Source organism: Balaenoptera ricei, chromosome 21, assembly GCF_028023285.1.
Source record: "Balaenoptera ricei isolate mBalRic1 chromosome 21, mBalRic1.hap2, whole genome shotgun sequence".
NCBI classification, from domain to species: domain Eukaryota; kingdom Metazoa; phylum Chordata; class Mammalia; order Artiodactyla; family Balaenopteridae; genus Balaenoptera; species Balaenoptera ricei.
In genome coordinates this window covers 30,200,022-30,266,475 of record NC_082659.1, presented here as the reverse complement: position 1 = coordinate 30,266,475, position 66,454 = coordinate 30,200,022, and the positions used below count along the sequence as shown (strand labels likewise).

Genomic DNA, 66,454 nt, shown 5'->3' with positions numbered 1-66,454 from the left:
GAGAGTAATGGAATTCAGATACACAATGGATGGAGAGCAGTAAGCAGATAGGACACAGTGGTCAGACCCCGAATGGCCCTGTAGGACGCTCTGCGGGCTTTGTTAGCTCTTCACGATAGGAGCCAGTGAAGGGTTTTAAGGAGAGGAGTGGCGTGACTGATCACATCCCCCATGATCACGGTGACTGCTGTACGAAAAACAGACTGTGGGGGCCACGGTAGACACAGGCAGATCAGTTAGAACGCTCTTCAGTCACCGATGTCAGAGATGATGGTGGCTCAGGATGGAGAGATAGTAGGGGAGGTGGTGAGAAGTGGTCACATTCTAAAAATATTTTGAAGGTAGAGCAACAGGAGTAAAACGAAGAAAATCAAAATCCCATGTCCCAGAGATAACTGTTAATTTATTTACTCTAAGCAAACATGGTCCCCTCTAAAAACTACAAAGCTTGCCAAGGATGCTCTTCTCAGAGGTACTAACTTTTTACTCCTCAGCCTACTCCGGCCTGGCCTCCCCCCTCTGCCACTCTCCCAAAACTGCTCTGATTAAAGTCACCAATTACCTCGAAGTTGCTCAATCTACGAGACACTGACCTGTCCTCAGTCTTGTTTTGCTAGCAGCACATGGCATGGTTGAGCCTCCCCTCTTCCTTGGTCTCTCTCCTCCCTGGGTTCGTCGACCGCACACTCTCCCAGTTTTCCTCTCTACCCCTGCTTTTCAGTCTCTTTTGCTGGTTTCACCTCCTCCCCTCACATGTGGAGGTTGCTCCTTAGTCGTGGGCCCTCTTCCCTTCTAATTTCACACATCCTCCCTCACAAATTTATTCACTCCCATGGTTTAAAATATTGGCCATGATCATCTCCAAAGGCATCCCAACCTCACACCAACTGCTCAAAACACATCCCCACTCGGATGTCTTAAGGGCAACTTCTACTCAACATGTAGAAAACAAAGCCTTGATCTTCCCTCCTAAGCCTTGTCCTCTGTCTCCAATTATTTATTTAACATACGCTTACTGAGCCCCTAAGATATGCCAAGCACTGGTAGGCACTAGAGATAAAATGATGAGGCAGGAGGGAAAGGTTCAATAGAATGGAGGGTTATAGAAAGGGAACTTACAAATATGTGTGAAATTAAAACTGTGTATGGTGCTACGAAGGAGCAGTTACGTAAGGCTGTGGGAGTCTATGTCAACGGGGAAGAGACTGATGGGGGTTGAGGAGGGTCTCCCTTAAGAAATAATCTCTGGGGACTTCCCTGGTGGCGCAGTGCTTCAGAATCCGCCTGCCAGCACTGTTTACAACAGCCAGGACATGGAAGCAACCTAAGTGTCCATCGACAGATGAATAGATAAAGAAGATGTGGCACATATATACAATGGAATATTACTCAGCCATAAAAAGAAACGAAACTGAATTATTTGTAGTGAGGTGGATAGACCTAGAGTCTGTCATACAGAGTGAAGTAAGTCAGAAAGAGAAAAACAAATACCGTATGCTAACACATATATATGGAATTTAAAAAAATAAAATGGTTCTGATGAACCTAGGGGCAGGGCAGGAATAAAGACGCAGACGTAGAGAATGGACTTGAGGACATGGGGAGGGGGAAGGGTAAGCTGGGACGAAGTAAGAGAGTAGCATTGACATATATACAATACCAAATGTAAAATAGCTAGCTAGTGGGAAGCAGCTGCATAGCACAGGGAGATCAGCTCAGTGCCTTGCGACCACCTAGAGGGGTGGGATCAGGAGGGTGGGAGGGAGACGCAAGAGGGAGGGGATATGGGGATATACGTATGCATATAGCTGATTCACTTTGTTATACAGTAGAAACTAACACACCATTGTAAAGCAATTATACTCCAATAAAGATGTTAAAAAAAAAAAAAAAAAAAAGAATCTGCCTGCCAATGCAGGGGACACGGGTTTGCTCCCTGGTCCGGGAAGATCCCACATGCCGCGGAGCAACTAAGCCTGCGAGCCACCACTACTGAGCCCATGCGCCACAACTTCTGAAGCCCGTGCGCATAGAGCCCGTGCTCCGCGACAAGAGAAGCCACTGCAGTGAGAAGCCCGTGCACCGCAACGAAGAGTAGTCCCTGCTCGCCGCAACTACAGAAAGCCCACGCGCGGCAACGAAGACCCAACGCAACCAAAAATAAATTAATTAATTAATTGATCAATTAATTAAAACTTATATTAAAAAAAGAAAGAAAAGAAAGAAAAAATCTCTGCTGGGAATTCCCCGGTGGTCCAGTGGTTAGGACCCTGTGCCTCCAGTTCAGGGGGCCTGGGTTCAATCCCTGGTTGGGGAACTAAGATTCTGCAAGATGGCATCGCAGCCCAAATAAAAATGAAATAAAATAAAATATAATAAAATAAAAAAAGAAAGAATCTCTGATTCAAGGTCTAAAGGGTGAGAAGGTGTTTATCAGGCCAATATGTGGGGAGAAAATTTTTCCCATTTCAGTAAGTAGCACCTCCATTTACCCAATTACACATCCTTAACCCACAATCCCCACATCCAATTCATCACTAACTCCTATTCACCTCCAAGCCATCACTAACCTTCCAAATATGACTCTAACCTGCCTGCTTTACTCCATCTCCAAGGCCACCACTGTGCACAAAGCCAGTCTCCTAATGAGTCTCCCCAAATCTACTCCTGCCCCCTCCTGTCTATTCTCTTACAATAGCCAGTATGGTGTCTGAAAAAGGCATCTCTGCTAACACCACTTCTCTGTTTATACCCTGCAGTGGCTTCCCACCAAGTTTAGGATAAATCCCAAACAGATGATGGACTGGAGGCTGAAAGACAAGAAGGAGGTAGGGGGCTTCCCTGGTGGCGCAGTGGTTGAGAATCTGCCTGCCAATGCAGGGGACACGGGTTCGAGCCCTGGTCTGGGAAGATCCCACATGCCGCGGAGCAACTAGGCCCGTGAGCCACAAGTACTGAGCCTGCGCGTCTGGAGCCCGTGCTCCGCAACGAGAGAGAGAGGCCGCGATAGTGAGAGACCCGCGCACCGCGATGAAGAGTGGCCCCCACTTGCCACAACTAGAGAAAGCCCTCGCACAGAAACGAAGACCCAACACAGCTAAAAATAAATAAATAAATAGATAAAGAAATAAATAAATAAGAAATGAAAATTCTCAGGCTTCACTGCAAGACGTAGAATCAGAAACTCAGGGGGTTCCACCCAGCAACCTGTGCCTTACCAAGCCCTCCAGGTCATTCTGACGCCCTCTAAAGTTCAGAAGCGCTGGGACTTCCCTGGTGCTCCAGTGGTTAAGACTGCGCTTCCACTGCAAGGGGTGCAGGCTCGACACCTGGTCGGGGAACTAAGGTCCCGCAGGCCGTGTGGTGGGGCCCAGAAAAACTTGAGAAGCGCTGATGTGGCAGGGTGATGAGGAGGGACAGTGTTGGAAGCTCAGGTCCCAGCCTGAGCGCCACGAGGGCATGGACCTACTGATGCTGGTATCAATTCCAGTGTGTGGGGAGAGGGTTTCCCCCATACCACCAAGCAATTCTCAGGGTGACCTACAATTTAATTCTGACACTGTCTACCTGGAGATGGCATCAGCTCCCGCAGGTTAGGGTCTCAGTCCTACAAGACTGTCCCTCCTCCCTCACTTCAGACGCCAATAGCAAGTCCACGTTGTCACCCGTGCCTCTGACCGACTGGGTAGAGATCAGAGGTTCCCACGCCCCGCACCCCACTCGGGTTCCATTGATTTGCCAGAGCAGCTGACGGAGCTCAGAGAAATAGTTTACTTCCAGATGGAAGGGGTGCATAGGGCAAGGTGTGGGGAGAGGGTGCAGCGCTTCCGTGCTGTCTCACGGCACCCCACTCTCTCCACATCGCCACGTGCACACCAGCAAGGAAGCTCTCTGAACCCTCTCCTTCTGGGTTTTGATGGAGGCTTCATTACATAGGCATGATTGATTAATCACTGACCACTGGTGATTGAGTTCAGCCTCCAGCCCCTCTCCCCTCTCAGGTCACGGGTGGGACGGAAAGTTCCAACCTTCTAATCATGTCATTGGCTCCCCTGGTGACCTGTGCCCGGCATCTTTAGATTTCACAAAGTCACCTCGTTAACTTACCAGTAGACACTTGTATTAACTCTCATCACAGGAAATTCCAAGGGTCTTAGGAGCTCTGCCTTAGGACTGGGACGAAGATTATTTATTTATTTATGCCGCACAACGTGGATTGAGGGACACCCTCACTTCACTGCCCTCGGCAGTGAAGGCACTGAGTCCTAACCACTGGACCGCCAGGGAACTCCCCATATTTATTTAAATCACAGCATGCAAACAAGATGTATCCCTCCTCCTCCCGTTCTTCCGGGAGCTTGTGATAGAGCCTGTTTAGAATGCGCGGGTTAGGCCCTAGGGAGTTTCTCTGGGGAGTCCCCATGGAGAGCTTTCTGTGGGCAGGGAAAGAGTGAGGGTAAATTTTCCCTTGCTCTGGTCCTATCAAGTCCTAACCAGGCTGTGGTAGGTGGTTGTTCTGTTGGAATTGCAGGGGATGAACTGTAGTGAGGAGCTGGGTGTAAAGGAAGCTGTGTGGTACAGGAACCCCCAACCATCTGGGGAAGGTCAAGAGGACAGCAGTTATCTGAGGAGACTCAAAGTAGGGGACACCTGAGAGTGAGCTTGCCTCATTCAGGTGTAGGAAGAGACGAAATCTTTTTTTGGCACGGCTTGTAGGATTTTAGTTCCCCGACCAGGGATCGAACCGGGGCCACAGCAGTGAAAGTGCAGAATCCTAACCACCGGACCACCAGGGAATTCCCTTTTTTTAATTCTTTTTTTTTTTTTGGCCCACACGGCTTGCGGGCTTGCGGGCTCTCAGTTCCCAGACAAGGGATCGAACCCATGCCCCCTGCAGTAGAAGTGCGGAGTCTTAACCCCTGGACCGCCAGGGAAGTCCCAAGAGACAAAATCTTGACCTCCTTTCTTTCCCCTCCTGGACAAAAGGAAGGTTCTGAGTGAACCATCAACTTTCACGCAGTTACTCCAGGATTTAAGTGTTCACGACGCAGGCCCAAGAGCCAGGGTCCTCTGCTATCCCCTCCACGCTGAACCCAAATACCCCTCTGGTCACACACACGGTGTGTGGCACCCATATGTGAGTGTCACACACGCAGGCCAGCTGTCTCACGGGTCAGGATCAACAGCTCTCCCTCCTGTTTCCGATGGCCCATCCTCAACCCTGCAGGAACGTGAAGGAAGCTGTAAGTCCGGAGCAAGGAAGAAGAAGCTGGAGTCCCCAGGAGGCATAGAGGAGCCCGAAGGTTCTGTTTGGAGGTGCTAAATAGGACATTCTGGCAACGGAGGGACTATCCACTCACTGTTGAGTGGTATTTCCAATAAAATTTTTTTTTTGGCTGCATCACACGGTTTGCCGGGATCTTACCTCCCCGACCTGGGATCGAACCCGTGCCCCCTGCAGTGGAAGTGTGGAGTCTTAACCACTGAACCACCAAGGAAGTCCCCAATTAAATCGTGACTACAGCGAAGAATGGTGCTGCCATCATGTCCTCTGTGGTTGGAGCGCTTCCATACCTAGGGCTGAACAGGTGGAGGGGATGAACCACAGGACACACACTCTACAAAGTGCCCGCACACAAAGATCTCTTTTGCCCCTGGGCAGCGGGATGGCCCCTTGCCCGGAAAAGGCCAATCTAGGCTGCCATCTACGCAGGTTCGGAGAGAGAAAGTCATACTACTCTCTCCCCAGATCAGACCAGGTCCACTGGCATAACTGGTCAGTGAATTGAGTAAAGGCGTAGCAAGTTCATCAGGTTGCAGGGTTTTGGGTGTCAACGCCCCTCTTGTCAGACATCAGAGCTTTCTAGCTTGCTGTAGAGGTCCCTCGTCTGTTAGAGGCTCAGCTTGGGAGCCAGGAGGCACAGATCTGGGTGGGCTTCCGGTGATTCTTGGAGGGCTCAGAAGCAGAAACTGTCCCAGGAGTTGGGGGATTGCCTGAGTGACAAGTACACTTATACCCAGGATTCCAATGCAAATCGGAACCTCTCCTACAGAGGCTCGGAAGCTTTTAACACTTCCAAGTCCTGCCTGTCCTTTTGGAGGGCAGTCTTGCTTCTCCCAGGTTGGGGTGGAGGGACTAGGAGAAGTTTGAACGCAGGCACCACCCTTCGCTTTTCTTCTCCTAAGGGAATGAATGGAATGGAGCCACTTTGAGAGGGATGCTCCCTTCCTTGTTTTAACGGAGTCTTCCAGCAGGAGGCAGCACTGAGTTGAATATCGTAACTGGAAACTAAAAACCTTCATTCCTCTTCAGAACAAAATGACAGCTCAAAGTCTTCCTTTTAAAACTGTCTCCCTGTGCTCTGGCCTCTGAACAGTTGGGGGGAGGAGGGATGCACCTCTACTTTGGTCATGGGACCTCCTCTCTGCCACTCTCCCTGCAGGACACATTCAAGTCATACTCTTCAGAATGTGTGCATTCAAGAAAACCTTTTTTTTTTTTTTTTTTTTAAATTTCGGCTGCACCGGGTCTTAGTTGCGGCAGGCACACTCCTTAGTTGCGGCATGCGTGTGGGATCTAGTTCCCTGACCAGGGATCCAACCCGGGCCCCCTGCACTGGGAGCGTGGAGTCTTGCCCACTGGACCACCAGGGAAGTCCCAAGAAAACCTAATCTTTAAGAGCCACACGTTTCTCCAATTAATCTGCAGTTTCCTTACCTTCTCACACTCCTTTAACCGGCTGCAGAGAGGAGAGAGGCTTTGTTCTAGTTAATTCCAGAAACTGAGGCGTCTCTTGCCTGTCGCTGGGGTGCTGGCTCTTCCACACGGGATTCATTGTCCTGAAGCAAGGGGCGCGTGTCCTCTAAGGGGGTCAGGGAGGCCTGGACGCGCTAAGTCCTGAAGCTTATTTTGAGGAGGCCAGGTTTGTGATTTCAGCAATGAAAGCCGGATGCACAAAGCAAGAATCACACTTGCCTCAATTGCTAAAGGCATGTTGCCTCGCCAGGTCGGCTCTGGAAAGCAGGGCTTTGCTTTGCTCTCCAGTGCCTAAAACAGTGCCTGCACATAGGCACATGGTAGGCACTCAATAAATAACCTTTGCACAAATGAGAAAATGCTACCAATCTCCTAAAGCCCAGACCTCAGTTCCAACCAATATGGTACAAAGGGCATGGGTTTTAGGCTTCCCTGGTGGCGCAGTGGTTAAGAATCTGCCTGCCAATGCAGGGGACACGGGTTCGAGCCCTGGTCTGGGAAGATCCCACATGCCATGGAGCAACTAAGCCCGTGCACCACAACTACTGAGCCTGCGCTCTAAAGCCAGTGAGCCACAACTGCTGAGCCCTCATGCCACAACTACTGAAGCCCATGCACCTAGAGCCCGTGCTCTGCAACAAGAGAAGCCACCGCAATGAGAAGCCCGTGCACCACAACGAAGAGTAGCCCCCGCTCGCCGCAACTAGAGAAAGCCCACACACAGCAAGGAAGACCCAATGCAGCCAAAACATAAATAAATAAATTTATTAAAAAAAAAAAAACCAAAAACATGGGTTTTGGAGCTGGACAGAGTTGGAATCTTAATTCTGACACACACTAGCCATGGACATGTGTGAAATGGAAATAAAAACACCCACCTTATGTTATTGGGACCATAAATAAGATTGTAGTAAATCTCCAGACATAGAGAAGGCATTCAACCAGTTTTTCCCCTCAATAATCTAATCCTGTGCTACCTCAGTTTACCTGGTGCTACCCAACACACTTCAGCCTCCCATGACATCCTTACACACACCATGTCCATCCCAGACACACCCACGCTCACTGGGTCCCCTCTACGGCCTCCATGTCCTCTGCACTCTTCACCTGCTCCTGTCCCACTGGCCTGTCACTCTCACTCATTGGCACTTAATCGTGCCTCCTGGGATTATTTCATACTTTCTCAGGTGTTTGTCTTGAAATTCTCTTGTATTGCCTCAAGGCCTGGCATCATGCTGCATGTGCATGAGGTTTAGCAAAGGCTCGTTAAATCAGAACGAGGGTGGACTTAGCTGGAAAAGACCCCCATGCTGGATCTGTCGATGAAGCCCGCCCTTCCTGAAGTACTGGTTTCAGACCATGGGACCTCGTGCTTGGCCCTGTGTCCTTGGGCCTTTTTTTGAGTCCTTTAGCGGTGACCATCACACTAGAGGGTACCAGTAGAAAGACGGCCTACGATGGAACCTCAGTCTGGCTACCTGGGAGTTGGAGGGATGCCCACAGCTGTGCCAACAGCAGTGGAGATTGGAAAAATCATTTGATCAGGCCCCTACGCTCTGCTTATGCTTGCTGGGAACATTCCCCAAGGTTCTGTTTTGGCCTTCTCACTGCTTACTCTGTGCCACCCCTAAACTGGCATTCCTTTCTGGGTCACTCAGACCATGATTTCCTCCACCTCACCAAGCGGTCAGAGGCTATACCTCTTCCCATCTGCACTACCCTGGGGTAGCCTCTTCATTCACGTTCGGAAAACCCAACAGCTTTGACATTCCTCCAGCTAACATGCTCTCCTGGCCCCTGTACCTCAGGCCATCCATGATCCAGGAAGGCCCCCCCCCCACATTAAAACCCTACCTGTCGGGCTTCCCTGGTGGCTCAGTTGTTAAGAATCCGCCAGCCAATGCAGGGGACACGGGTTCGAGCCCTGGTCCGGGAAGATCCCACATGCCGCGGAGCAACTAAGGCCGTGCGCCACAGCTACTGAGCCTGCGCTCTAGAGCCCGCGAGCCACAACTACTGAGCCCACGTGCCACAACTTCTGAAGCCTGTGAACCTACAGCCCGTGCTCCGCAACAAGAGAAGCCACCGCAATGAGAAGCCCGTGCACCACAACGAAGAGTAGCTCCCGCTCGCTGCAACTGGAGAAAGCCCACGCGCAGCAACGAAGAGCCAACGCAGCCAAAGATAAAATAAATAAAATTTAAAAAATAAATTTATTTTTAAAAAAAACCCCTACCTGTCCGACAAAATCCCTTCTCCTCCGTGAAGGTTCTCCGATTCCCTTAACCCATAGCATCGACACAGCCTCCGCGCATTGGACAATCATGTAAATGTTGCTTTATGACATTTCCTGGTGTCCTTTTACCACTCACAGTACCCCTCACCTCTGGATCAGGTTGTAAGCTCCTTGGGAAACACACAATGTAGCTTAATAGTTGTATTTTCCTGGTTCATAGCATGCGGCATCTGCCCCACAGTTGGCACCGGGTCCCCCGACTGCAAAAACAGAGCTTTGGGTGATGCCCGAGGGTGGGCAGGCCCAACTATGGAGATTTCCTTGAATACCTCAGTGGATGTTGAATTTCCTAGATTATCTCAGTGGATGTTAAATCGGACCACGGGGGCCTTACCTCCCCAACGAGATTTTAACTTCCTCGAGGACAAGGACTGTGTCACAGACCTTTGCCACTCCACGGCACCCAGCCAGGATGACGCTCAAGAAATACCTGGGTTTTCTGGAAGAGATACTTTTGTCCTGTGGGAAAGGCTCACAACGTGTGAAGAATTTTCTTACTGTCAGAGAGGCCAACTTTTATACCCTGTCCCTTGGATCCTGAGAGGTAGGACCAAGAAGGGGAATGGACTTGTGATCATGTAGACTTGTGAGCAAGGCCTCTGGTTGGATGTCAGAAGGGGAGAGAGGGAGACGCTTCTAGGGGAAAGCTGAGGGATCGGGAAGACGGGGCTAGTCTCTAGTCTGATCCTGGTTGGGGCTTTAGCTGTTGCCTCTGCTCTGGTGGTGGTTCCTCCACCGTCTTACCCCCTAGCCACGGGAAAAGGATATGCTGCGCGCCTGGGGTCCACCTGTCCCCACGGCCGGGTCCTCCCCACACTGTCACCAGGCACAGGGATTCCAGCTGCCGTCACAGTCTTTGCCGGGAGACGAGACTCCAACTCAGCTATAGAAGATAACCAGGCAAGGGACTTGGCCACTAAGGCTTTCTGTTCCCCAAACGGCAGGTTGACAAGTGCTGAGTCCAGAGCTGGTGAGGTCCAGGTCAGCCATGCCCTCTTGGTCAAAGGCCATCCACCCCCCCAGCATACCCTGTGATGAGAAACACCTGCTGCTTCTCAGTAGGGACCTCTACCCGGCATTCAAGGCCCTTAGAAATCTGGCCCCCCTTTTCTGGTCATTTATAAGCCACCCCTACCCTCACCAATTGCCTGCTCTGGTCAAAGCGGGGAACTTGATGTCTTGTCCTTGTACAGCCTGGTTCCCCAAGACCACCTGCCCTTGGCAACATGGGCCCCTGCCTCCCCCCAGCCAGTCGTTCTCAGGACCCGGCTGTAGCATCACCTCCATGAAGCCTCCCCTTGCATGGACCACTCGCTGGTTACCAACTCTATACAACCTCTTTTATGCTACCTTTTCTCATGGGCAAATCTTACATTTCAGTGAAATCCCCAAGAGAGCTTCTCGTGTCTGTGTTCCCCTGGCAGCTCATACAAAGGGACACTTGACAGACACCAGGGGCACACGTGGATCAATACGTCGATGTCAGCGGGGGGTCAGGCTCTCCTTCCCTTTGATGCTTGCAGGGGCGGGCCCGCAGAGCTAAGGTGACTGAGCCACTGGACACGTTTGGGGGGGGGGGGGACACAGTCTAGAAAAGAGGTAGCACCTAGCACCGAAAAACAGGAGATGGAGAGTAGTACAGCTCCAACCCTGCCCCGATGACATGTGTCCTGGACCAGCGTGCGCTGTCACCTTCCCGCGCTGGACGGTGAGGCCAGCACGTGTTCTACTCACCCCACGGGATCCGTGTGCCAGTCAAGTGAGATACTGTGTAGAAAGTGCTTGACAAGCATGGCACACACAGGAGTGGGCATTAGCTATCCACATGGAGTTGAAAAGAGCTCAGACAGGGGGCCAACTCTTGGCCCTAGGGCGAAGGTGGCTTTTATTTCCTTTCTTGGGAAGGGAGGGGGAGGGGAGCTTTCCCACGCACCAACCTAAGGAAAGGGTGGGTGCGCCCCCTGGAGGAGGGGGCTGGGAGAGCCGGAGGACTCCTTCGTGTCCACTTGCTGGCCCTGGGCGTGTGCGTGAGGTCACTGCCCTCGGGGTGACAGCTCCTGCAGGGCTGGAGGCACACGGAGGTATCTGCTGGTGTCCACGAAGGGGGAGGGGGAGCAGGTGCCCTGAGTGAGGAAGCAGCGGGCTGGGCTGACGGCTCCACACCCGATGCCTGCCCAGGATGGTAACTTTCATAAGGCCTGGCTGGTGTGACTCTTCTCCCGAGACGGGCCTCTGGGGCCCAGCGGCATTGCGCACTCCGACGGCTGGCCCTTTAAATGTCCATCTCAAATTGTGACTCTTCACCTGGGGAGAGAAGGGACAGAGGGCCAGGTGAGCCATGGGCATGTGGTAGCGCTGACATTCTAGAGGCCAAGAAGAGGCGTGGTTTCCCATTCTGCTGTTCCCACAAGGAGAGCAGGGCCCAGGTTTGTGCTTCCAAGGAGAATGGAGGGAGAGCAGGAATTCCTGGAAACACACGTCCAGCTGTGTTCCCTCCCCCAATCCCAAATGAGGCACAGAGATCACGTCTCCCCACAGGAGAGGTGACAGCCCTGAATTTTGTATAATTTGTATTATCTTGAATAAGAGTGAATGGCTCCTTGTGATTTGAAATAAATACAACTTCCCAAATATTTCTTAAACATAAATCCTTTCTGAGCACATGTCCCAATTTCTGGTTTAGAAAGTGGTACCCTAACCTACTAGGCATACATCCGATTCCCCACAGAATAGCCTGACCCTGTGATACAGAAGTTATTTGGGTAATTCAGCCACTCACTGCCCTTGTCCAACTCTTACCATTAAAATTTTCAAGTAATTCATGCTGCGGCAGCTTGTTTTCTTTTTTCTTTTTTTAAAAATTAATTAATTAATTACTTTATTTGGCTGTGCGTGGTCTTAGTTGCAGCCCTCAGGATCCTCGTTGCCGTGTGAGGGATCTTTTAGTTGTGGCTTGCGGGATCTAGTTCCCTGACCAGGGATTGAACCCGGGACCCCTGCATTGGGAGCGTGGAGTCTTAACCACTGGACCGCCAGGGAATTCCCTTGTTTTCCTTTTTAATGCAACTGCCTCCTTCACAATCTCCTGGCCAACGCTGCTCCAAGGTTCCACGGGGCAGGACGCCTGCTGTGAGCCCCACAGGGGAACAACTACCCTCGTCTACCCACAAATATGTGGGTCCAAGGGCAGGAGCCTTGGCGTCTCATAGCCAGTTAAGCAAAATGGAAAATCATGCCCCCCTCCTCCACTACACCCCATCCCAACAGTCATGCAGACCACTAGGCTGTTACTGTGGGGTCAGAGCTGTTGGCCTGGGGCACTGCTGGGCTAACCCGCATTTGTTGTGGGCCAGAGCAGTTCTAGAAACTGGGAGGGAAGAGGGTGTGCAAGTGCGGGCGATGGACAGCCTTCAGGTAGTGGTGACGCAACCATTTCAGGTGTTGACAACCTCCATCCTCAACTACCAGTCTTTGGTTTAAGCGGGGGACCGACCACGTGACTCTATCCCTCCTTCTCTCCAGCCTGTAACAGAGGGCAGGGAACTGCGCTGCCTGGGGCCGTCCTTCCTACTGCGCTCTCTGGGCCCGAGTCCACCTCCCTTCCCTCCACAGCTCTCCAAGTCCGAAGGCAAGGCAACTGGGGCCCGTCTTGGGAGGTGGGGTTCCCGAGTTAATAATGAACCACATCCTGCAGGCGATGGGTTCTGGGGAGATGGGTTCTCTGCTGCTGTCAGCAGAGCCAGCCCAGCCTGAGGTCCCAGCTGCTTCCTGTCTGGGCTTGGTGTACCGCCTCTGGGTGAAGGGCCAGCAGCCTCCAGGCTGACTCAGGTTGTCTGCGAGTGCTTATGCTGCGTCCTCCACGTAGCGGGAGCGCTCTGATGCTCCGGCCCGCCGGTCCCAATGCCACAAAGAGGGCATTCACACACCTCTGCCGGCGTGGCTGCTCTGATCGCTTGGCAGGGGGTGTGGGGAATGGACACCAGGAAGGACCCAGCTACCCCATGTGTAACCTGCAGAAACAACTGGTTGCACTGTTTCTACCGTCTCCAGAATCCGCTACGGACACCCTAACAGAAGGCAGCCCGGATGCCTTTCTGATCCCACAGACATGTAATTTCCTAGAGGACGAGGACGCTGTGGCTTTGATAAGTCACCTCGTGCCCACAAATACCGTGGGTGGGTTCCGAGTATCACAGACACACGGAAACGCTTCAGGGACAATTACACAAAGGTTATCAAAGCGCTGATCAAAGTGGCTGCGTGATCCCCTGGCGTTTCAAGCAAGCTCCCCACTAATGAGATTATCTGAGGCCAAATCGCCTTTCCTCCGGTTCCTGGGCCCCTTTCCCGGGGAAAGTTGGTTCCGATGAAAGTTCTACACTCCAGTCCCTACGCGCACCCTCTGGACTCTGGGCTGTTCCACGCAGGGGCATCGTTCCCCTCCCTGGAACTCCCCCTGAGCGGATGGGACCCCACGCATTCCCTTCCCCAGGGAGAGCCTGGCCGAGCCCGGCCACTCACCACCCGCCGGCTTGTCCTCTGGGCTGCTGCTCAGGTGGTCCTGGCCGGCTTCTGTAGGGGGCTCACCACCCACAGGGCTAGTGACCCCGGGAATGGTGGGCAGGTCCCGCGGGGGCGTTTTGGTCACAGGTGAGTTCCGACACTCCATTAGGAACTTCCGGTCGTAGATGATCCTGGTACCTGGCAGGGGGCGGGGACATTGATAAAGCCATGGCGGACCCCCCAGCTCCCCCCCAGTCTGCTGTTTTCCCCCATGTCTTTGAGGTGTGGCTGCAGCACAGGTGGCAGGTTTTCCTGCAAAAGCCCGGACGGAGGAGTGAGGTTTACTCATGCCTGGCTGCAGCCAAACTGCCCCGGCTCCCCGTCCCGCGGGCGATCCTCTGGCCACCTGACCGCATCCTTCCTCCCCTGAGCTTGCTGCTCAAAGCCCACCAACTCACTCCCCGACTCTGTGCTCGGTGTCGCCACTCACGACAATCACATCCGACAGCGGAGAAAGTGCGTTTTTTATGCATTTTTCAATCCTGTCCTTACAGCACCCTCGTGGGACATCCAGAATATTTAACTCCATTTTACAGAGGGGCAAAGAGAAAAATCAAGTGATCCCCCCAACCAGTAAAAAATGAGAACGCTGCCTGTCTGGACTCAAGCCCTCCCGCCCCAGGCCTCTCTTTACTCAGCCCATCTCCCCTGAGACACCCCCGCCCCCAGCATCCTTTACCTATCCGCTCCAATGCGTCCCTGCACTTCGGGGCTTCTACACAGGAGACAGGGTGACTCTCCTTTCTCAAGTGTCACCCCAGGGTGAGGGGCCATGCCTTATGATTCACTATCCTTAAAGCACCCAGGACCCCTCCTATGAGGGCAGCTGCCTGGGAGACCCCTTAAAAAGGGAGTGTTTTCTCAAGCAGAGGACCCAGGAGCCTGGTGGGAGGCCAGCTGATTCCTGAAACAAGAGAGAAGACTGAGACGGTTACTCCCGTTGGGCCCTTGTTTAATCCTGATTATCTCGGAAGCACCGGCGTGGTCCTAGTAACATAACACCTCCCGAACATTTGCTGATGGCTCCCTTCTCAACAAGGAGCAGGCCCCAGGCTCCTAGCCGTCAGCAGGCAGAGGAATTTAAAACTGTCTTGTTGTCATTATGTTTCTTTTTATAGCTACCCTCTATTTACGGCAAGTGAGTCTGGTTTTTCCATATGCAGTTGTGATATCAAGCTTCCTTTTAATATATACAATAGGATATAATTGAATATGGTAATAGTACATGTTATATATTACATGATATATGTAAGAATAAAAACTAAATTTAAAAGAGAAGGTGATATAAAGGGAAATATTAAATATATGTACAAGTAGAATGCGAAGTATGATAAAGACCGCAGATGAGGGACTTCCCTGGTGGTGCAGTGGTTAAGAATCCGCCTGCCAATGCAGGGGGCGTGGGTTCGAGCCCTGGTCCGGGAAGATCCCACATGCCGTGGAGCAACTAAGCCTGTGTGCCACAGCTACTGAGCCTGCGCTCTAGAGCCCGCGAGCCACAACTACTGGGCCCGTGTGCCACAACTACTGAAGCCCGCACGCCTAGAGACCGTGCTCCGCAACAGGAGAAGCCACCGCAATGAGAAGCCCGCGCACTGCAATGAAGGGTAGCCCCCGCTCGCTACAACTAGAGAAAAGCCTGCGTGCAGCAACGAAAACCCAATGCAGCCTAAATAAATAAATAAATAAAAAGACTGCAGATGAGGGAGAGGGATAAGTTAGGAGTTTGGGATTAACATATACATACTACTATATATAAAATAGATAACCAACAAGGGCTTACTGTATAGCACAGGGAACTATATTCAATATCTTGTAATAACCTGTAATGGAAGAGAATCTGAAAAAGAATAGATTTATATATATATATATATGTATTGTATAACTGAATCACTGGGCTGTACACTCGAAACTAACACAACACTGTAAATCAACTATATTCCAATGAAAAAATAAATAAATGAAGACTGCAGATGGACGGTGAATGGCCCCAGTTTAGAAACCAGGATGCAAGGACTTCAGGAACGCCCTTCCTTATCAATAGCCCTGAAATACGTCCCTCACTTAATGGCTCTGCTGAGCAACATTCCAACAGCTGAGATCCATTTCTCGATGTTGAGCACTGCCTCTCTGTTAACCCTTGGAGCCAGGAGAGGGACCGGTTTGCATCTGAGCTCTGATGTGGGTTAGTAAGACTGCGCTCCAGTGCCGAGGACGACCCGGGCTGCTGGAGAGCAGAGGATGGTGAGAGACACCCAAGCTGAACTTTGCCTCCTTGCTGAGTTGGCCCAGTCGGACTCGGGCCTGTCTAGGTGGCCGCCCTGTCTTGCTCTCCTCTTCTGAGAGGCAGTATTGCTGAGGTTGACGGCTCTGCTCCTCATCACCAGCAGGACAAAATTCAGAGCTCACGTTTCCCAGGGGGAGGCGTGGACAGCGAAGCACACAGAACGGGGCTGTACGTTAGGCTCTGCTATCAACCAGCCGGGAGGCCCTGTGCGCCTCACCCTCTGTGCCTGCCCCCGGCCCCCCGCCGTTCGGGCCTCACCTGTACCATGAAGGGCTGTGTGCCTATGAGCCCAGTGGGCTACAAATGGAGAACAACGGAGCCCTCTCCTTGAGGGAGGACGTCCTGCCTTCAGAGATGGGACCATTTTTCTGCTTCTTAGTTCTCACGGCCTGGCACTTTACTGCACGGCACGTGGAACTTCCCTGACCAGGGATCGAACCCGCGCCCCCTGCGGTGGAAGGGTGGAATCTTAACCACTGGACCACCAGGGAAGTCCATCATTTCTTTCTTTATTTTTATTGAAGTATAGTTGATTTACAGTAGTGTGTTAGTTTCTGATGTACAGCAAAGGGATTCAGTTACATATATATATACACACATACACATATACATAGATACATATATATATATATTCTTTTCATATTCTTTTCCTTTATGGTTTATCACAGGATATTGAATACAGTTCCTTGTGCTATACAGTAGGACCTTTTAAATCTATTTTATGTATAAGAGTTTATATCTGCTAATCCCAAACTCCTTAATACCACCTTGGCTTTTTTTGTTGGTTTGTTCAGCACAGAGTAGGGAACTGACCCCATCGGAGTTGAACCTAAGAGCTGGAGATTCAATCGTCTCAAAAAAGAACTTGGAGGTCAGCAGCTTCTGGGGAGGTTCTTTAAAGGTCACTAGCCCTCAGCAATTTTTTAAACAAGTGTGGTAAAATAGAAATAACATAAAACTGACCATCTGAACTAATTTTAAAATGTACAGTTGAGTAGTGTAAGTACATCCTTATGGCTGTACAACCCATCTCCAGGACTGTTTTCATCCTGCCAAACTGAAACTCTATCCAGGAAACAACTCCCCCTCCCCCAGCCCCTGGCAACCCCCACTCCACTTTCTGTCTCTCTGAGCTGGACTGCTCTAGGTGCCTCATATAAGTGGAATCATACAGCATTTGTCTTTTTGCAACTGGCTCGTTTCACTTAGCATAATGTCCTCAAGGTTCATCCACATGGCTGGACCCCATGTGGGAATTTCCTTCCAGTTAAGGTTGAATAATATTCAATTGTATGGCTATACCAATTTTGTTTATCCACAGACATTCAGGCTGCATCTACCTTTTGGTTATTGTGAATAATGCTACTAGGAACATGGGTGTGCAAATATCTTGAGACCTTCCTTTCAATTCTTCAGGGTACATACTCAGGAGTAGCTCCCAGCATTTGAAAAGTCAGTAATTATGCTTAAAAGAGAAAAAGAAATAAACAATGTGCCCTTTATCCTATGGCTAGTGCACTTATTTAAAAATAAAAATCCTCATTTCAGTTAATAAAATCCATAATCTAAATGCCAGCAGAGGTGGCACCCGAGACAGCCACCAACAGAGTAATTCAGCCAGGGAGGGAGGCTGTAGGAGGGGAAACAGGGCGTTCAGAAAGTCAGCTGACAAGGCATGGAGCCTGGGAGGGGAGGAGACCACAAAGCCACCACTGACTAATTTGGGGCTGGTGAAGGATAGGAGCTGGAGATGAAGCTGCTTTGGCTTTTTAACCCTTTCTTCTTCCAACCCTTCATGGGATCCACCATCACACAGCTTCAGTGAACAGTGATCTTCCGGAAATTCCCTATGCCTCCCACAGAGGACGCAAACTTTACAAAACACACACAGTCCCATGTTGTCAAAAATAGGAAGCCTTAGCTGACAAGGCTGCTGCGGTCTCCCGGAACTGGGGACGTGGCCTGCATAGGGGACAGGAAGTGGGAACCAGCAGGGGATGCCACGGTCCCCGCGAGGCTGAGCAGCAGTGGCTGGAGGTGCTGGTCAAGTGTGACCCTCTGGCGCATGGGGGTGTCACACCAGCCGGTCCCCACGTGACACTCTTCAGCTGAGGGCCTACTTCCTCTCCGTGTAAGGGAAAACGACCCACCTCCACTAGGTTTCTACAGACAAAAGCTTTTGAGGATCTAGGCAGCTTCCAGCCTGGTAGAGCCAAAACTGTGTTCCCTGCTGCTTCTCTCACAAGTCGTGCAAAACACCAAGAACATGTAGAAGCACATGCTCCCACCTGGATGCAAAAGGGGTTCCAACTGTTCTCCAAATCACGATATATGAGGACAGAAAGTGCATGGAGGAGTGGTTCTAACAGAGAGAGGGAAAGGGTGACCACTAAATGCAGGAAGGTGGCAGTGGAGGTTACAACAGGAAGCGAGCGGGGTCAGAACCTAGGAGGGTTCAGGAATTAGAGGCATCAAGGAAGATGGGGACGGGGGCTGAGAACAGGGAGAGGTGCCACACATTCCTCACCCAGGAGGAGGGGAGACAGGGAAAATAAGTAAAGCTGACCTCCTGAACGGTGGCCTCAAACCCCCAGCCCTGCCCTGCTTCAGGATCAAGAGTAGAGATAAAGATCTGTAGAAACGGATTTGGGGAGGGGGGTATCCCAAATGCAAAACACCAACTAGCCACTAGATTGAGTCCACCAGTCTCCACAACTCACAAGGGGCTTCCGGTCAGCTCTTAAGCACCTCACTCTTAAATATAAACAGTCAAATGTCTCCATGCATTTCTGAAAAAAGCTCACAACATTTAATGAGAGATTCAAATAAACCAACAGGGACTTCCCTGGTGGTGCAGTGGTTAAGAATCCGCCTGCCAACACAGGGGACATGGGTTCAAGCCCCGGTCTGGGAAGATCCCACATGCCGAGGAGCAACTAAGCCCATGCGCCACAACTACTGAGCCTGTGCTGTAGAGCCCGTGAGCCACAACTACTGAGCCTGCGTGCCACAACTACTGAAGCCCGCTGCCTAGAGCCCGTGCTCCACAACAAGACAACCCACTGCAACAAGAAGTCTGCGCACCGCAATGAAGAGTAGCCCCTGCTCGACACAACTAGAGAAAGCCTGCACATAGCAGCGAAGACCCATCGCAGCCAAAAACAAAACAAAACAAATCAAAACCAACGGGAGGAAACAGATAATAAAGAGAACAGAAGACAAAAAGATAACCAATTAGAGATAGTACCCAAATCCTGGATAATAGGAAGTCAGGAAAGAGAGAAAAGAAAAATTGATCAAAAGAATTTACTTAAATAGAAAAAAAGAAAAGAGACTTTTCCCGAATGGAGAGATGAGTCTTTTTTCTTTTTATTTTTAAATCAGTTTACTGTTTTTATCTATTTAATTTTTATTTATTTATTTTTTGGCTGCATTGGGTCTTCGTTGCTGTGTGTGGGCTTTCTCTAGTTGCGGTGAGTGGCGGCTACTCTTCGTTGAGGTGTGCGGGCTTCTCACTGTGGTGGCTTCTCTTGTTGCAGAGCAAGGACTCTAGGTGCGCCGGCTTCAGTAGTTGTGGCACGCGGGCTCAGTAGTTGTGGCTCACAGGCTCTACAGCACAGGCTCAGTAGTTGTGGTGCATGGGCTTAGTTGCGCCACGGCATGTGGGACCTTCCTGGACCAGGGCCAGAACCCGTGTCCCATGCCTTGGCAGGCGATTCTTAACCACTGCGCCACCAGGGAAGTCCCTGTCTACTTTTTAAAAAATAAATTTATTTATTTGTTTATCTATCTATCTACTTATTTTTGGCTACATTGGGTCTTCGTTGCTGCGTGCAGGCTTTCTCTAGTTGCGGCGAGCGGGGGCTACTCTTCCTTGCAGCGTGCAGGTTTCTCATTGTGGTGGCTTCTTGTTGCGGAGCACGGGCTCTGAGCACGCGGGCTTCAGTAGTTGTGGCACGTGGGCTCAATAGTTCTGGCGCACGGGCTTAGTCGCTCTGCAGCATGTGGGATCTTCTGGGACCAGGGTTCGAACATGTGCCCCCTGCATTGGCAGGCGGATTCTTAACCACTGAGCCACCAGGGAAGTCCTATAACTTTATATATATACAACTTTAATTTTTTTTTTTAAAAACTAAGAGACAGGTTAAATAAGTTATGGATCAGACTTACAATACAATGCTGTGCAGGTACTATTTGGAATAAGAAAAGTGTACACTGTCCACAGTATTTCATGAAAAAGTCACAGAACTATATTTTGTGTTTGGTTATCTCTGGGGGTGAGATAAGGATTAAGGCAAAGAAAACATCTTTTACACTGAACTTTTTTTTTTTAATACAAAACTGTAATAAGGATATAGGGATATTAAGCAAACATTTATTTGTTTGTAATAAGGATATAAGGTCAGAATCTCCTTTCCTAGTAAGTCAAGTTAAAACTGCCGTGGCTGGAACAAGATAGCCTCCCCACCCCATGAAAGCCCAGGGGGCTCTCTGCTGGGCTGGGGAAGGAGTGGTAAGCTCACCCCTCCAGCACCTCCAGGCCATGCGCACCAGCCCCGTCCACGCTAGACTTTAACTCCAGAACTGTATTCAAGGATCAGGAGAAGTGTTAACACTCACCCACAAAATTGCCAGTCTTTGCTCAATCCCATGTCCTGAGAGTAGGTGTGCTGGGTCGGTCATGTATTCACTCACTGAACCCCTTTGTTTGTTTTTTGGCCGCGCCATGGGGCTTGCGGGGATCTTAGTTCCCCGACCAGGGATCAAACCTGTGTCCCCTGCAGTGGAAGTGCTGAGTCCTAACCACTGGACTGCCTGGGAAGTCCCTCACGGAACCCCTTTGGACCACAGCAGGCCAGGTGTGAGGGATGTAAGGGACCGTTAGATATAGGAACAGCTCCCTGATCTCAGAGACACACTTAGTCGGAGGAGAAAGACCTGGAAACAAACGATTACTGTCAAGTGTGTGGAGTCTAAAAACGGAGGCGTAGGTGGGGATCACAGAGGGACAGGGAGAGATCTACCCCGTGTGTACCGCTGGCGACAGAGAATCCAAGCCCCCTGACCCTAAACCCCTGAGCCAGAGAAGCATCCAAATCACCCCAGTTCTGCACTGCCCCAAACTGGGGAGTGGTCCGTGGGTGACTCAGATGGGAGGTACTGGAGGTGCAGAGCAGGGGAATCCAGAACCTGCCACCCTGCAGGGCTGGGGGGAGAAGAGAGGTGGACCACCCCCACCCCCATCACGCTTCCAACCATTTGTGTAGCTGGGATCCTGTTGGGTGCTGGGGGAGACTTCAAGGTTGAGTCTCGAACTACATGTAGAGAATAACTGAGGCTGCCTTCTAACTGAAAGCCCATTCAAATGCATCGCCGTAAGTCCAGCGGGCTGCTGGAGTTCCCAGCTATGGAGAGAAAGGGTGGGAACAGTGGAGGAGGGGTTGGTGGGAGAATACAGTGCTGCTCTTCCTGCAGCCTAGTGGTCAGAGACCCAGCTCTCCCACTTGCTGGCTCTACCCACTCTGGGCGTTATTGCTCCATGTCTCTGTGCCTCGATTTCTTCCTCTGTAGAATGGGGATGATGGTGACGACAACAGTGCAACTTCACAGGGTCACTGCATGGGGCAGCACAGTGGCTGACACAAAGTAAGCCCTAAACAAACAAACTCTAGCTATTACCACGGCCAGTGTGGCTTCAGCTGTCATACTTTACCCTTTATTCAGTCCCATCCACACCAGGGATCAGTTATATGGGGGCCAAAACAAAGAAACAAACAACAAACTGGGACAAATCAGAGGGGAGGCAAGCAACCCTGTGAAGAGACTTGTGGGGAAAGGGCAGGGGTGGAGATGGGGGAGGGTAAGGGCGTCCTCCATCCTTTTTTGGTCCACAGAAACATTCTTCAAGAACCACCACAAGGCGACTTCCCTGGGGGTGCAGTGGGTAAGACTCCGCGCTCCCAACGCAGGCGGCTGGGGTTCGATCCCTGGTCAGGGAACTAGATCCCACACGCATGCCGCAACTAAGAGTTCGCAAGCCACAACTAAGGAGCCCACGGGCCGCAGCTAAGGAGCCCGCCTGCCATTAACTAAGACCCGGCACAACCAAATAAATAAATAAATAATTTAATTTAAAAACAAAAACAAAAACAAAAAAACACCACAAGGGGACTTCCCTGGTGGTCCAGTGGTTAAGACTCTGCGCTTCCACTGCAGAGGGAGTGGGTTGGATCCCCGATGGGGGAACTAAGATCCCACATGCTGTACAGTGTGGCCAAAAAATTAAAAAGAACCATGGCATGTTTGATAACTGGTGTCATCTGGGACTTTAAACTCCAGATGTGCACCAAATGCAAGAATGGCATTTTTTCTCCAGGCAGGTTTCGGGGTGAGGACAGCTTGTTTGAACATATAAAGCAAGGCAGACCTTCCCTAGGGTCTGGTTTCCGCACCTGTAAACAAGGGCTTGTTCTGGGCTCATTCAAACTATTTTTAAAGCACCAACCCCGTGCCAGGATTTAGAAGTAATCTCTCAGGTCTGTTCCAGCTCTGACACCAACCATTTATTTTTAGGACCTCCTTGTGGGCAGGTGCTTTTCAAGTGTAACTAGCCTGGGGCCGGGGACGCAGCAGTTCTGGGCTCAAACCCGGGTGCGCCACACACCAACCCTCACCTCCCAGTCCCAGCTTCATTCCACAGCTCGGTGCCAACGAGACCCGCGCCTGGCAGGAGTGGCCTGAAGATCACATCACCACGTGAGCCCTGCCTGCCTGTGGGCAGGGCGGCGGCGCTCAGAGCCTGACCTGCTAGGTCTCCCGTGGCCCCCTCGACCCCCAGGAGGGAGACACATTGTCCTCGACTCGCAGACAGGAAACTGAGGCTCAGAGAGGCCGGCCCCTCGCAGCCATCCCGAGGCAGACCCAGCCCGTGTCGCCTCCGACCCTAAACACCAGCCTCTGTTTATAACGAGCAGGGCAGCGGGGCCACCGCACCTCAGCCAGCACCGGCCACGGGGGAAGTCGCAGGGGTCTCCAGACTTCTGCCCCCTTTCCCGCCCGTTTGGCCAGAACAGGATGTTCCCTGGGAGGGAGGCCTCCTAGATTCCTTCTTCATCCCCCGCCCCCGCTGCGGTCCCGCCCTCCCCTCGGGGCCAAGCGGCGTCTGGATACGGCTCCTGTAAGTTGAGACGCTGGTCCCTCGCTCTCCCCGGGCCCTGCCTGGCAGGAGCGCTCGTCCCCAGGACGTGAGGCCCGACAAGAGCACAAGCGCGTAATTCCTAGAACTGCTGTTCCCCTTCCAGGGGCGGGAGCGCATTTCACAACACGGTCAGGCGGAGGGCGGCCGCCTGTGCTCGGACGCGGCCCGGCCGCCCGGGAACCACGCACTCGGGTGAGCTTACAGCCGGCTCACCGGCGGTGCCCCGACGACCGGTGCCCCGACGACCGGTGCCCCGACGACCGGGAGGCACAGCGCGGCCGCGCGGGCCCGCAGAGCTCTCCCTCCCCGCCCTTGCCTGGGCGGCTGTTCTTGATGGGCAGTCTGTTGGGCAAGCAGAGCCGACCGGTCCGGGAGAGAATCTTGGTAGAGAAGCAGAAGAGGACGCTCCCTCCAAGACTGCCCTTCACGTCTGGCCCCGCCAGCTCTGCAGACAGAACCAAGATGCCCACGTTCTCGGGGGTCAAGGGGTCTTATGAAGGTCCTGGAGTAACAAAGGTGCCACCAGAGAGTGGCAAAGGGCCCTCCCTTCAGGCCCCATGAGGGAATAGGCCGGTTGATTCGAAAATTAAGCAGAAGGGACAAGGCTTTTACAGGGACGTTCAGAACAAAATAGCTGAACGAATTCTTCTAGGGCCGGCCCAGCTCCTCCCCGTTCCCTGTGCACCTGGCAGAGGCAGGTAAGGCTGCCTCCGAAACTCACTACCAACACGGGAGTGCCCGTCTGAAATGCCCCACCCCTGTTGTTGCTGGAAAAGGGAGGGGCCCTGTTTTTTTGAATGGCAACCCCCAAATTCACATGCAGAAGCCCCAACCCCTAGTACCTCAGTGTAACCCTAATTGGAGAGAAGGTCTTTTAAACAGGCCATTATGTTAAAATGAGGCCATTGGGTAGGGGCCCTTAAACAACATGCTGGTGTCCTTGTAAGAGGAGAGAGAGATTGCAAAGAGGAAGGACGACCACCAGGTGCAGAGGCAGCAAGAGGGCTGTGGTCTGCAAGCCAAGGACAGGGCCTCAGGAGAAACCAAGCCTGCCGGCACTTTGATCTTGGACTCCCAGCTTCCAGACCAAGGAGAAAATAAACTCCTGTTGTTTACACTACCCAGTCTGTGGATTTTGTTACGGGAGCCCTAGCAAATTAATATAGTCCCACTTTCCCCTTTCGTTCAGAAGAGCAGAAGAGAGAAGCCCACTTATACACACCCACTCTTTAAGGCAAGAGACCCAGTTCCTCACCTCCACACCGTGTGCCTCACCGGGCATGTGCTGAGTGTGAACCCGCCTGCACCCCCGGTGGTCTCCCTCCCACCCACCTCTGGACTGCTGGGCTCTGACACCTGACATCATCGTCTTGCCAGTATTCCAGAAAATCAAGGAGGTTCAAATGCGAGTGCTGAGCAGGGCTGGGCAAGCACGGGCTCCTCTGAAGGGTGTACCCAAAGCCCGGCTGCTTGCAGGGGAAAGAGGTAGGCTGGGCAGCAGTTAGTAAGAGAAGGCATGAGAGCAAGTGAATGCATGGCCCAGTGGCCTGGCACCATGGCCATCTGTATTGTTTGCTTTCTGGAGCTGGACAGAAGGGCTTGAAAATGGGGCATGGGACCTATGACTCAGTATTTTCAGGAAGGTGTCCTCTGTTCTTAAACCAACGGTCAATTCACAGGCTTGTGATTCCTGTCTGCTTCAACACTTGGCCCTGGCTCTGCTGGCCACAGAGCAGGACGGGCAGTTAAGTCTCCTTAAAGGACTGTTCTTTGAGGCTTGGCCCTTGTGGAACATCGTCTAAAAGCGTGGCCTGCATAAATCCTCCGATCCCTGTTTGCATATGCGGCTTCCCTCATTCAAAGGAGTTATTTTCCCCTCTCTTTGAATCTGGGCTAGCCCGCAGCTTGCCTTGACTGACAGAATACCATGTCAGTGACATTATGTGACTTCTGAGCCTAGGCCTTAAGAGGCCTTGCAAACTGCCATGTAAATAAGCTCACATTCTGAATGATGTGAGACCACGAGGACAGAAAGAGAGCCCAACCTTCCAGCTGTCCCCAGCAATGCCCAGACAGGTGGCTAAGGCCATCTTGGACCTTCTAGCCCAGGGCAATCCAGCTGCCAACTGTATGCAGCCAGATGAGTAGCTCAGGCAAGATGATCAAAAAATGCCCAACTGGACCAAAGAATGAAGAGAAATAACAGATTGTTGTTGTTGTTGAAGTTACTAAGTTTGGGGATGGCTTGTTATACAGCAGTAGCTAACTGATACGGCCATTCTCATCAAGACAAGTATCTCTGGGTCTAGTATCTGAGCTCTCCCCGTGAACCTTCATGGGCATAAGCAATGGGTTACAAGGCCCATGTCTTGAGCATCCAAATGCCATGGACACATGTCACCTATTTCCACCTAGTCAGCAATACTGGCTGCAAACAAGTAAATAAAGAGCAGCAATCCTAGTGTCTAAGACCTTGGCCCCAATACTGACTTGCTCAGTATAAAAAGTCACTTCCTTCCACTTTCTGCTCCATAATGATTGGGAATAATACTGGGATAAGTGGGAAAGTTCAGAGAAAGTTAGTTTCTGCCTCTGGGACTTTCCAAGATAAATAACTATACCTGTAACTGAAAGGACAGAAAAGAAAATTCTAAATATTCTTATTAAGCCAGCTCAGACCCAGGCCTGGTGGTAGAGACACTAGGTTACCCTGAGAATGCTTTCATTGCAGGAGTCTTTTCAACCCTTCACCTTCTAGACATCACATGTAGCTGGTGGCACTGCAAAATAAGCCGTCTCTGAAAGAACTTCCTATCTAACCTAGGGAACAAACACGTAAACAAATACACGTGATTCACTGTTATGAATCATAAAGGAGGAAGAACACTGGCATGGATCTCAGTAAGATGAGAAAGTGACAGATTTTTCCTTTGTTTGTTTGAACGCACAAGGATCTATGCACACAAATGAATACCTTTTGTCTGTTTCACCTTAAGAAGCAATCATTTTTTCAGTAATGCTGCCCTTTCCTAATTCCTCTTCCAGGAATGACATCAAATATCGACCCGACAAGCAAACGCCTCACTACTTTACACCAAGAGAACAACATGGTACCATCCTGCTGGCCCTTTCACCAAATTTGGTAATGAAGGACTTCTTTGCTCTTTCAGGAAAAAACAAAAAAACTCCTTTTTCAAATAATGAGGCCCTGCCACCTCTGAGGAAAAAACTACGTAAGCTTCTGAAGGCAATTCAAATCCAACAGCTGTGTCTGCATTGTTAGAATGTAAGGCCTACCAGGCCGACTACTTGGAGCGGGCAATTCTCACTTAGTATCATACAGGTTCTCGGGGGTGGCGTGGGGTGTCTGTCTAATTGCTTCAGTCTATAGATAAAACTCTGATGCTTATAATTCTATTTCAGGGGTGACTTCATCTTTCTAACTTGCAACGCAAGCCCTCGAGGTCACACTGTCTTCCCATGCCATAAAGGCCTTAAGAACAGGGAGGCCATGGGCACTGGAGGAAGTCTGGGATGCTCTACACCAGGGTCCTCGTCAAAGTCTTTAATGAGGCACATAGTGTGGAATGTTCCAAATGCTTTAAAAGGAAGCTCAGGTCAGTGTACAAAGAGGCCCATCATAGTTCCCTCCTTGCCTTACTGTCAAGTTCTTTTAACCTGTAATAAAGAGACAATGTGGACTTCCCTGGTGGCGCAGTGGTTAAGAATCCGCCTGCTAATGCAGGGAACATGGGTTCGATCCCTGATCCAGAAAGATCCCACATGCCGCGGAGCAACTAAGCCCGTGCGCTACAACTACTGAGCCTGCGCTCTAGAGCCCGCGAGCCACAACTACTGAGCCCACGTGCCACAACTACTGAAGCCCGCGTGCCTAGAGCCCGTGCTCCACAACAAAAGAAGCCACCGCAATGAGAAGCCCGCACACCGCAACGAAGAGTAGCCCCTGCTCGCCGCAACTAGAGAAAGCCTGCGCGCAGCAACGAAGACCCAACGCAGCCAAAAATAAATAAAATAAATAAATTTATAAAAAAAAAAAAAAGAGACAATGTGACTAAGGCCTGGGGACACTGGCTGTACCCCGGCTTCAGTGCCCACTCCACCTCCCCGTCTTCCCAGCACGGTCTGTTCCACGGCCAGACCTGGGAGCTGCCCCAAGGTAAGCTTCCTGGGCACAGACTTTGTTTGCCTAACCAAATAGGGTGCCAGTAACACCTGTAGTCCTACCTGCGTACCTCTGATTAACCTTATCCAGGTCCAGGGCTTAGGTATGACTACCACCCAAGCAACAACCCCTATAGCTTTGGGGTCAAACATCCAATAAGGAACTGGGAACGTAGAGGTTGATGGGGGAAGGGTGGATGAAGGTATCTGACCCACTCAATAGTTCTGCTGGTTTATGGTGTTACTGGAGATTTTTAAGACTTCACAGATATAGAGAACAGACTTGTTGCTAAGGGAAAGGGGTGGTAGGGAAGGGAAGGATTGGGAGTTTGGGATTAGCAGATGCAAACTATTCTAATATATATAGGATGGATAAACAACAAGGTCCTACTGTATAGCACAGGGAACTATATTCAATATGCTGTGATAAACCCTAATGGAGGAACTTCCCTGGTGGTCCAGTGAATAGGACTCTGTGCCTCCAAGGCAGGGGGCACAGGTTTGATCCCTGGTCAGGGAACTAAGGTCCCTCATGCAGCAGAGCACGGCCAAAAAAAAAAAAAAAAAAAAAAAAAAAAAACCCTAATGGAAAAGAATATGAAAAGGAATATATATGTATAACTGAATCACTTTGCTGTACAGCAGAAATTAACACATTGTAAATCAACTATACTTCAATATAATTTTTAAAAAAAACAACCCACAAGACTCCACAGACTCAAATATTCATCTGTGACACTCCCTGAAGTAAATTTCTCTTAAGTTCTCCAGACACCTAACTTCAGATCAGTGGCTCAACCTGTGTAGGGTTAATGACCATGGAAAGCAAAGTGAGTGATAGGAATGGAGATGGCTCAGATCATCTGCCCTCATTCTGCCCCAGGGACAAACACTGCAGTGCCGTTCCCAGCAACAGTGACCAGCAGACACTTTACTCCAGTAGCTCCTGACACCTCCCACCCAGGAAGACTCTGTCAAAAGCCTGGCTCTCCAGACCCTGGTTTAAAGATGGATGCCAAACCCAACCTCAAGAGAAGTTTACCTGGGTAGAAGAAGCATCACTTTTGGTCAGACCGCAGAGGACTGAAACGGTGAGGGCCGTCACATTCCACCAATTCCTGGGTACTCAGAGTGTGGTACTTACACCAATCACTGGGAGCTAGGTAGAAATGCAGAACCTTAGGCCCTACCGCCAACCTACAGAATCAGAATCTGCATTGAAATGAGGTCCCCAGGTAATTCGTATGCACATCTAAGACTGAGAAACAGCACTCCAGACTGAAGCAGAAAGGGGCCAGGAATGACCTCTTCTCATTAGGTCAAGCTCCTCTGCCCTGGGCAAAGGGGCGGCAAAGGGTTGGGGTGAAGTGGGCTTTGGAGGAAGACTCCACGACTTGGCTGAGGCAGAGGCAAGCCTGGATCCTCCAGGTTATGGACTGTGAGCTGTGCCTCCCTGGCTGGACACCCCAGACAAGAAAGACCTGGCTTTAAGCTCCGGGCACTGCTAGCTTCCTTCCTGTTGGCCTCAGAAACTAAGTTACACTCTGATGCCCCTTCTTCTCTCTCTCAACTGAAGACCTTCAAAAGGAGGAAGATTGGCTGAGGTCTGCCCCAAACCCCTATTTCCCAGTGCAAAGTGAGAAGTGGGAGTTCCCTATAAACAGCACCCCTGGCTATTGCTTCCAATCTGACCCACCCCATCTAGCAACAAAGCTGCAAAATAGGGCCACCTGAGCCTTCAGGCCTGCCTCAGTGCCCACCCTGAACAGATCAAACACAGGTTCACGCCCTCATTTGAAGGAGCCCCAAAATTGTCCAGAAAGGTCCTGGTAGACACATCATGACACAGAAAAAGCAGAACAGCATGGACTATATAAGTTCCAGCATGGAAAGAGAATTTGAGTCAAAGAGTGGCAGGAGGGGTCGCTGGGAACTTTTCCTCGGATCATTTTTAATAGATGAGGCAGCATTTCTCCCCTCTATGCTTGGCTGCTATTTCTTCTTCAATCTGTGAAAACGGTGTGACACTGCACAGTGGGCACGTATTTGGGGCCTCAGTGCCGCGTTCCGTAGAATAAGACGGCACCGTTGTACAAGAACGTCTAAGATCGCTAACAGCTCTAACGTTGTATGTTTTGGAGCAAACAGCTCCGGACCTCGGATCTGGCTGTGCTCGCTGGTGGTGGGACAGCTGCCTGAGAAAATAAGCATGTGGCCCAGACGCTGGCAGGCGACGAGGCTGCAGCCCCGCCCGCGCGCGTGCACCCCCACCCGTGGGTCTCAGCGGAGCGCCAGAATCTGCAGCGTTTTTCGAGTAGTTTGGGAAGGAGCGGTGGAAGAGGGTGTAAGGGGAGGGGAGAAGGGCAGAAGCGGGTGAGAACAGCGCGAGGACGGGAGGGAAGTGGTGAGCACGAGGGTTTCATCATGCAAACGCGTGGGCAGGTTTCATCAGCGCCCGTGCGCCGGGACTCCGGGGCTGGGAGGGAATGCCAGGCTCCCGAGGGCAGCCCAAGGCGGGCCCCCACCCGCGCCAGCTCAGCTTCCTCTTCCTCATCCATTCTCAGGGAGCTCACACGGTTCCCTCCCCTCCCCCCGGACAGAAGAACGTGTTTTTCTGCACAGCGCTGCCCGCGGCCCCAGGTCCCTTCGCTGAGAACCACACGCGTAATAGGGCGATCTGCCACCCGTGTCGCCGAGGCACTGCTGGAGCAGGCGAGCACCCGCAGCCCAAAGCTGGAGGTGCCTCGGGAAGGAAAAAGGGCTCTGCAAGAGTCAGTGACGGCAACAACCTATCCCATAAAAACCCCAGGCCCGGCCTCTTCTTGGTTCGTGGGTCACCCTGACCCCACCCTATTCCACCTCAGAACTGCCCCCAGCACCCAGAAGGGGCAGCACACCTTGGCATGTGGCAGTCCTGGAAGCGTGCGTTTGTTTGGGTGAGAGGACTCAGCTGTCTGTCCCAGAAAGAAGGAAACTAATGTGGTGGCATTTGCAGCCGCGGCTCTGGAGTTCGCACCCAGAGGGCGGGCTATGGAAGGTGGCCCCCCGCGCGCTCCCTGTGGCCACCTCCGTGACCCTCACCGCCTCCCTGATGCCCCGTATCCGTTCTTCCCAGTCGCCGCGCCCCGGAGCCCGGTCGCCACGTCCAGCTGGCGGTTCCCGAGACCTCCAGCTCTGCCCAGTCCGTTCTCCACACCGCCCGCACCCGGAGCGGGAGCGCGGCGACCCCCGAGCCCGTGCCTACCTCCCGGGGTGGTGCTGAAGAGCGTGCCGCCGGGGGTGGTGCTGTAGTCCCCGGGAGGCAGGTGCACGCCGTCGCCGAGGACCACCCGGCGAGTGGCGGGGATGGCCCGGCTTGGGGTCTGGCTGCAGCTGCTGCCGCTGGACATGGTCTCCCGCGCGCTCCGCCCGCAGCCGGAGCGTGGCCCTCGCACCCCTCTGGCCTTGCTCAGCCTCGCTCGGGCCCGTCCCGCCCGAGACCGCCCCTTCCGCCTCTCGGGGTGACGCCCCCTGGGATTTGTAGTCCTGCCGCGCCGCCGCCACGCCCACCTCCCCCGGGCCGAGGGCTCTGCGGTTCCTCCCACGCGCTCGGTTGGAGGTCTGTTACCCACCCGCTCCTGGGCGCCGAAGCCTGCGCCCCGCCCCTGTTCCTTTCGGGTACCTCGCGGCCACGCCCCTATTCCTTTCGGGTCCCCAGTGGCCACGCCCCTATTCCTTTCTTGTCCCCTGCTGACACGGCGGCAGGGACGGGTCGGGTGGGGTTGGTGGTCGGGAAGCTTGCCTAGGTTAATGCCTTGCTGGGTCGGGGGCGCGTCTCAGGCTGTGCGGGGATCGTAGCCCATCCGGCCCCCTGTGGGAAGGCTAGTTTCAATACTGGGACATCAGGCCTGAAGGTCCCCTCACCCCTCCCTGTTTCGTGCTCTAGTTCCTCAGATGAGAAAGTGGGGATTGGTTGGTTGGTCATTCATCGGTTTATTGAACATTCGTGATATGGCAGGCGTGGAAGAAAGCGCCAAGAATGCACATTCCTTGCCCTGGAGGCTGTGGGAGAAGGACATGGGGACAAACCACCCAGCTGGGTGACGATGAGGGGTAAACCTGGAGCGAGGTGGGGCTTCGAGAGATTGGACCTCGGTGGGGCGGACGTGTGGGGAGGAGTAAGAGTCGGTCAGAGAAGTTGCCTTACACCCTTGAGTTGGGTCCGTCTCCCCCGACGCTGCCTGACGTTTAGTAGGTGCTTCTTGAATGAACGAAGGAAGGAATGAATCCTCAAGGAGATCCCCAAGTGGAGGACAGAAAAGCCTGGGGTGGCCACCTGTTGGAAGGGAAGAGGAGAGAGAAAAGTTTAAAAGGGAAATTAGGGCCGGATTGTGAAGGGTCTTCTATTACGCATTTCTTTTTTTTTTAAATAAATTTATTTATTATTTTTGGCTGCGTTGGGTCTTGGTTGCTGCGCGTGGACTTTCTCTAGTTGCGGCGAGCGGGGGCTACTCTTCGTTGCGGTGCGCTGGCTTCTCATTGCGGCTTCTCTTGTTGTGGAGCACTGGTTCTAAGCACACGGGTTTCAGTAGTTGTGGCGCGTGGGCTCAGTAGTTGTGGTGCCCGGGTTTACTTGCTCCGCGGCATGTGGGATCTTCCCGGACCAGGGCTCAAACCCGTGTCCCCTGCATTGGCAGGCGGATTCTTAACCACTGCGCCACCAGGGAAGCCTGTGGAGGGTCTTTTAAATCATGACAGGGGTGCAGACCTTGTCCTCCAAGAGCAGGAGATATCAGAGATCTTTTAAGCTGGGGAGTGACACGATGATCTTTTTATAATGGACTACAGGAGGGTGAGGCCTGAGGTAGGAAGACTGGTTGGGTTTGGTCACTCCTGAGCTAAACCCTAGGCCTGTGCTGTCCAGCATGGTAGCCAGTGGCCACAAGTGCCCACTGAGCACTTGGAGTGTGGTTAGTCCACAATCACAAATACACACTGGATTTCAAAGACTCAGTATGAAAAAAATAATGTAATATATCTCAATAATTTGTTTTGTACTAATTACATAATGAATTAATATTTTGAATATATTGGGCTAAGTAAAATCTATTATTAAAATTAATTTCGCCTGCTTTTTATTTTTTTTGATGGGACTAGAAGAAATATATATGTATATATATACACACACACACATACATATATGGCTCATAGTATGTTTCTATTGGGTAGTGCTGCTCTAGAATGAGGTGGTGTGAAAGCAATACTAAAGATCTCAAAACTGCCCTCCTGGGCTTCCCTGGTGGCGCAGTGGTTGAGAATCTGCCTGCCAATGCAGGGGACACGGGTTCGAGCCCTGGTCTGGGAAGATCCCACATGCCACGGAGCAACTGGGCCCGTGAGCCACAATTACTGAGCCTGCGCGTCTGGAGCCTGTGCTCCGCAACAAGAGAGGCCGCGATAGTGAGAGGCCTGCGCACCGCGATGAAGAGTGGCCCCCACTCGCTGCAACTGGAGAAAGCCCTCGCACAGAAACGAAGACCCAACACAACCATAAATAAATAAATAAAATTTAAAAAAAAAACAAAAACTGTCCTCCCAGAAAACTATGGAATCATCAAATGTTAGCTCTGGCCAGGTACTTTATAGGTCATCCAGGACAATAGTTATCTCCATCTTATTAAAAAACAAAACAAACCAACAAACAAACAAAAAACGGAGGCCCAGAGAGGAACGGGGGTTTGCTTGAGATCACACAGCTGAGAAATGCCTGAGGCAGCACCAGGACTCAGTCTTGCCTCCCTTCCAGGCCAGCCCTGTTCTTACCACACAAGAAAACAAAGTGGCCCGTCCGCCCCCCCTTGGGTGGGACTGTTTTGAAAAGGTTTGTTTTGTTCCTTATCAGACCTGCATGTTTGGCTAGAGCAGAGTTTCTAGGGAAGGGGCCTGCTTAGAAAACTCCACACTCACAGTGACCTGAGCAAGAGGGCTGCCAAGGGCTGCTGGGGGGAGTCTGAGGACGGCAGGGGAGCCAAAGGGCGGGGGCCGTGGATATGGGAAGAATACTAGCCTGGGCCTGGTGCTGCCACCACATAACTCTTTAGTCCTGGACCAGACTGAAGAGCTATTTCCTTCTCTGGGCCTTTTTTTCAGCATCTTTGTTTCAGCATCTGTCAGATGAGGGGGGTGACCCTCAGCATTGACATTTTATGTCTTTGACAAACTGCTGAATTCTGTTTCCTGCCCAGACTTTTCACCTATGGTGATTTCTGCCTCTTTACGGAGCAGGCACTCATTCATAGGAAGCCTTGTAATCAAGTATCAGCTCCTACGGGCAGGGACCGTGGGTTTACTCTCACTCTTGACAAAGGCCACTGGAATACTTTTGGGTGCTGCTACTAAGAGCCAAACTTACTTATTTCTGTCTTCCCTTCGAGCAAGGGAAGGTCAAAAGAAAGCAAACAGAGTGAGCCAAGGATTGTTTAAGGAGGACATGGCGGGTAGGACACTTTCCATCCCATCTTGCTCTACTTGACCTGTAGGCAGGGAGGGGCAAGGGTCCCATCTTATCAGTTGAAGGAAGTGGAATTTCTCTGAGTAGCAAGCAGGCACACAGGCCCAGTCCTTGAAGTATGAAATGCTCTGTGAGGTTAACAAATAATGTCAGGGGAAATTAAGAACAGCCCTAAGTGGGCACTGGCCCTCCCTGGAGCCCATCTCAACAAGGCTGTGCCGAGCTGGACCAGGGTGGGGAAGCAGTGCTGGGAGAGGGTCCTGGGAGTGGCTGCCTGGGGAGGATGGAGCAGGAGCCACAAGAGGAGAAAGGCTTCCAGAATCAAGGAGGAATCGCACTCCAGTGGAAGCCAGGGAGTGTAGGGGAGGCTGTGAGAGAGAGGTGAGCTGGTGTGCTTGTTTGTTTGAATCCACTCTTAATGTTATTTGATGCTGACAATGCTCCCGGTTCACCACTGGGACTCCTTCCTATTAGCTAGCGTGTCCTGTTGCCAACCCCCCAGTGGTCTTTGGAGGCTACTGTGCTTTCTTGTACAATAAGGGATTCTGGGCTCCTCTCCTATACTTACCGCCCCAGATGTAGATGCAGCCTTTCTTCATGGAGCTGTGGTTTCCATTCCAGACACATCTGTAACATCACTGCCTGGTGGACTCTGTGAGTGGCTCTGTGGCCCTTGTCCATCCTGATCCTGGCTGGCCGTCTGTCTCCTCAATACTATCTCTCTCCTATTTCATTTTTGGATGGCCCTGCTTGCAAACCCGAGCTGATGGCTGACCGACGCACACCTTCATGCCGCGTCTCCGGGCCCCCCAGCATTCAGCCCTTTTGTGTACTCATGACTCTTAGCGCTGCTTTGCCTCCGATAAACTCGACGGCAAGGCTACTTCTTACGCTAAGAGCTCTTTCTTTTCAACGATCCTCTGTTATCCTCTAGTCAGTGGAGAATCTCCCTGTTTTCTTTTGTATACTTTTTTTTTTTTTGGCCACACCGTGTGGCATGCAGGATCTTAGTTCCCCAACCAGGGATCCAACTCGTGCCCCCTGCAGTGGAAGTGTGGAGTCTTAACCAATGGACCGCCACAGAAGTCCTGCCTATTTTCTTTAACGTCTTTTTTTTTTGGTACCTTTGGACCTCCTTCACCCATTTCTCCTGATCCCCACCCCCTGCCTCTGATACCACCAATCTGTACTCTCTGTATCTATGAGCTTCTTTGTTCGTTTGTTTGTTTTTAAACAGCTCTTTTGTAAATGGTTGAATCTCCATCTGGGGCAGGAAGATTAGGAATCCCTTGTCGTATAAGAGGGCACAAGAGCCTCTAAAGAACACGAGGCCATGGTGACAGGACACATGAGCTGATGTGAAGGATTCCCAATGATGAATTTAATGTTTTAGTGTAGTTTCAGGGCTTATAGTTTGCAAAAAAGTTTTAATGGCTCAGAGCGGGGTCTACAATCTTTACCTGGACTTCAAGAACAGATTGTTGGGCTTAATTCCTTGGGAATCTTCATCTTCCCATTGTGGGAACAATGCAACGGTGCTGGAGGGGGTGGGTGTGTTGACCTCTAGGCGGGGCGGTTTGCCTGGGGGGCCCTCCTACGGATGACCCTGGGTGTGTCCACCTGAGATGGGGCCTCACAGGCTTAGAAGGTATTGTGTGTTGGCCAGGAGAGCGGAACAGCTGAGAGCCTTTGGCGGCAACTGAGGAAGAGTGGCACTGCGGTCACCAGGGGCCAGCGGGAGGCCAGATCCTTGGACCTAACCAGCCTTCAGGGACGTGTCCGTCAGGGTCACTTAAATCAGGTAATTTGAGGAGAGTTTAGTAAAGGGATGATCTACAAAGTTGAGGGCAGGTGGTTGGAAAACCAAAAGGGAAATCGTGGTGCCTGGGGCCGGAACTGGGCCTGAAGGAGTGAAGAAGGTGCTTACTGGAATCCAGAGAGAGAGAGACAGAGAGAGGTGGAGAGGGAGAGGACTCACAGGAGCTGTCACCTGCCATCCTGGCTGGGCACAGGGAAAGAGCTGGAAGGTAGAAACTCACCCTCGCTGGCCTCCTGCCCTCGGCTCTGCTGCCAGGCTCCTTGATGGCCCAGTCCAGCCGGAAGGCAGAGGACAAGGGAGCCCATTGATGCTGCCCTTTGGGCCAACCTCCTGGGGCACCAAGCAGGGGCAACAGAAGATTCCAGCACAGCAAGTAGAGGGGAAATTGGGAGGGGTGTGTGTGGAGCAGCCCAGAGCGAATCCAGGTCCTGAGCAAGTGCGTGAGTTTGTGTGTGTATATGTGTGTTGAGCCTCACAATGCACTCTTCTTGCTTTGGGGTGAGAGCGGTGACCTGTGTCCCCAGTCCCCTTGAAACAGGAGGGAAGGGGGCAGGGCACAACCTTTAAAAGAATAACATAGCTCGAGGACATGGCATAAACTGATTAGAACCAAATAGGTCCAAGCCTTGAGCCTCAGTATATGCTCACTGTAACACATCAGCAAGCTAAATGACATACCCGCAGGTGCCATGACAGTTCCAAGACTGACCATAAAGGTCAAAAGGTGGGCGGTGGCCCAATTTCTGGAAATCCCTGCCCCTTCCCCAAAATAGCTGGAACACTCCTCCCACTCATTGGCCTATGAAATTACTCACGCCTATAAAAACTGACAACCTCATACCCTGGGGCCGCTGTCACCTTCTGAGATGGCCCACACTCTGTCTGTGAAGTGTGTTTCTCTCCAAATAAATCCACTCCTTACCTATCACTTTGTCTCTCACTGAATTCTTCCTGCAATGAGACATCAAGACCCTGAGCTTCCTTAAGTCCTGAGACCAGGTGTGTGATCTCAGTTAAAAGAACATGGGTTCAAGTCCCAATCTGAGTTGCACGGTTTCACCCTTATGCTCAAGATCCTCAGTCCCCAAATGTTCTCCGCCACCCCCAAATATCTCCTCCACTCACAGGTTGATGCCTGAAATCCCGTTTTTAAAAAGCTTTCTGTCCTGAGCTAAAGGTTCCGCTAACTGTAAAGTGATCTTCACATACATGACACCACAAGCAAGGAGGAAAGGAAACGGACACTTCCTGTGTTCTTACTCTGTGCCTGACCCGCATGTGAGAGGTCTGACATTGACAAGACTGATAAATGGCCCCAGGACCTTGTAGGACAAGTATAACAAGTATTCCTAATTCACACATGAGGCTTGCGGGGGTTGGGGGGGGGGGGGGGGGGAGGCGGGTAGGGGGTTAGCCTGCCCATGCCACAGCCCGCATTTAGATATTTTTATAACCTGCTTGGTCCAAAGCCCATACATTTCATCACCACCCCTGTGATTCCCAAACCTCAGAGTGTTTCAGATGAGCTGAGAAGTTTGTGAAATAGGTGGGATCTTTATCTGGGAGCTGGTCTTGATGTGAGGAGAAGGGGAAGCCGTCCCAAAGCACAGGAAAGGATACGGTGGGGGCAAGGGTGGTGCCCAGCACCACAGACTGGCCGGCGTAAACAACAGACATTGATTTCTCAGTTCCGGAGGCTTGCGAGTCCAAGATCAAGGTGCTGGCAGATACGGTTCCTGGTGAGACCCCTCTTCCTGGTTTGCAGACAGCGCCTTCTCAGTCTGTCCTCACACGGTGGTGGGGAGAGAGAACTCTGGTCACTCCTCTCTTTTTATAAGGACACCAATCCCATGATGGGAGGGGAGCCCACCCTCATGACCCCATCTAAACCTAACTCTAACCTCCCAAAAGCCCCCATCTCTAAATACCATCCCAGGACCTCCCTGGTGATCCAGTAGTTAAGATTCTGCACTCCACCACAGGGGGCGCAGGTTTGATGCCTGGTTGGGCAACTAAGATGCCGCGGTGTGGCCAAAACCAAAAACCAAAATCCAAAAACCAAAAAAACCCCCAACCATCCCATGGCGGGGGTAACCATCATACATGCATGAATCTGGGGCTAGACACAAACATTCAGTCCATAGCAGAAGGAACCTTGAAGATTTTTGCCAAGGGTGGGTCCACCCCGCCCTTCTGAGTGCTGACCGTGCCTTCCTTCAGCTCCCCAGGAAGGGCTGCAACGTAACTCCCTCTCTTTCCCCTCCCCTGACTCCAACTGAACCCCAACTTTCAGTCTCCAGCCTCACTGGATCCCACAGGAAGCAGTGCCTTCAGTAGCGACATCTTTGAACTCAAAGCTGATGGCACAGTGTTAATTCCACGGGTTTTGTAATGAAAAAGTCCTGGGTTCACAATCCACTTATGATCTACGTAACCTTTGCCAATGACTCTGAAATGCAATTTTCTCATCTGTAAAATGGAGGTAACACCATCTACCTGGGTTAAAACGTTAGCACAACGTTTGGGACCTGGTGGGCTTCCAGTGAGTGTAAAGATCTGTCTGGAAGCCCGCCTCCTGATTTCCCGGCCTGGGCTTCTGCCTGTGGCTCTCCATTTCCTTTATTTGAGGCGCAAAATGTGACATTTATTAAGCGGCCCGGGGCTGGGGGCCTTGCACTGCCCATAGATGGCTGGCCATCCTGACCTCGGGGTCAGTGGGTTGGCTTGTACACCCGAGAAAACGTTCAGACGAATAAAAAGGAAAGGAAGACATGCGGGGTGATGGGAGGGGGTGGCGGGGTTTACTCTTCTGAAGCCACCCCAGAGCGTGGGAAGCGCTAGGGGAACCCCAAGAGCCTCCCCGCCTTTGTTCCCCAGCCTCTTGGCTGCTGGGCTGGCGCGCCCTCTAGTGGTCCTCCCGCTGCAAACATTTCTTTTTAAGTAGATCAGTTCCTTTGACAGTCTGTCCTTAAGGCACTCAGCAAATTTTTACTGAGAGACTTCTTTGCCAGGGAATATTCTAGGCATTGGAGATATACCAGTAAACAAAACAAAACAACCCCCTGCAGTGTTCTTTCTCTAAACTAACTCTATAGCCGGTTAGTAACTTCCATCTGGATCCCTGGAGCCTGTTATTTGCTCCTTCTTTTGTATTGCCAAAGGTGAATTTTTAAAAACTAGCATGCGTAGACCACCAAATAAAATGAAACCAGAGCATCGTGTAATATTGGCGCAAATTTGAGGAGTGAGGTTTTTAGCTCAATTTTAAGTGACTTGTCATATCTTAGTGCTTTTTCCTTTGTTGTAGATTATGATTCTGCTTTTCCCCTGCTTTTTAGGATTGTTCACGAGTGTATTTACAAAGAGAGGTTCCTCTAGATCTGCACTATCCACATATGACTATTTAAGTTAATTACAATTTAATAAGACTAAAAATGTAGTTTCTTACTTGCACTACTCACACTACCCACATGTGACTGGTGGCTATCTTGTTGGAAAGCAGAGATATATAATATATAATATTTCCATTGTGGAAGGTTCCACTGGACAACACTGTTGCAGTGATGGGGATCTGGCTGTAGGAATGTCGAGTTATGTTCATGTGAAGGTGTAATCCCTCCCCTCCTTCCTTCTGCCTTCTTACCTGCAGTTAGGACAGTGGCCTCTGGCTGCAGGGAGCCAGAGGGGTGTGAGCTGGAAGACTTAACTTCCTACTGTTTGCTGACCCAGTTAGGAGATGTGCCCACCTTCTCCGTTCCTCCTTTTTTTTTTTTAATTTTATTTATTTATTAAAAACATTTTTTTTTGTCTGCGCTGCACGACTTGCAGCATCTTAGTTCCCCGACCAAGGATTGAAACCCTGCCACTGCAGTGAAAGGGCTGAGTCCTAAGCACTGGATTATCAGGGAATTTCCTCTGTTCCTCTTTGGTCCAAGTGCACATCAGACCAACCGAGGGAGCAGGTTCCCAGGCTGATCAGCCCTGTGGTTGCTTCTTTGCTGGGAGACTTCAGTTGCCAAAACTTTGTCTCTCTGCCCACTTGGTCTTGGGTTGCCAGCTCTGCTCTTGACCTCTGCCCTTTCTGGTTCTAATTATGGGCTAGAAGGGACTTGGGGAACCCTCTTATCAAGCGCTTGTACACAGGGAAGCCTTTGATCTCCTCCTACAAGAGAGCAAGTGGGCAATGAATGCCAGGGTGTCTGAAAGTTGAAAGTCTCCACTTCTTGAGCGACTACCATTAACTTAGGAGCAGAGACAGCTGGACTGAGCATCCTGGTGCGCGGGCTCTTCCCGTTTCTTCTGCTAAAGTGCTCTGCGACTTTGGGCAAGTTATTCTCTCAGCCCAAGCCTCAGTGTCTTCATATGCAGTGAGGGATGTGGGACTTGATGATTGCCAAGGTCTCCTGCAATTCTATAGTTTGTAACTTGGCCAACGCCTTTGTGACTCCAGTGCACAAAGAAGTTATGATCAAGGTAAAGCAGATTCCCTTCCCAAAGAGTAATCTCCTGGCTCAGATGGTTTCACTCCAGTTTCAAACACCTGAAGAAGAATAAGCAGCAATTTTACACAAACTCTTCCAGAAAATAGAGGAGGGAACACTTCCCAACTTATTTTTAAGCTAGTATTATCTTGATATCAAAACCAGATGAAGACAGTACTAAAAAAACTATAAACCAATATCTCTCATGAGATATAGCAAATTGAATTCATTGTTCTAAAACAATTATAAATATCAGAAGAATTATATACTATGACCAAGTAGGATTTATTCCACATATATAGTCTGATTCAATATTCAAAATTCCACGATATCAAGTGCTCAATAAAGTTTAGATTAAAAATAATGTCCAGGGACTTCCCTGGTGGTCCAGTGGCTAAGACTCCACGCTCCCAATGCGGGGGGCCTGGGTTTGATCCCTGGTCAGGGAACTAGCTCCCACATTCCGTAACTAAGAGTTCGCATGCCTGCCACAACTAAAAAAAGATCCCACGTGCCGCAAGTAAAAAGAAAAAAAAAAAAGATCCTGCATGCCGCAACTAAAAGACCTGCATGCTGAAACTAAAGATCCCGCATGCCGCAATGGAGATCCCGCACGTGGCAACGAAGATCCCACGGGCAACTAAGACCCAGCGCAACCAAATAAATAAATAAATATTTTTAAAAAATGTCCATCATAGCAACAGGTTAATTAGAAAAATCATAATCTTATCAACTAGTACAGAAAAAGCATCTGACAAAATCCAACACCTATTTATGATTTAAAATTCTCAGCAAGTTAGGAAGAGAAGGGAACTACCTCAGTTTGATAAAGACATCTACAAAAAGTCTACAGCTAACATCATAGTTGATGGTGAAAGACTGAATGCTTTCTCCCTAAGACTGGGAACAAGGCAAGGATATCTCCTCTCACTACTCTTATTCAATACAGTACTGGAAGTTCTAGCCACTGCAAAAAAGCAAGAAAAAGAAATAAAAAGGCATACAGAGTGGAAAGAAAGAAAGAAAACTGTCCTTCTTTGCAGATGTTATGATTGTGTATGCAGAAAATCCCAAAGACTCTGCAAAAAAGCTCCTATAACTGCTATGTGAGTTCTGCAATGTCACAAGATACAAGATCGATGCACGAAACAAATCACATTTCTATATACTAACAACAAACAGGCAGAAACTGTAATTTAAAATGCTATACCATGTATAATTGTTACAAAGAAGATGAGACACCTGGTTACAAATTTAACAAAATATGTGTAGGATCTGTATGCCGAAAATTACTAAATGCTGATAAAGTCAATCAAAGAAGACCTAAATAAATGGAGACATACACTGTGGTCATGGATTGGGTGACTCAACATAGTAAACATGCCAATTCTTCCCAAATTCATTTATAGGTTTAATGTAATTCCTATCAAAATCCCAGCAAGATATTCTGTAGACATAGATAAGCTTATTCTAACACTTAGATGAGAAAGCGCAGGCCCTAACATGCCTAAACCAATCTTTTAAAAAAATAAATAAATAAATTGGGAGGAATTACTCTACCCCATATGAGATACAGTAGGAGACCAGGATGAAATAAAAGGAGGATCAAATCCTGGCCAGCCCTTTCCTGAACGTAGAGATGGAACCTCCTCCAAAAAGTCTTCCTGGATTAGCTCCTATACTTACTTAACTAGCCCCTGCATATGCCCTACTTGAATTGTATCAAATTATTTTGCCTTCATTAACATGAGAGTTGGTGAGTATTCCTATTTTTCAGCTGTGTATTCAATAATCTACAATACATGGGGCTTGGTGAGGGAATTATTGTGGCTTCTACCTTTTTGCATTTCTCACCAGGCCCAGGAAGGTGTTCCGGACCCAGCAGGTATTCAGTTACTTTGCAGAAAGAACAGACTAAGATGAATATTCTCGTCCTGCTCTTCTCAGGGCTTCCTGGCCCCCACCAAGCATCTTGTCTCCACTGTGCATCAGGGACCAAGATCCCAGCTCAAGACCCCAGAGGCTTCATCACCTCCCAGAACCAGCTGCTGAGCCCATTACCCAGAGCTGGGCAGGAAAAGCCCGAGGTCTCCTGAAAAGTGATGACATCAGGATAGCCCTCCTTCCCCCTCTGCCAAGCTCTGCTCTGGAGCCCCTGAGGCCACCAGGCCCCCCATCCTGCTGACATTTCCTCTTCCGGTACTCAATGGCTCATTAGGAGTGGAGGGCTTGGGTGGGGGCCAGGAGAAATGGGAACAGTGGAATGAAAGGCAGGAGCGTGGACCCTTTGGTTTCTAGGCTGGAAGCATTTGGAAGGGGCAGCATTTCATTTTTACATTGAGGAGGTGGAGGAGGTCATGGCAAGATTACTTTGGAGGGACTTCCTTTCGGTAGCCTATAGAGAGGATTCCAGATGCTAGAAGTGGTTAAAAAGACAATCCCTCCATGGGCCCCATGGTGTTTCCCTGGTGATCACAGATGATGTCTGAGTGCTCTTCCTGTTCCCTACAAGCCCAGGAGTTCCTTACTCCCATCACACCATCCTGGAATGCCTCCTGGGGCTGCTGCCTTTGGTCTTAAATGGTATCATGACATTGGAATCACTTCCTAATCTGGGGGGAGATGTGTGTCCAGGCATGTGAGTGGAAAATAAGCCAAACCAAGCAAAGAAACTCAAGTAAGAAGTGAGCCCTGGGCTTCCCTAGTGGCGCAGTGGTTAAGAGTCCGCCTGCCAATGCAGGGGACATGGGTTCGAGCCCTGGTCCGGGAAGATTCCAAGTGCTGCGGAGCAGCTAAGCCCGTGCGCCACAACTACTGAGGCTGCACTCTAGAGCCCGCGAGCCACAGCTACTGAAGCCCTCACGCCTAGAGCCCGTGCTCTGCAACAAGAGAAGCCACCACAATGAGAAGCCCGCGCACCGCAACAAAGAGTAGCCCCCGCTTGTCGCAACTAGAGGAAGCCCGCGCGCAGCAACAAAGACCCAACACGGCCAAAATAAATTAATTAATTAATTATTTTTTTAAAAAAAGAAGAAGTGAGCCCTAAGTGATGCCTAATTGGTCAAGCAAGACCTGGGTGGATGTGCTTGCTGCCAGGGCCCAGCACAGCATGGGGCTGAGCAGCTCACTCCATCAGCGGTCTTCCCTCTGCCATGTGTTTTCCATGGCTCTTGCGCCTTGTGGCCCTACTAGGTCTCTAGGCTGTGCCTTCATGGTCCCTCCACACCTCCTACAAGCTGGGCACCTTAGCCAGAGGCCCCCAGAAAAGGCTCCCTCTGCACGTCTGGGCAGTTGCTGGCAGGGAAGACGGCCCCCTTCCACCCTTGCACACGCCAGCTTTCTCACAGCCCTCACACAGGCCTCCAGAGGAGGACGGGCCAGCTCACCCCTTGATTCTGTGCTCCCTTTCTACTCTCAGGGAGCTGAGGGAACCGAGAGGAGGGATGGTCCCTGGGGAAGACCTCCCCAGTAGGACGGAGGTCGGACACTGCTGTCTGCCGGTGTGTAATTCGGGAAGTGGTGGAGACATACCATGGGGCTGTCAGGGGGAAGTTTCTGTTTCTCGCTCTCTTTTTACAGAATGTACTTAGGACACTGGGACAAAGGGGGGAAGGGTCCAGACAGGAAGGAGAGGATTTGGAAGCAAGCAAGAAAACAGAACAGGCCGTTTGACTTGCTGCATTCCTAAGGTTGGATTCATTCTGATCTGCTCCCTATATGACACATGTGAGATAATGCCGGCTGACTTGAAGACTCCAGAGCGACTATTCGGACGCGGGCCTCTTGGAGGTCCTGGTGCCAAGGGTGCTAAGGAACTCGGGAAAACTTGACTCATTACAGAGAACTCGGACACTCCCCAAGAGGCTCCCAGCTGCCCTAGATTTCCCTGGAGGGTCACTCCAGACAGGCCCCCCACCGGTCTACAAAGAGTTTGGCACATAGGCACCAATGTAGCTGTAAGAGGAATTGATTTATTTATTTATTTTTGGCTGTGTTGGGTCTTCGTTTCTGCGCGAGGGCTTTCTCCAGTTGTGGCAAGCGGGGGCCACTCTTCATCGCGGTGCGCGGGCCTTTCACTATCGTGGCCTCTTTTGTTGCGGAGCACAGGCTCCAGACGCGCAGGCCCAGTAATTGTGGCTCACGGGCCTAGTTGCTCCGCGGCATGTGGGATCTTCCCAGACCAGGGCTCGAACCCGTGTCCCCTGCATTGGCAGGCAGATTCTCAACCACTGCGCCACCAGGGAAGCCCTGTAAGAGGATTTTAATACTCCATGAACAGCCCTGGTTGAATTAGCAGGTTAGTTTCATGGTTCAGATCAGTCTTGGGAACCTCCAAGCCCTACAGGGTTGTTTGGTGGCAAGCTCCTTTTTGCCTCTACTGCCATCTGTGAAAGCAGTCAGAAGTCTGCGTGTGGCTCTATTCCAACCAAACTTTACATAAGGACACTTAAATTTGAATTTCACATAATTCTCATCTGTCACAAAATACTCTTCTTCTTTTGATTTTTTTTTTAACTACGGTAAAAACACTTAACATGAAATCTATCTTCTTAACAAATTTTAAGTGTACAATACATTATTCTCGATTATAGGTCTTTTGATGGCTTTTTTAACTCTTTAAAAATGTAAAAACTACTCTTAGCTCTTAGGCCACTCAAAAATGGGTGGTGGGCTAGAATTGGCCCGTGGGCTGTAGTTTGCCAGGCTCTGGTCTAGAAGACATGGACAAGGGTAGCCAGCTTTGAAGATTCTGTTTCAGCATTAACAACCCAGGACAGCAAAATCTGTGTCTTGTGAACCCAAGGACCCCTAGAGAGGAATCCTTAGTCATTTCTGTTACTTCTCTTTCCGTCAATAAACTTCATTTTTTTGGTTCCACATAAAAACAGCCAATGAAGTTTCACATTCGTTTGGTCTAAGAAAACAGTCTAAGTGCACCAGCAATTTTATCACAGGCAGAGTAGCACCAAAATGACAGACACTGGCAACCAGCCTCCTTGAAACTGTTCAAGGATAGAGTTGGGGTCCCCTTACTTTGCAAAATGCAGTTTCTCCATCTGTCATGGTGCTTACTGAGGCAGGCAGATGGGTCCTGACTCAGAAAGGGGACTTGCACCTTGGTTTCCATACCTCTGCCAGGTCTTTAGGAAGTTATAGACTTGGAGCAATGTTCTGGTGTCCTCAACCCCACCGCTTCTGCCCCATGCAGGCACTGGGGGTTTCCAACATGGCTCCTTGAACCTTGAGTTCCTTTTTGGTGCACGTTTCCTGATCTCAGATCCTTGATTCCTTTTCTTTTCTCTTCAGAGAGATCAGTCCATCCGTTGTTGTCAGAGAAGCATATTTGAGATGGAAATCTCCCTTTATCTTTTCTACCGTGATCTGATGATTCCTCATCTCCCACTGGTTTCAGAAGGCTGGACTCCTTGAAACAGACCAACTAAATTGGTCAGTGCCTTGAGTAGATTTGCATTCCTGGATTCAGCTCTGTGATAAGGTTATCATTAGGGGTCTCTTTGGTTGGCTGGTCATCACTCAGCTGCTTGAATCTCTAGCATTTCCCTAGACTCTGACCATTGCTCATGGACTCAGGCAGAGAATCCTAACTGGTAGCAGGGTGGGCCCAGGAGTGCCAGGGCCTTGAGCTCCCTGTAACCCCCTCAGATGCTCTTCCACACTGAGGAACAGGTGTTCTTCTGGGGATAAACCTCGCATCTCAGTTCAGTTTGTTTGTTTCCTTAAGGTTTTTCCAGGCAAGCCCAGAACAATTCCAACACAGCCACCCCTCCCCCAGCAAAAAAAAAAAAAACTTTTAAGATCCTCTTCACCATCTTTACACTCAGCAATACTGAACAAATAGTTCTCTGAATCCACCAGCTGCTTCATGCCTCTGGATCTCAACTCGTGCTGTTCCAGGCTATTCCATGCTGTTCCCTATGCCCAGAAGGCCCTCCTTCTTTTCATCTGGCTGCCAGCATCACTTCACAAGAAAGCCTTGCCTTACCCTGTCCCCTCTCTCAGCAGAGCTAAACACCCTTCCTCTCTGCTCCCTCTGCGTATCTGAATTTATACTTCTCCCACACCCAGCACAAGCCTATCACTAGCCACATGACAAGGTAAAAAAACAAAAACGAAAACAAAAAAAAAAAACCCCACTGTAATCTAATCATGGCTGACTTGAAGATGGACAAAAAAAAAGGCAACAATGATTAAGAAGTGCACTTGAAATAGGTCTTACATTCTTCCTCTCATCTTTTTCTTTCTTTTTTTTTTTTTTGGCCTTGCCATGGGGCTTGTGGGATCTTTGTTTCTCAACCAGGGATTGAACCTGTGCCCTCGGCAATGAAAGCCCAGAGTCCTAACCACTGGACCGCCAGGGAATTCCCCATCCTCTAGCCTTAATGATGAACTTTGCTATAGGTGTACAGCAGGCTTAAAAAAAGAGTAGCTAAAAATAGTTTGAGGTCACTACGATTAGCATGACCTTTGAAACACTAGTTTCCAGAACATTTTAGTTATAATATCTTGATAGCAGATACAAAACTAATTTTGGAATTATTGATAGATAAATAAAATTATTTTAGAATATTGTTTATATTTATCTTGTTCTAAGAACTCACTTTTTGTGCCTGTCTTGTAATGAAGTAATATACGTAGAGCACTTTGAACAATGCATTATAAGCAGTCAAATGTTATCTATTTTTTAAATAAAAGACACATTTATTCAGTGTCATGATCAGACTACTACATTTAACAATCAACAGCATGGGTGCAAAAAAAAAATATCTACATTAAAACACTTTGTTGGAATGCTTTATACTTTTCACAGAACAGAAACTAAAATAAACTGTTATACAGTTAGTCACAAATGCAGTCCTCAAATATTATCTATTTTAAAATGCTCAAATATTATCTGTTTTAAAATGTACGTGCATAAAATTTCTTTTTTACATATAGACATACACATATATATTGAGAGAGGATTCATACACAACAATTTTTTTTTAACTGGGATGAACATTAAAAAACACTTTTTGACATTCTAGACTGTGAGCCCAGTGAAGGTCAGAAAGCACATCTTAACTATCTTTTAGTTTCCTAAGCACATAGTCAAATGCCTGGCATACAGGAGGCATTAAAAACACAATGAACTGGAGGTCACCCTGAGCTTTCCATGGTGTGTAAGCCTGCCTCCTCGGTTTACCTGGAAGGCAAATGTAGGTCGACATAAACAGAGGACAGCTTTAGAAGTGAGAAAGAGTGAAATAAACAAACGCTTGCAACCCGCCCCCGGGGCAGACAGAGAGGCGTTAGGTGGGTATGCCTTCTGTCAAAGGCATAAAGCTGGCAGGAAGCCGGTATTTCCACCTGTGGTAGAGGGTCCTGCACCTTTTCCTGTTTCTGCGGAGATCCCACTTTCTATCTACCCAGCGTGGAGGAGCCGGGCATCTCTCCTGCACCACCTGCATCATGGCATTCCTAAGTAGAGCTCCTGGGCTGAAAAGAAACATCTTTTCCTTTTAAACTCAATTGTAACAACATGATGACTGGGGATTTTGTTTTCACTTTTTGTGGTGGAAGATTTCAAACGCACACTAAAGTAGAGAGAATAGTATTTCCCCTCCCATGTACCCATCACCCAGTTTCCAGAATGGTCAATGCATGGCCAATCTTGTTTCATCTGTACACCCACTGGATGATTTTGAAGCTAATCCCAGTGATCCTATCATTTCATCTGTAATTATACAGTCTATGTGACTAAAAGAGAAGAGTTTCTTATTTTAAAACACCACAATACCATCATCACACCTAAAAAAGTCAACAATAGCTCAATATTATCAAATATGCTGCCAGTGTTCAGATTTCTTGGATTGTATCTTTTTTTTTTTTTTTTTTTTTCTCAAACCACAAAAATTTATTTTCTCACAGCTCTGGAGGCTGGGAGTCTGAGCTCATAATGTTGGCAGGGTTGGTTCCTCCTAAGGCCTCTCTCCTTGACTTGCAGACGGCTGTGTTCGCACTGTGTCCTCACTGTGTCCTACACTGGTCTTTTCTCTGAGGACACCTCCCTTGACATGTCTCCCTCGTCCTGTAAGGCCACAGTCTTACTGGATTAGGGTCCCACACTTTGACCTCATTTAACCTTAATTTTACCTCTTTAAAGGCCCTATCTCCAAACAGTCACATTGGAGGAATTTTGAAGGAATATTAGTCCATTACACGTGTGATGATAAAATAAGGACATTTTTTTGTAAATTTATTTATTTATTTATTTATTTATTTTTGGCTGTGTTGGGTCTTCGTTTCTGTGCAAGGGCTTTCTCCAGTTGCGGCGAGCGGGGGCCACTCTTCATCGCGGTGCACGGGCCTCTCACTGTCGCGGCCTCTCCCGTTGCGGAGCACAGGTTCCAGACGCGCAGGCTCAGTAGTTGTGGCTCACGGGCCTAGCCGCTCCGCGGCACGTGGGATCTTCCCGGACCGGGGCACGAACCCGTGTCCCCTGTATTGGCAGGCGGATTCCTAACCACTGCACCACCAGGGAAGCCCTAAAATAAGGACATTTATATATGTCAAGGACTAAGACAGTTTGCCTCCTTCAAGAAAATAAAATAAAAATAAACCAAATGTGACGAACAATACTAGATCCAGGAAACAGGGAGCCCAATGTGGGAGACTGGTAAAGAGGGTTCCAGGGCAACACTGTGTAGATTACACCAGCCGAAATGGACTGAGGTGATGGAGGGTCAGGAGCAAGGGCACTGGGACAAAGCGAGTGTGCATCGAATGATGTAACATGGGCCAGTAGCACACGGATTAAAGAAAGATAATCATGAGAAAAACCACAAGACGTGCATAAATAAAAGGGCGCCATAATACTCTACCTATCTTTGTGATAATAATGATAATTAAAATTTTCAACTTCTAGAATCAACATGCAAACTTTAATTGTGTCTATAGATGAAATTAGATGTGAGAGATGGGAGGAAAGATCAGCTTATTGTGTGACACTGTGAATCAAGATTTGTCTCTAGAAGAAGGAAACAGTTGGAAGCAGATGATTTAAAGTTGCAAAGGTAACCAATATAGGAACCAGTCTTAGAGCCATATTGAGAGAGTTGATTTTCATATACTGGAGTCTAAAACTGGAAAATCAATACATGCTTCAGTGGCAAAGCATTATCTAGAGAGCTGAAATTAACTGTCAGAGCGAGAAAGAGTTAAAAGAACTCCCCTGCCACTTGCCTCTGCTCAGGGTGGAGGGATTTGGGTTGGTGTGTCCCATATTTTTTTACTCAAGTTTTAAAGATATTTTTATGGTCGTAAAACATATATAAATAAAATTTGCCATTTTAACCACTTTTAGATGTACAACTCAGTGGCATTAATTACATTCACAATGTTGTGCAATTATTACCGCTATTTCTAAAATGTTTCCATCACCCCAAACAGAAATTCTGTACCCATAAGCAATAACTCTTCCTTCCCCTTCCCCTGGTAATTTCTAATCTAACTTCTGTTTCTATGGATTTACCTATTTTAGATATTTCATGTGAGTGGAATCATACCATATTTCTCCTTTTGTGTCTGGCTTATTTTGCTTAGCATGATGTTTTTAAGTTTCATACACGTTTTAGCACGTATCAGAATGCCTGTTATTTTAATTTAACATGTAATCACTGTTACGATGGGTCAGCCTAGCTTTCAGGTCACCCATCCCTTAGTTCCTTCCCCTTATTTTGCCAAAAATGATCCTCGTTTCAAAGTTTCATGAAAGAGCCCTGATCCAATCCATTGTATTCGGTTGGCCAAAAAGTTCTCTGGAAAGATGTCACAGAAAAACCCGAACGAAATTTTTGGTCACCCCAATATTTTACTGGTTATGCTTAGCACATGATACATCACCCCACACAAGCTGCTCAAAGGGACCATCCCTCCTCCTTATCAAAGGACTCAGTCCCCCAAACACTGCCCACACTTGGGCTTGGGCTGTACAGGAAGAAATTCCTCCCATTCTCCCCAAGAGCATCTAGTGTCCTCACATGCTCTACCCCCTGGGCAAACTCTTCTCAGGAAAGGAGCTTGTAAAGTCATTTGCTCTAAGGTATAACTGACCAAGAGACTTTCTCTTTCAGAGGTATTTTCATTTTAATAAGAGATAAAAGCTTCAGTCAAAAGCATGCATTTATAATGATGGAATTTTCAGGAGAATATTGTTTTCCCTTGGAGGAAGGCATCTTTCCATCTCCTTCAGATCACATGCTTTACTATCCTTCCAACAGCAGGCCTGACAATGGTTCTAACATTTCTTGATCCTTTGTTTGTCCTGGCATGCTACAGCCTCTCAGGAGTTGTACTGGGGAAGGACTCCCTTGGGAATGTCTCCAGAGGGGGTTCCTCACCATCCTCTTAGGCTGGTGAATCAGGTGAGAAAGCTACCCCTGGAGGAGGTGATGGTGGACCAGGGTCCGAGAGGCAAGTCAGTTGGGGAAAGAGTATTCAAGGAAGACCGTGGTGGGATTTCTGGCCTTGGATATGAGAAACTTTTTCAGTAGGAAGGTATTACCTCCTGTCAAATTCAAAATGAGACCAAAATGTAGTGAGTATCAAGGCTGTAACTCTGAGTGCAACTGGGAATAAAGGAATGAAGGCATCCAGGATTGAGGCCGAGAACAGTGAATAAATGCCTGTGGGCCTCTTTCCCAAGGTGTCTGGCATATTAAACAAGGCGGTCAAGCCAGCTTCAAGAAGCCACCAGTCTGGAACCTCTACACATTTGTTTATGTCTGTCTTACATCTGGGATGCCGTTTTCCCTTTTCAATGCCTTTCCAGGTCCTAATCACTTGTTCACACTCAACTCCAATCCCCATCTTCACGAAGCTTTGTTCTGATCACCCCCATCTGGAAGCGATTTCTTCTTCCTCGGAATCTGGCTAATACTGATACTCACTGCCCTCCCTCTGCCCTCGTCAACTGGCACTTATTTTCTTGTGTTTAAGCCCTGCCTTCTAGAATGCACTCTGTTTGTAGGTGGCCATCATTCTGATACCTCTTGGGGTCTCCCAGCACCTAGCCTGGTGCCCAGCTCAGGGTTGTATACAGTAAGTGTCGACTGATGAATGAGTAACGGACACAATAGGACAGGCATTCTTTGTCAGCCATCCTCTTCCAAAAAAAGGACTGGCCTGAGGAGTTTCCCTGGGATGAATGACAAGGCAACGTGGAGAGCTGGTTAGTCAGTGATTTGTCCCCTCTGAGCAAGCCGGGCTGGCGCTGAGTTTAATTTAGCCTGCTCTGCCTTTCATGCTTTAAAAGGACTTTCCCACGACAAGACTCGGGACCTGTCACTCTGTGCCATTAGCACCACTACTGAGAGATGAGTGATGAGAGATGCAGCCAAGTGCGCAGGCCTCTGACCTGGTTCCGCTTCTGAGCGGGGTTGAAGCTTTCTGCAGCCTTGAGGTTTGCCATTTCATTCCCAGCTCACCAGCTGGAGCGTGCCCACGTGGAGCACAGGCTCTGGGCTTTGGTGTAGGGGTAGGGGCTTGCGTCCACGGGTGGGTGGACCTAGGCTGGCTGTACATGACTACGTGTATGGATGTGATGACTCTCTGGAGGCCGGGAGGGTGTACATCTGAGTATCTGAGTTTCTCTTGATCTTGTGTACGCACCTCCAATGTTGCGGAACTCTGATGATGGGGCTTACTTATCTGCGTGTGTGTGTCGTGTGTGTGTGTTACACTTGTGCCCGTCTGTGTGCGTACATGTGTGTGAGAGCTCTCCCGTCTGAGCTTCTGCCTTGCTGGGTGTGTACATCAGTGTGTCCTGGCTTCGTGGATGGATGGCTAAGCAAAGAATGTGAGCGGTTCTCCAACTGGTTCCCAAGAACTGATGGATCCTTCTCGTCCCCAGACCCCAACCTCAGCACCACGTGAAACAGATTCCAGTTGGTTCACTGGCTCCTCCTTCTTGCTGAGTCAGGGATGAAGAAATGGAGGAAGCTCACGCTGCCCTTAGCAAGGACTCTTTTCCTCTGTAATGCCATTTCTTTGGTATTTTGCGGTCCTGATAGGACTCTGAGAGCCACAGGAGCCCTGGACCTTGAGCATCCAGGGCGCCATTTGGAATATTTTAATGGGGTCCAGATGCCAAAAAGGGAAGAGGCTTTTTAGAAATCCAGGGCTGTCTTCCACTGCCCCTACCTCCCCGGAGAGAGCTGACATTCCCAGCACCGTTCACATTCTTTTCCTCCTTGCCTCCCTGGTCCCCACTCCTTCCAGGACCTCCTCACTTTGGGCTTGCAGATAAACTGTGCCCTACACACAAAGCCATCTTCCTGCTCTGGGGGAGCCCAGCCCCACCCTGATTTGCCTCAGCTCAGAATTCCACCCTTCCTTCACCCACTCTTCTTCTACACCTTCCATCACCCCTGGGTTAACCCTTGCATCTCCTTCCGGGGACTGGGGGCAATCCAAATTCCAGGAAGCAGAGGTCAATGTTAACGACTTGCTCCCAGTCTCCAGCCCGCCCTGCACCTCCATCTCCCTGTCCTAAGCTCCCAAACCCCTCCCTGTCCAGCAGAGAAGGTAGAACGGGCTACCAGCCGAGGCCAGAGGAGGACATCGCCAGGCTGGGGACCCAGAAGAACTGCCTTCTCTGCCCAGCTTCCTCACCCCATTTCCTCTGTGACCCTGAACAATCTCCTACGAAACCCTAATTGCACGATTTGTAAAGGAGACATCTGTAAAGCCTCCTCCGGCTGCCCACGTCCCACAGAGCATCCATGAAGCAGCATTTTCACAGGAGCCCAGGACCACTGGGGAGAGGCTCAGACACAGAGAGGCAGGAGGTGTGACTAGGATTGGAGGACAGAGGGTTAAATGCCATCATCGTCCTACCAGTAGCGGGAAAGAGCCTATCTGCTCATGAGGCGCGGAGGTATAGCAGGCTGTCCTCAAAGTGTCACCTTGGTTTCCCCAAGGGATGCCCTTCCTTCCTTTCTTTCCCTTCTCCATCGCGGGACAAAGCTGCCCTGCCCGATGTCTGAGCCCAAAGCTGCCCATCAAACGCTGGCAGCACTGCTTCCAGGGAACAAAGTGAACCCCAAATTCCTCTGTGGGATGGGAGCCCCCTGCCAGGGACCAAAGGCTGGTCCTAGTCACCTGTGTATCAGCACACTTAATGTGGGGACTGGCACAGAGAAAAGAGCAAGTGAGCCCCAGGCTGCTGCACCCCCATCAGCTAGGTCCTCCTGTGAGGACTGCGTCACAGGGCAGGCCTGAGGATGTCTCCCCTCCTCCTCCTTCTTCTCCTCCCGCCCCAAAATGCCTTCCCGCCCCTCGGGATTAAAAAAAAAGTGGCATTTCCCCATCCATGACTTCTTCAAAAACAGGAAACACTCTCCTTTCCCACTGCCATAGCCTATCTGCTGGCATTTGGACCTTGATCACCCCCAGACTGGATTCTTGCCTGATGGGCTTTGGCCATCCAAAAGAGTTTGCAGGGGCTTCCCCGGTGGCGCAGCGGTTGAGAGTCCGCCTGCCAATGCAGGGGACACGGGTTCGAGCCCTGGTCCGGGAAGATCCCACATGCCGCGGAACAACTAAGCCCATGCACCATAACTACTGAGCCTGCTGCAGCTACTGAAGCCCGCGCACCTAGAGCCCGTGCTCTGCAACAAGAGAAGCCACCGCAATGAGAAGCCCGTGCACCGCAACGAAGCGTAGCCCCCAAATAGAAAACTAGTTTTCTCTAGTTCTCGCTGCAACTAGAGAAAGCCCGCGTGCAGCAATGAAGACCCAAAGCAGCCAAAAATAAGTAAAAATGAATAAATAAATAAATTTATTTTTTTAAAAAAAGGGTTTGTGGGGCTCAGCTTCCTTCCTTTATCCAGACAGGAAAGCTCCTCGTTCCATCTTAACTGGAGGGTCTCATACGCGAGGCGTGGGTCTCCCTGTCGGAGGAGAAACCATCCCCTTGTTTTGCTCCTTTTTCTTCCAAGCACCGGCTACTCCTCGTTCAGTACTTGTTCCTGGCGAAAACTGGGGGCTGATGTGAGAGAAAGGCCAGAGACTGTGCGGCTTGAGTGCCAGACAGGCTCTGGCCTTGCTGGAGCTTTCCTTCCCAGGGAGAGGGAGGGAAGAGACCACAGATCCAAGCAGCATGGCGCATCTGCCCTCTTCCAGGCTTCCAGTGGAAGAAACAGGCTGCACAGAAATCAGCGGAAGCAGTATCCAGGGGTGACTCGGAAGGCATGATCTGAGGGTTGGTGAGCACCCTCTCCTGCTCTCTCCCTCTCCCACCCTCCCGATCGCTCCCCGACCTCCCTGGGAGAGGGTGCCTTCCTGAACCCCAAGAAACTCTTGTCCGGGCTGCAGGTGGGCTGTGTGACCTTGCCCTGTCCTTGGGGAGCAGCCTCTCTAATAGTCAAGGATTTTAATCACTATTCAAAGAGATTAGAACAAAGATGTCTCTTCCTACTGCAGGAGGGAAAGAAACATTTCTGATCCCCTCTTTCATGGATGACCAGGAACAAGAGAAAAGGCACTGCGAGAAAATCCTAAGCGTCCACCCCTGTCTCTGCCTGAATAAGGCTCTTGTCCCCGGCCAGCTCTTAGGCACAAGAGGACCTTTTGGTTCCTGCAGATGTAGGCTCCTTCCCTGCCTCTCTTTCAAGCTCCTTGCCTTGGGAAACAGCAGATGTGTGGAGAGTAGCCATGGCATGTTGTAGAAGACAAGGGAAATGTTAGGTTGGGGGCTTCTTTTCAGCTCTGGGGACTGGGCGGTGGTCCTTTCCGAGCCCTGCCTCCCCTCCAGAGGACAGGCTGGAAGGTGGCACCGGCCACAGGCTGCCAGGAAGTGTGGGGAGGTGCTTGGAGAAAGTTGCCAGCTCCTCAGATGCCTGTACTCCTGCTGGAAATGAACCCTTACTGTGAGATTATGGTCCAACCTCAGTTTCCTCTCCGGACCTCAGCTTTTTAATTCTGTAAAATGTTGGTGTTGGATTTGATCTTTCAGACCCCTTTTAGCTCATCATTCTACCCTCCTGGACTAATTGAAACAAAAAGAGAAACGGCGAACACCAAGCCAGCTGTTCAGAGGCCACACCTACGCACAGCGTTTCAAACACGGCGTGGCATGGGTGCTTACAGTAGAAGAAGAGAGACAGGATGAGAGGGGAAAGCTTGAACACACGTAGTCTTGGACAAAGTACAGGGCTCAGTCGCCTGAGCTAGGCTTCCTCCTACCCCGTCACATAAACAGGCACACAGCCACACGCACGTGCATGGACCCAGTCATGAGGCTCAGAGGACAGACCAGGAGCTAAAACCAGCAAAGGAAGGAGAGCACACCCTGCTCCTAGAACTTCTGCCCATCGGGCAGGGCAGCTGCTGCCTCTTTCTGGTTCTGCTGAGCACATTTTCTAAGTCACAGACCATCACACAACTGGCCTCTGACACAACAGGATGACCTGCATCCTTGGAGCCCTCAACACATAAACAGCAGCAGCCTAGGGGCCTGCACTCAGCAGATTCAGAGGTCCACATGCACAGTCTACCTCCAAGGGCACAGAACAAAGGTCATCTGGGGGCCCAGGGCCAGGGTAAAGCTCTCTCTGGGCAATGCACGCTTCTCTCCACAGTTGGATGACCTCTACAGACCCGGCAGCTTAACTCCCTGGGGCCAGTCATTTGGATAATTTCCCAAAGCAGCGGGTCACTTGCCTCCCACCCCTGGCTGGCCATCAGAAACGATGGCAAGAGGGTAAGTGGGTACATTGCCTGGAGAGGGAAATCTGGCAATATCTTTTAAATTTGCAAACTATATACCGCATGATACTATTTACAGGAATTTATTCTACAAATATACTCACAGACATGTGAAATGACATGATTACAAGTGATTCATTGCAACATCATCTACTAGGAACGATCGGAAGTACATTAGATGTCTATTAATAGCCGATTGGTTTCATAGATTATGGTATATCCATACAATGGAATACTAAAAATGGCAGGCTTTTGTGCATTGGTATAGAAGCATCACAGATATATATTGTTAAGGTAAGATAAGCAAGGTTCAGGACAGTGGGTATATTTTACTACTATTTGGGTCGAAAAGAAACGGCAAAGCCATATGTATTTGCATTGACCTGTTTATATATAAAATATTACTGGAAAGATAAACAAGAGACTAATTAATGGTGGTTATCTGTTAGGGAGTTGAAAACCGGGCTGAAGGCAACTTTGTATTACATGCATTTTGTATACTTTGATGGCTGAATAATGTGGATGCATTACCTAGTCAAAAGAGAAAAGTAAGAAACACAAAAGCATGAAAAAAAAGAGACCAAAGTGGCAAAGGAGGGACCCCTTCTCCCTGCGGCGCCCCAAGGTGGTCGGTGAGGTGGGGAGGCCAGACTGAGAAAGGTGGGCTAGGGGATGGGCCAGAGCAAAGGAGGAAGCTCTCCAGGTGCTGGAGCCCTGCTCTCTGCTGGCTCCTAAATGCCTCCACTGACAGGGGCCCGGATTCCTCTCCTCACAGTCTTATCCTTTGGTTATTGGCCTCATCATTCCCCAAACGCAGGCACGCTCACGTGGTTTGGGAAATCTTGTCTTTTTTTGACATGTAAACATTTTTACACACTTCCTCAGGTTCACAAGGTCACCGCTAGAGGAACAGCAGCCTTTGAAGCTGCTTGACTTCCTGGCACCCCTCTCCCTTCCCTCCACCAACTCTGATGTCCTGGAAAAAACAAAAAACAAAAAACCCTGCTGTATGACATGGATTTGTTTTAGAGATTACTCTTGGAGACTCTTCTGTCCCCCCTTTGTGGTAACTGGCAACGCTCTAGGGTGTTGCAAAACCCAACTTGGGAGTGACCGCCCTGATGGTCAGCAAGCGGCCACGGTCAAGACTCTGGCCAAGTGGGGCCTGCAAAGCTTGGTAGTGACTGGAGGTGGGGTGTAGAGGCCGGGCCTCTCCACCTTTACCCACGATGCACTTCCATGGATCCAAAGGCTTGCCTGGGGTACAGCACGGGCACAAAAGGCATTTGCTTGGGAGCCACTGACCAACCCTGCTCGTGGGTGAGCAGCTGGGTTCTTTTTCCTTGGGGATAATTTTCGGTCCTCACTTCCCCTCCAGTCTCTCTAACTCCCAGGCCCTGGCTCAGCCTCCCAGAGGGATTGCTTAGACCAGTGACTCTACAGGGTTCTTTTGAAATATAGAGCTGTTCAAAAGACTCTCGCTAAGGCATGGCCCTGGAGGCATTTTCAATGATAATTTCCCCCCTTTTTGTCCCATTGTTTCAGGAGAGGAAGCAAGAAGGCTCAAGGATCAGTGTCCGATAGGACTTAATAAAGGTGTCATACCTTCCTGCCCTTCAGCTTGAACACTGTTTTGCAGCCTAATCTCCCCACACCCACTTTGAGAGCCCGGCTGGGAACCAGCCAACAGTGTGGGTGAGGGAAAGGGGAGGGGAGGAGGCCCTGGGCTTCTTCAGGTGAAGGGATCCTCTGATGTAATTGTAAGAGAGACTTCAACGGACAGTAAAATACCAGGCCTGTGGTTCCTCACACTCCAAGACGCAACGTGTGGATTCCTCAGCCCAATGTCTTCTAATTTTTAAATGTTCATGAATAAAATCTTCAGGGAAGTAGAGAGAAGACTTTGCCACGGTGATGGAAGATTTGTGGAGAGCTGGGGGTGACGGTAGATAAGCCTCAACCTGGAACCCATTCGTTCATTTTTAACCCCTCTCTACAACAGGAGCATTTTAAGAGAAGGGGCTCATCTAGAAGTCTTCTTGGTGGAAAGTGTGTGGAGGGGGCAATGTGGAAGACGGAGAAATGGAAACTCTCAGCATCTTAGGCTACCTGAGGCCAAATCCAAATTCGAATGAGCAGGCAATGATGAAGACTCCTGGAAAATGGAAGATTTGAAAAGGAAAAAAAAAAAAAAAAAAAGGGAAACTAGAGTGACAGAGAGGGTAAGTGAATAGAAGGGATCTCATTGGAAGGCGGTCTTGGGAGAAGAGGGAAGACCCTGGCTGCCCTCTATGACTTAACTTACAATATCCTAGGGGGAGGGACACCCAAGTAGACGAGGGGCTGCTGTGGGTCGTCTTGTTTGCCTTGGGAGGGTTACCTTTTCCTCCGACAGGGTAGAGGGGCGGGGGCTTCTCCTGTCCCTTCCCCGAGAGTTGTTGCTGCACCTTCCGGGGAAACTGGTGCAGAAAACCCACGCCGCTGGAGCGCTGCGCTGAGTGTGTGGAGCCGGTCATGGCAGGAGCGGACACATCGTGGCAGAGAACACACGGCCTGACTTACCTCTTACAAATCCTACTCCGGATTTGGCTAACGGAGGAGTCAAGCATCCGTCGCGCTTCCCTCCGCACGCCCCAATTTCCCTCCAGACGCCGAGCGTCGCGACTATTGGCCGCTGCCCCTTTAAGGGCCGCCACGCCTCCTCCCACCCCCTCCCCAGCGGTGGCACCCCAGGGGGTGGGGGAGGGGGTCAGGCTGGCCGTTCTCGCCGGTCAACTGGGGAGGATGGCCCAGGCCGGGGGAATCGCTCCCACGGCCCGCTGCCCCGTCCCCCTGAGCCGGGTGAGCTGCGAGACCCCTTCCCTCTTTCCCTCCCGCCCCACGCGTGACGCGGGAACGGCTCCCTGGCCGCACGGGAACAGCTCCCTGGCCCCGTGGCCAGATGTCCCCACCCGGGCGCCCAGTACTGCCAACGCGAGCGGGCTGCCCCTGGTGCCGTGGGCGGTGGCACAGGCGGGGCGCTGTTGGCGCTGGCGGTGCTGGCCACCGTGCGGGGCAACCTGCTGGTAACCGTGGCCATCGCCCGGACGCCGAAACTCCAGACCATGACCGACGTGTTCGTGACTTCGCTGGCCACAGCCGAGCTGGTGGTGGGGCTCCTGGTAGTGCCGCCGGGGGCCGCGTTGGCGCTGACCGGCCACTGGCCCCTGGGCGCCACCGGTTGCGAGCTGTGGACCTCGGTGGACGTGCTGTGTGTGACCGCCAGCATGGAAACCCTGTGCGCCCTGGCGGTGGACCGCTACCTGGCCGTGACCGACCCGCTGCGCTACGGCGCGCTGGTCACCAAACGCCGAACCCGGGCAGCAGTGGTCCCGGTGTGGCTCGTGTCCGCCGCGGTGTCGTTTGCGCCCATCATGAGCAAATGGTGGCGCGTCGGGGCCGACGCCGAGGCGCAGCGTCGCCACTCCAATCCGCGCTGCTGCGCCTTTGCCTCCAACATGCCCTACGCGCCGCTCTCCTCCTCCGCCTCCTTCTACCTTCCGCTCCTGGTGATGCTCTTCGTCTACGCGCGAGTTTTCGCGGTGGCTACGCGCCAGCTGCGCTTGCTGCGCCGGGGGCTGGGCCGCTTCCCGCCGGAGGAGTCTCCGCGGGCTCCGTCTTGCTCCCTGGACCCCGCCCCGGCGGGGCTGTGCGCCTGGCCCGCAGGGGTGCCCTCCCACGGCCGGCGGCCGGCGCGCCTTCTGCCTCTGCGGGAACACCGCGCCCTGCTCACCTTGGGGCTCATCATGGGAACCTTCACTCTCTGCTGGTTGCCCTTCTTTGTAGTCGACGTGCTGCGCGCCCTCGGGGGCCCCTCTCTAGTGCCCGGCCCGGCTTTCCTCGCCCTTAATTGGTTAGGCTATGCCAACTCTGCCTTCAACCCGCTCATCTACTGCCGCAGCCCCGACTTTCGCAGCGCCTTCCGCCGCCTGCTGGGCCGCTGCCGGCCCGAGGAGCACCTCGCCTCCGCCTCCCTGCCCCGCGCCCCTTCCGGCGCCCCCGCGGCCCTGACCAGCCCCGCAGAATCCAGGCAGCGCCCACCGCTCGACTGGTAGGTAGCCCAGGAGAAGGGGTTGGCGGCTCGGTATCAGGAAGCACTCGGTATCTCCTACGGTCAATTTTTTGAGCTTGGGGTTCGGTAGGAGAAGATGGGGCTGGGGTCTCTGCATCGAGGGAAGGGGGGCACGGAGTAGGGAACCAAAGTGGAACCCAGGGCCCTTTCTTTTCCCACATCCCAACCCGCCCTGCCCTGGGGTTGAAGCAAAGGAGGGCGGGCGGGTTGTTCTCCACCCCAGGAGCAAGCGCGGGCCCGGGAGGGGGGTGTTCCGCTGTGCCCGAGGGCCCCCCTCGCCTGGTCAGCTCTAGTTTTGGTGTTCTAGCTCAGTTCCTTTGCCCAGATTTCTTGCCACCTTTTGGGCTGGCTTTGACTAGAAGACTAAAGGCCCCCAAAGCCCTCGGGCTCAGCTTTGGTTTCTTTGAAAGGTTTGATAGCTATGAAGGTGAGAATCCACTTCTGGGATGAAGGCTAGACAGGCTCAGGAACGTGTGAGTGCGAATTCTTCCCGGGTAGGCACCGGGCCGGGTTGAAGTTGGGTTGGGCTTTGTGGCTGGGTGGGTCCCCGAGGCTTTTGCGTAACTGCACGTGCTCCTCAAGGTCCCTGACCTTCACCCATTTCCCTCTAGTGCTCCTGTTCCCACCCTCTGCCCCCTCACCCCAAGATACCTCCATTTTCAGCCAAGGCGAAGGGTTTTCATCTCCATTTTTTTCAGGGCTTCCTGGGGACTTTCTTAGGCCTTGAAGAAACAACTCCATTGATCCAGAACCTTTGGAGAGCCTCTGGCCTGTTCGGAATGAGCCCTGTGGAGTTTCCCAGCTGGAAAACTCTGCCCTCCGGGAACCTCACCACTGGGCCATGAGAGGGGGAGGGGGTATGGCTTGGGAGGGGGAATCCTTACCAAGTGGGTTTTCACCATTCTCTCTCTCTCTCTCTTTCCTTCCGAGAGATGTTTTCTAAACCCCACCCCTGAACTTCACCACTACCTCAGCAGCTTGAGTATCTGGCTGCCCTGGCAGCAGCCGGGCTGGCTTTGGCTGGGCACCCATCCCCTTGCTCACTTGTGTGCTGTGTGCTTAGGGCGAAGAGAGCACTCTCGTTCCATTCCTTCTGCCACCCAGACCCTGATGAACCAGGCAGTGTACTGGAGGCCCTGGCGACCTAGGCTGAGAAGAAGCAGCTAGAAAAAGGTCAAGGTTTGGGGTTTGGTTCCTGGCTCCCTCACTACAGCCCTCTAAGCTCCAGCCTCCCTCACTTTAGACACAGGACAGCTCTGATCTACCTCACAGCAGGGTCAGAAGGACTGCTTTAGAGTTTTGGGGGGCTCCTGGGTTTGTGGGAAGGTGAACCATTAGAATGGATCCCTTCTTTTCCTTTTAAAATCAAATTAATAAATATTACTGAATGCAGTTTATCCATTGCTCTCTTTTCTCTCCATTTGTTTTCTTTGCATAATCCACTTTCTCCCTTCTTAGAGCTGGCTTTTGACCGAGGCAATAAATTTGGACTAATCCTTGCCCCTTTCTTCTTAATCCTCATGAAACGAAAAATGAAGTCTGTTTGGGTGAAGGAGATGGAGTTTGAGCCTTTGACACGCCTGTCTCCCCACCCTTTCCAAAATTCCTGGAAGCCATTCTACCCACGGGATTGAGCAGTGTGTCCACAGGAGGATGGGGCCTGCTGTGCCTGGGGTCAGGGCATATGGAGCTCTCGTGCTACAAGCCGGTGGTGGATTCAGGAACCAGTTTTGTTTGGTGCTGTACGTGTGTGTGTCTGGACATGCAGACCATTGTTTGTGTTGGGCAGATGTCTTGGGTTATAAATATATTCTGACATTTCCCATCCTTTCCATAACCTCTACCTTCCCACTCCCTTTCCTGGGAGGCAGGAATCTATATTATCCTCTTGAAGTAAAACTGGAGTTACAAGTTTGAGCTTGTTGATAATTTTTTTCCCTTGTTTCAATTTTTATGAACTTTATCAGGCAGTTTCCTATGGAAAGAAAATTGCTATGGAAATCCCCGGGTCATTTTGTGGGTTCTTATTTAAACTCCATGAGCAGAGACCATTGTCCGGGCTGATTTACAGGACAGCCAGTAAATCATCAAAAGTTTAACGCGCTGGATGACAGCAGCATACAATGCATTGGCTAAGTTCAGGGGCTCCAGGGATATAAAACTCTGATCTGCCCTGAGGATAAGCTTGGCGGATTTCCACATATGGGTGTTCCTTGTGAATTGGACCTGGCCTCAGCTTCTTTCTTTTGTCCAGGAGTCCAGGTTTTATTTCTTAGGATGTTTGCATACCAAAGATGACTTTCTCCTTTTCAGCCCAGAGCAGTGTGAGATCTCTGGTGTCTGAGGTATGGAAAGTTTCTTGGCAAGGACTCAACTGTTGAACCCTTAGGGGAGAAGGAAGTCTTGCTTTAGCCTGGGGATAAGTAAGAGGGCCTCCGCTCTCTCCCCATGTCTGGATATTTTCCCAGCATCGCTGAGGGAAGTTGCCCAGTCAGTGCTAGGCAGGGGAGTAGAATGATTTTGGGGAGGAAGGACGCTCTGGCTTGTAGAATTGTCCTTGAACGCTATCCAGGGGCTCATAAGGCTTGAGTCTTTTTTTTTTTTTTTTTTTAAAGGAATTTATTTATTTATTTATTTTTGGCTGCATTGGGTCTTCATTGCTGCGTACAGGCTTTCTCTAGTTGCGGTGAGCGGGGACTACTCTTTGTTGCGGTGAGAAGGCTTCTCACTGCGGTGGCTTCTCTTGTTGCGGAGCACGGGCTCTAGGCACGTGGGCTTCAGTAGTTGCGGCACTTGGGCCCAGTAGTTGTGGCTTGGAGGCTCTAGAGTGCAGGCTCAGTAGTTGTGGCGCATGGGCCCAGCTGCTCCGCAGTATGTGGGATCTTTCCGGACCAGGGCTCGAACCTGTGTCCCCTGCATTGGCAGGCAGATTCTTAACCACTGCGCCACCAGGGAAGCCCAAGGCTTGAGTCTTGCTCGACGTGCACCCGTGTGCCAGCTGTCAGTCTCCTCTGGAGTGTTTAGACTTGCTCCGGGGCTGTGGACTCCGTCTGCGAATTGTCACCGGTGCATCTGACAGATGGAGACGCAGCCAGCTGCTCTGGTCATTTCTCCAGCACCTTGTGGCCAGGTGTCAGGCTGAGGGAGACTTACATCCTTGGATGCCAAGGGGGCTGCTCTCGCTAGCGCTAGCACGGGGCCTGCGCACTTGAACTGTGGAAGACAAACAACCATCCTCCGAGCCTAGGGGTGTGAAGACTTACAGACCAGTGAGAACAGAAGGGCCCGCAGAACAGCTGGCCCTGCCTGGGCGTGGGCAGAAGCGAGGGGGTGGGAGGGGGAGAGCGCTGAGCTGGAGGACAGGGGATGAGGGGTGACTGGGTTTTTCAGAGGGAACCTTCCTTCTGCATCAAGTGGGACTGCTGAGGGGCAGGCAGAATTAGGGGGAGGGGGAGGTTGATAACAGACTTTCCTAGGACTCTCTCCGTGGTAGATTCTTCTGCGGAATGATGGTAAGTGCAGGCTGTGGTCCTTGTGGGCGGTCACGGGGCTATCATTCCACACCAGCTTCATTCCTCAGCCCTTACAGAGTTGAGCAGCTTCTCCCTGTCGTCCTGGGGCCACAGGTGAAGGCCATGGAAACAGCGTCCTTTATGGTTCCATCCTAAAAGCCAGAGGTCCAGGCTCCCTCTCAGACCCCCTTGGCGGAGGGAGTATGTCTTTGTTTGTGTGTCTGTCCAGGGGAAAAATGGGAGCCGGCAATGGGGGTACAGATGTGCTAATGCCCGCCCCAGCCCCCTGCCAAACGCCCTGCGGATAGTCTGCCTTAGGCCAATTAGTGAGCAGTTGAAGTATGATGCTCAGCTGTCTGATAAGCAGAAACTCCATGAGGCCATCGACTCTTTTCATAGCTCATCCTATTATGGGATTAAGGAAAATCAAAATGCATTCCTCAGTTTCCTCATCTATAAAATAAACGGAGAATAACGCTTTCTCTCCTCTCTTGCCTTTAGAGGGGGAATGAGGGTGACTGGGATGGCTGGCTCTCATCGACCTCTGGGGAGCCCTAGGCAGAGCTTTGCAGCTTCAGCGTTTATTCAGAGCTTTTGTGCTCCATCCAAGGCATAAGCGGTGCGAGGCGCCCCCTGATGGCGGTTTAAGGTACAACAGGTGTGGACAGAGTTTGCAAGTTGCCCTGACTTGCAAAAACTTGAAGACACCCTAGGAATGGTTTAGCCCAATCCTTTGATAAAATGGACTAAGATTACCTTAGTCAATGAAAGACAACACTGCACGGAATTTGGAGCTGGAAAAAACAAATAAAAAAGGAAGGAAGGAAGGAAATGACCCTTTAGGGAGCATCAATAAATATGCCAACACTGTAAGAGGTGCTCTCCAAATGTTAACGTTGTAGTGACAACAAAGAAAAAATACAGCTGCATAGAAATCAAAGAGCTTGCTGTGCTGATTCTAACCCAGTCTACCAGACTCCCAAGTTCACTTTCTTTTCCCTGCACTCACTGCTCACCATCAGTCACACAGAGCAAGTGATGTAACATCTCTGTTTGCCTGTGAATCAAACGGAGATTATATTACGACTCTGCTCAGTTCCTGCACACTGGTTTTGAAGCTCAGATGAGAGGCTGTATGTGAAAAGATTTGGAAACTGAAAGGGCTCCTCCAGTGTAAGGGGTGTCATGGAGTACGGAGCTCGGACTAGTCCCAGGTCTCCTGGTTTTGGTCTTTGTTTGGTCCTGCTTCTGTTGACAGCCTGGATCTTGGACCCACTTGCCCTTGGTCACTGTGGGCATGTCCTGCCTGGTCTTTCTTCCACAGGTTCATCCCTACCTCAGGCTGATTCCACTGGTGTCACCTCCATGTCACTGTACACCTCCTCCTCCAGCTCTCTTTTCACGTTCACACCCTGATCTGGCCTGTACCTGACCTTTTGGTCATGGTTTGGCTCACCCTATCATTGGGGTGCAGCATTTATAATGAGGTAATTTTAAGGATGGACAGAAGGTTTAAGAGAGAGGGCACTTTTAGATGTCTGTGCTTTATGGTACATTCATGAGAATGTACCCTAAGGAACCGGAAGAGGGAGATGGTATATTAGTTTGCTAAACCTTCCATAACAAATCACCACAAACAGAAAGTTATTCTGTCACAGTTCTAGAGGCTTGATGTCCAAAATCAAGGTGTTAGCAGGACCATGCTCCTTCTGAAGGCTCTGGGGGAAGAATCCCCTTTTGCCTCTTGTGGCTTCTGGTGGATGCCAGCAAGCCTGGGCGTCGCCTGACTCGTAGCTGCCTCACTGCAACTTCTGCCTCCGTCTTTGCCTGGCCTTCTCCCCCACGTGTCTGTGTCCAAATTTCCCTCCTCTTCTAAGGACACCAGCCATTGGGTCAGGGCCCAGCTTAATTCCGTAAGACTTCATTTTAACTTGATTATACATGCAAAGACCCTATTTCCAAATAAGGTCACACTCTGGGGTACCAGAGTTTAAGATTCAACATCTCTTTTAGGGGGACACAATTCCACCCACAGCTGAGGGTGTGATGGGGAAGCAGGAACACTCTTACTCTCCATGCTCATCTTATTCCTGCTGTCTCAGACCCCCATTTCCCAGGCTCTGTTTCATCCTGTAATCAGTCAGAAGGGTAGTGGGCGTGCTATGCACTCCTGGATTTCCATGTACGAGCTTCTTCTCCCATCTCCCTGGGCCCCAGATTTGAGAGGCAATTCGTCAAGTCAGACCTTGTGTTTGTCGTCTCCTGTGGGCAGAATTTGCTGTCCATTCTCCATTCTTCCCTTCTTCCTTGAGTAACAGAACCCTTAAGTTTTACTGGGGCACGTGGCCTCCCTAAAAACACATTGCAGCCTCACCTGCAGCTAGGTGTGACTAAGTGACTTAAGTCCTAGCTGATTGAAGTGTGCAGCTTCCACATCTGAAAGGGAAAGGGTGTATCCCACATGTCCGCTTGCCCACTTCCAGCTGGCTGGAATGCAGATGTGATGGTAAGAACTAAAGCAGCCACACTGGGTCATGAGATGACAACCATGTGTTGCCAATGGCAGAAGAACCAGACATGGGGAGCCTGGGTGTCCAACGGTGTGAAGTCAGCTTTTTAGCCCTGAACTGCTTATGTTTAAAACTCTTAAATGAAAGAGAAATAAACGTCTATCCTGTTAAGCTACAGTTGTTTTCGCCTTTTTTTTTTTTTTAACAGCAGCTGAATCAAACACATTCATCTGTGAAGGGAGGCAACAAGAGGGTAACAATGAATGGGCATCTCCTACATTCTGTAATGAATGTGGCTTGGTTTACAAGGCTGCCTTGCTTTGGTTCCCCTAGGGCATCTCTGGGAACTGGCATCTCTGTAGAGTCTGAGTTCGTGTCGTACCTGTGGCCACCAAGCCCATCTCCTTGACATTAATTCATAGGGAGACAATGATCAGTGAGCGTGCTCGTTTCCCAAGACCGCCGCAACAAATGACCACA

General features: G+C 50.6%; 2 protein-coding genes across 2 annotated transcripts; one reads left to right on the top strand and one right to left on the bottom strand.

Moving 5' to 3' along the window:
* Positions 1-10,912: 10,912 nt before the first annotated feature.
* Positions 10,913-30,780, bottom strand: EIF4EBP1 (eukaryotic translation initiation factor 4E binding protein 1). The gene is made up of 3 exons (XM_059909485.1): positions 30,528-30,780; positions 13,575-13,754; positions 10,913-11,357 (listed from the first exon to the last, which is right to left on the bottom strand). The coding sequence occupies exons 1-3, from the start codon at positions 30,670-30,672 to the stop codon at positions 11,326-11,328; spliced, it is 357 nt and encodes a 118-aa protein (XP_059765468.1). The 5' UTR covers positions 30,673-30,780; the 3' UTR covers positions 10,913-11,325.
* Positions 30,781-58,625: 27,845 nt separating this feature from the next.
* On the top strand, positions 58,626-59,935 carry ADRB3 (adrenoceptor beta 3). Its single transcript, XM_059909829.1, is given in 2 exon segments — positions 58,626-58,848; positions 58,851-59,935. Coding segments are annotated over 2 exon segments (1,308 nt in total).
* Positions 59,936-66,454: the final 6,519 nt, after the last annotated feature.

Bases quoted from the DNA above. Each gene is read 5' to 3' on its own strand.
- EIF4EBP1 (XM_059909485.1), bottom strand. From the start codon at position 30,672: ATGTCCAGCGGCAGCAGCTGCAGCCAGACCCCAAGCCGGGCCATCCCC. The intron at 13,755-30,527 runs GTAGGCACGGGC...GCCCCCTGCCAG, and splicing joins CTTCAGCACCACCCCGGGAG to GTACCAGGATCATCTACGAC. The intron at 11,358-13,574 runs GTGAGTGGCCGG...TTCTCTCCCCAG, and splicing joins AGAGGACAAGCCGGCGGGTG to GTGAAGAGTCACAATTTGAG.